The 72,089-nt window shown below is 39.4% G+C and overlaps 2 protein-coding genes across 2 annotated transcripts; both read left to right on the forward strand.

Annotated features, from left to right (window-relative positions):
- Positions 1-19,824: 19,824 nt before the first annotated feature.
- LOC121140024 (elongation factor 1-gamma-like) lies at positions 19,825-21,130 on the forward strand. Its single transcript, XM_040744491.1, is given in 2 exon segments — positions 19,825-20,549; positions 20,551-21,130. Coding segments are annotated over 2 exon segments (1,203 nt in total). The 5' UTR covers positions 19,825-19,842; the 3' UTR covers positions 21,047-21,130.
- A 3,787-nt stretch (positions 21,131-24,917) lies between these two features.
- LOC121139783 (1-phosphatidylinositol 4,5-bisphosphate phosphodiesterase beta-4-like) lies at positions 24,918-53,495 on the forward strand. The gene is made up of 3 exons (XM_040743776.1): positions 24,918-24,953; positions 25,550-25,634; positions 50,975-53,495. The coding sequence occupies exons 1-3, from the start codon at positions 24,918-24,920 to the stop codon at positions 52,027-52,029; spliced, it is 1,176 nt and encodes a 391-aa protein (XP_040599710.1). The 3' UTR covers positions 52,030-53,495.
- The last annotated feature ends 18,594 nt before the right edge of the window (positions 53,496-72,089 follow it).

A 72,089-nucleotide genomic window follows, 5' to 3' on the forward strand; every position in this document is an offset into this window, starting at 1 on the left:
CAGGAGCCAGATGCTGGGGCGAAAGCATGCTATCTAAAAGAGACAAAGAAAATACCCAGCTGTCCTTCCTCCTCAGTCAATGTCCCCTAAGCCCCTTTTCTCCTAAGCTGTGTCAAACCAAAACCTGAAATTGAATGTCCCTTCTACTTCCGGTTTGTCTCTCTATCCATTCTTCTGACTCCATCTTACTATCTATGGTTTTTTTCTTAATAATCCAATGTTCACTTCCTGTCAGCTGGTTGCTTGCTTCACCGCTTGACCTATGGTTGCAATATTCAAGCAGAAGGCTCTTGGATTAAAGTGTGTGCTAGGGTTGAGCCACATCACAAATACAAACAGATTTTTTTCAGGAAACGAAACAATACTGGGGTTCACAGTGTGATCAAATATCCTGCAAAATGACAGGGTCTTGTTCTTTGACTGTCAAGCCTCCAGAATTGTGAGGAATGAGTATGTAACATCATTCTTATCTGGGGCAATTTGTTATGACAGTCTCAACAGGAGGAGATGGGAATAATTGAAGCGCCAGGATATGGAGAGGTGTTTCGCAAAAAGACATCTCATTACCTCACTGCAGCTAGGGTCTGTGCTGATGTCTGATGTTTTTGTTGCCAATGAAGGTCATGTAGACACCCAAGATCAAGGGTCAAGTTAATGCCTCAGGGCCATAGTGCCTCTGGGGGTAGAGGTGACATCCAGACCCAAATGCTGCTGAAGACCATGTTAGGGGTTCATGCTTCTACTGCAACTGGGGTCTGAGCTGAAGTTTGGGTCCTTCATTGCTACCAGTGGTCACATAGAGGCCCAGGCTTTGGGCCACAACCTGAGACCTTGGTGTTTAACGTTGACCACACAACTGCCAGAACAATTCCCACCTGCATGGACATTCCTTCCACCCAGAACCAGGATATCTTCCGGGTCTAAGCTGCTGCCAAGGGCCATGTCCTTGTCCATGGTCAAGACACAGTTGGGTTCTGTGTTGATTGATATCTGTGGTTATTGTCATTGCAGGAGCCCTTAGGAATCATGTGAGATGAAATCGGAGAGTTATACTGAGCCACTCCCACCCTTCACTGCCCTGGAAAAGCTGGCCTTGCCTCTCACCAGCCACTACAGCAGGAGAACTAGCCCCTGCACTCAGGAGAGGGGGGCCCCCATCCTTCACCACTGGGGACGATGAACCTACCCTGAGGGCATGCTTATAGAGGAGTTGACTCTGCCTTTGCACCTGAGATGGGTGGTACTAGTAGCTCGGTCTGACCTGCTTGGCTAACACCCAGTCCCATAACTGGCCCTTGGGTTGACCCAGCCTAGCATCTGTCTCATCCAGGTCCTGTTGGAACTCATGAAGGCACTGGTCCTGTGGAATAATATCCGCAAGGTCTCCAAGAATCTGGGCAGCTACAGGGTACTCCAGAAGAGCTCTGGTGAGGATCCAGTAAGGGTGGTGTACCAAAACCCACAGGCCTTGAACCAGCCCAGTGACTCATTGCAATGAACATTTACCAGTGAAGCTGATGGGACAAATGGGTATTATATGACACACTGTAGCCTCCAATGCCATCAGGATGGATGAAGAGGCAATGGAGAGGCAGGATTGAAGGAGAAGCAGAGATTTTTCTGTTCCTGGTGTGGTTTTTGTTGTGTTTTGGTTTATTGGGTGGGGCATTTGTTCTGAATTTTGTTTTCTTGCTTTCTTACCTTGTATTGTCTTCTTTTGTGGGGGGGGATGACTGGGTTGGTGGGGAAATGGGGGGACCAGGAAGTGAACAGAATTTGGATGAATGATATGAAACCTCGAAAGATTCAATAAAGAAGCTTAAAAAAGACATCTCGGAGTATCACAGGCCATTGTAATCACGAACTCATTTGTAGCTGTGGCTACCTGTATACAGCTGCACAAGACTGAGTCAGTTTTTATCATGTAAGGGATCATGAGGTTCCAACCCCCCCCCCCACGTGCAGTGACTATCAATAACTGATGGTGGAGGGAGAAGAGGTGTCTCTTTCTGCAGCATTAACTACAGATATGTTGTTCAGGCTCCAGTAAATAACATCCTACCCATGCTCATGCTAACAACCCTAATTAAAGTCAGTGGGACACACACACACACGCACACACACACACACACACACACACGCACGCACGCATGCACGCACGCATGCACATGACATGAAACTAGGGGAGTTTTACAGAAGAAGGAGAGTTATAGCAGAAAAGGCTCAAGTATTAAGAGAGGATAATAGGAGAAGAAAATATCAAAATTCATTAAATACATTTATGAAACTATTAAACAACAAAAAACATTATTTTTCATTTGGGGTTTTTTTCACTATTTCCTCATTGGTAGACACAAGTAATGACAAGATCCCATATAAATTATGCCAAGTTTCCCTTAAATACCATATATGGAGGCACACGATACTCATTTATACTTCCTAGGTGATACTAATTGTGGCTGCTTGATTAAGGGAGTATCTGTTCTCCACTATTAAGTTGCTACTTTCTCTTTAATACACAATATGAAATTTGAAGACTGACATTTTGCGATCATGTAAGTATCTTGAAGCTTATCATATTAGGTTCTTTATATCCTCAAATCTCAACTAACTGCCACTCCTTGAAGTTGCCTTCTTCATTCATGCCTGAGTAGGAGGCCCCCTTCCTTTTTGCACTCAATTGAACCCCTGTCTATTTTCTTTACAGCCTTCATGCTAATTTGTGATGATCTATTAATTTGCATGTTTGTTGATGTCCATAAAAGATGTCCATGTCTTGAAAATGTAGTTACGTGGGCCAGGGCCCTGGCCCACAAATCTCTCAGAGCTTCAATTAAACAGTAATTCAATACAGACAACCTGTTCTCTGCCTCTAGGTCTTTTCTTCTACAGGTCAGTTTTTTCTACACTGAGTAATAATTCTCTTCCTGCCACAGTCAGAAGAAACAATTAAACAAGTAGAAGGTTATGTCATTGGCAAAAACCAGTAAGCAAAGTTCTGAGTGTGTCTAGAGTTAGGAAGCAGGAGCAGCTTCAGACCACAGTCATAGAGTTTGTGTCAGTTCACAACCTTTGAATTAGTTTTACATTGGAATTAGCTTATTACAAAGATCTAACCTCACTGAATGAAATTTGATTAATAGGTGCCAAGGTGCAGGAGTCAACAAGTAGACAGCAGAGATTCCCATGCTGGTTACCTAAACATTTATATTCAGAGTACTTGCTATATAACGTAGTTGACACTTAACACCTTTGCAATGGCTTTTCTTGTAGACTGCTAAACTGTACAGTCATATTTGATGTTTGTCCCTGCAGTTCCATCTACAAATGAAATATACACATTTCAAACGAGACTCAGGCAGGTGAATTACTTGGGCCAATGAAATATGAACAGGAGTGGAATCGGTGACATCTATAGAAACGCTTAATAAACAGGACTTGCTTTACCAGTGTACTTTTTCCATATGCTGTGTTGACTTACAGCAGTGTTTTATCAGCTATGATCCCAGAATAAGGGCAATTAAGAACTACTCTGATCAGATACCTACCCAATGTTTTCCCACCACCCTATGTTGGAAGTGTAGTTCAAGCGAGAAGCAAACATTTATTATAGGTCACTAAAGTTTTGATACCACTTCTCACTGTTGTACAGCCTGCTCATCCTAGCCTGTAAAGCTTCCAAAGTCACCTGAAGAATGATTTTTAAAGCAATGATTTGTAGCTGGCACATGGTAACTCTTCCATGAGTTTGCTTTGATTCTGTTACAAATACTGAAAAGTTCCACGTTACAGAACTAGGTGTATGAGGTGGTCCCTCCTCTTAAAGACAAAGCCTGTTCTGTGACTAAGCACCTTCTCTCCCATTGCTTTGCTTCCTGGGTAATGAGGGAGAACCTCCGAGGCACCTCCTGAGGTCCTAGTTGAGTGGCTGTCAGTGCTTTATGGAAAGCGTATTGTAAATCTTCACTTTCTCTCATCATAAACCAGTGTGAGAGTTGGCATCTGTGCTGCAAGTGGAATTTTCTGCTTTTAGTGAGTTGACACTTTGGCCTTTTTTTTTACAAATCCAGTTTTAATTTTCTTAACATAGTCCAGGCACAGCACATAAACCCCTATACCCTGGGGAGGTTAGTATGGTCAGTTCCATTAGAGGCTGTTTTTTTTTCTTTTCTTTCTTTTTTGACTTTGGTGAAATTGATTACAAGTGTTGCAACAAGCATGCAGGCGATTTCCTTGTCTGGCAGCTCAGAAACAAGGGAAACTGAGCTGTTGGAGCACACATTAATTGGTGAACTTGGAACGTATTGTATGGGAAGGGTCACACCACATGGATAGAAAACAAGGAGCTGCTGGCCAGTGCATTTCCTAGGTGAAAATTTGAAATTTTCAGAGACCTTTGTATTAAAAAAAAATTGCAAGTGATAATTAAATGTCCAAAAAGTATTAAATGGCTATACGTCAGTCCCTATTTTACTTAAATTTTTAGCCTTCAGCATTTTGCATTTGACTTCTTTGAAATATCCCTTTCTTTTGGCTTTGGTGACACTCCTTTCTTCTCCATCTTAGAATCTTTCTAGTTTCTACTTGATATTTTCTTGATGGATACTTTCCCTCTGCCTAGTTGTTAAATGTTGACATTAACTACAACTCTACTTTTATTGTCACCCTATTTTGAGTAATTTCAACAATTTCTATTATTTTAGTTACAATGTCTATGCTATCTTTGTGACTCCAGACAAATCTCCATGTAGAGCTATCATATGCATATATCCAAATATCTACTGAACACCTTAATTTAGATATCTCAGGGGCATTCCTTCCCCTATGTGCTCTTTACCACCACAAGCACACCATCGTCCACAAGATTGCCACAACAGGAAACTATTATTCAAGACCACTATCCCTCCCTAACTATATCTAGCTAGTACCTATATAGTGATAACTGTCAAATCTCCTCATGAGTTTCCAGAATGGAAATTCCTATCCACAGGCACATCTTCTTTTGAGATAAGTCTTCACTATGTAACTAGCTGGCCTTGAACTCAGGAACCTTCTGCCTAAACCCCCTGAGTTCTGAGATTATTGGTATACATCACCATGTCTTGGTTCTTCACTGATGTAATTAATTATTCCCAGTCACCTTGTTTACTTTATTTGCTTCCTCTCTCGCCTAAACATAACCATCTCTATACAGATCCTGCATTACTCCTCTGTGACCTTATTTATGTTTTTCCTTCAGCCTGAAATGTTATCTTCTCCATCTGGAAATTTGCTTTTTCATTCTTTGGAGCCCAGAACTGATGTCACCTTCTTTGTGAAGCCTTCCATGGTATTCCACATAATAATTACCTTATTCATCTGTGTTCCCATAGCATATATACATATGTAGCCCAAAGCATTTATCACATTTTAAAAGTGGATTTTCATGTTTGTTTTTCTATTACACTTTTATAACAAATTGATTTTGTCATGTTTGTCTTTCCATTAAACTTTATACTTCTCTGTAGCAGGTATCTATTAATCTTTCTTCCTCCAAGACCCAACAGCATGCTTGACACAAAATTGGCAAACAACGCAGACTCGTGGAATGAACAAATATGGAAAGGGTTAGAGATTAAGTGGGTTTAAATGGAGACGGCTAAGAAATAATACATTTTAAAAGTTACTATTAATCCTTTACATTTTATGGCCCTTTAAACTTTTGAACCATAACCAGAAACATTATTTTATACTGTCTTTTACAACAACCTTGCAAATTGGATAGAGTAGGAATTATTTTTTATCCCTTACAAGAGGCCAGAAAGCAAAATACTCAATAGCACCTAGTGATGTAGCCATAGAATTGTGATCAGAACTTAGTCTTTTAGATTTCTCTCTGGTGTTCTTGAAGTTTTCCTATGAGAATGATAACCTTGTTATTGAGTTTGAGATTCATAGAAAATAGATAGTATCAGTTTAATTACTATAAATAGAAGTATCTAATTAAACAAAATATAGATAATTTAGCTACTTACTGAGGTTGTATTTCTAGGTCCCCATATAAGCAACATTATATGGATTCAACAGTTTATGTTTGGGAATGTGTGTGTGTGTGTGTATTTGCAACTACATGTATGCATGCAATTACAATTGATGAAAAAAAGAGGCCATGAATTTGAAGGAGAGTGAGGAGGGGTGTATGGGAGGGTTTGGAGGGAGTAACGGGAAGAGAGAAATGTTGTAATTAAAATACAATCTCAAAAATAAACAAAAACCATTTTAAAAGGTCACAGGAAAATCCATACACCCATGGATGCTTGATTTTTTGACAAGGAAGCCAAAACTATACAGCGGAGAACATAAAACATCTTCGATCAGCTTATATCAATTCTTCTCGAAGTATTCCACACAATAGAAGCAGAAGGGTCTTTGCCAAACTCTTTCTATGAGGCTTCAATAACCTTGATACCCAAGCCACACAAAGACACAATTAAGAAAGAGAACTTCAAACCAATATCCCTCATGAACATTGATGCAAAAATACTCAATAAAATACTGGCAAATCAGATCAAAGAACACATCAAAACAGGCATTCACCACGATCAAGTAGGTTTCATCCCAGGGATGCAGAGATGGTTCAACATACGAAAATCCATCAACGTAATCCACCATATAAACAAGCTGAAAAACAAAAATCACATGATCATCTCACTAGATGCTAAAAAAGCCTTTGACAAATCCAACACACCTTCATGATAAAGGTCTTGGAGAGATCTGGGATAACAGGGACATATTTAAACATAATAAAAGCTATATACAGTAAACCAACAGTCAACATCAAACTAAATGGACAGAAACTCAATACAATTCCTCTAAAATCAGGAACAAAACAAGGCTGTACACTCTCTCCATACCTTTTCAACATGGTACTTGAAGTTCTAGCCATTGCCATACGACAACAAAGGGGGATCAAGGGGATACAAATTGGGAAGGAAGAGGCCAAACTTCCACTGTTTGCAGATGATATGATAGTTTACATCAATGACCCAAAGAACTCTACCAGGGAACTCTTACAGCTGATTAACACCTTCAGCAAAGTGGCAGGCTACAAGATCAACTCACGAAAATCAATAGCCCTACTACATACAGATGATAAAAGGGCAGAAAAAGAAATCAGAGAAACATCACCCTTTACAATTGCCACAAACAACATAAAATACCTTGGGGTAACGCTAACCAAACAAGTGAAAGACCTGTATCGTAAGAACTTTGAATCTTTAAAGAAAGAAATTAAAGAAGCCCTCAGAAAATGGAAAGATCTCCCATGCTCTTGGATAGGTAGGATCAATGTAGTAAAAATGGCAATTCTGCCAAAAGCAATCTACAGATACAATGCAATCCCCATTAAAATAGCAGTACAGTTCTTCACAGACCTTGAAAGAACAATAATCAATTTTGTATGGAAAAACAAAAGACCCAGGATAGCCAAACAACCCTGTTCAACAAGGCAACGTCCGGAGGCATCACCATCCCTGACCTCAAGGTCTATTATAGAGCTATAGTTCTGAAAACTGCTTGGTATTGGCACAAAATTAGACAGATAGACCAATGGAATCGCATTGAAACCCCGGATATTAACCCACACACGTATGAACATCTGATCTTTGACAAAGAAACTGAAAATATACAATGGAATAAAGAAAGCATCTTCAACAAATGCTGCTGGCATAACTGGAGGCTGGCATGTAGCAGAATGCGGATCGATCCATGTTTATCGCCATGCACAAAACTTAAGTCCAAATGGATCAAAGACCTCAACATAAATCCAGCCACACTGAACCTCTTAGAAGAGAAAGTGGGTGGTACCCTTGAACTAATTGGTACAGGAGACAGCTTCCTGAACATAACACCAGTAGCACAGACAATGAGATCAACAATTAATAAATGGGACCTCCTGAAACTGAGAAGCTTCTGTAAGGCAAAGGACACAGTCAGCAAGACAAAAAGGCAGCCCACAGAATGGGAAAAAATATTCACTAATCCCATACCTGACAGAGGGTTGATCTCCAAAATTTACAAAGAACTCAAGAAGCAAGTCTCCAAAACACCAAAGGATCCAATTAAAAAGTGGGCTGCAGAACTAAATAGAGAATTTTCAATAGAGGAGTCTAAAATGGCTGAGAGGCACTTGAGAAAGTGCTCAACATCCTTAGTCATCCGGGAAATGCAAATCAAAACAACTCTGAGATACCATTTCACTCCTGTCAGAATGGCTAAAACACCAATGACAATTTATGCTGCAGAGGATATGGTGAAAGGGGAACACTCCTCCATTGCTGGTGGGAGTGCCAACTGGTTCAGCCACTTTGGAAATCAGTATGGAGATTCCTCAGAAAAATGGGAGTAAACCTACCACAAGACCCAGCAACTCCACTCTTAGGCATATATCTAAAAGATGCCCATTCATACAACAAAGATGTCTGTTCCACTATGTTCATAGCAGCTTTATTTGTAATAGCCAGAACTTGGAAGCAACCTAGATGTCCCTCACCCGAAGAGTGGATAGAGAAAATGTGGTACATTTACACAATGGAGTACTATTCAGCAGAAAAAAACAATGGAATCCTGAGATTTGCAGACAAATGGATGCCACTAGAAGAAACCATCCTGAGTGAGGTAACGCAGTCACAAAAAGAGAAAGATGGCATGTACTCTCTCATATATGGATTTTAGACATAGGTCTGGGGAGTGCCAGCCTACAATCCCATGGCCAGAGAGTCTGGGAAACAGAAACTTCATTTAGTGGCTGATCGAAGAAGAGGCAGACCCCCACGGTTAAGTACTGAGCTGAACTCAAGAAATCTAGTAACAGAGAGGGAGGACTGATGACTAAAGTGATTAAGACTGGGCTGGTTTAACCCCCAGAAACAGCTGACCTGACAAAGTTTAACTCTTGAATCCAAGGCATCAGCCTGGGAATCCAGCATGGGACTGATCAAGACCCCCTGAATGTGGGTGTCAGTGAGGAGGCCTAGGCAATCTATTGAGCCTTGGGCAGTAGATCAGTACTCATCCCGAGTATGCACATGGACTTTGGACTCTCATCCAACAATGTGAGATGCACTCTCACCCTGAACTCTTGGGGGAGGGTCTAGGCCCTGCCCTGTATGAAGTGACAGACTATGGACCTCACCCTCCCTGGGGAAATGAGGGAATAATGGGCGGGTTGCAGGGAGGGCACGGGAGGAGGGGAGGGAAAGGGAAAAAAGAAAAAAAAGAAAGAGAAAAAAAAGAAAAACATTTGCTGTGATGGAAAAGTTCGTTTAAATGTATAATATTTAATTGTAGTTTTATATCTTAGTTAACTCAATATTTGAGCGCCAGATTACTTCATTGTGCATAAGAAAATAGGCTAATTTGTTTTAAAATTGTATTCTTATGCAATTGAAGACGCAAAATAAAATAACTTAAGGCTGAAAAAAATGGTACTGGCATAACTGGATGTCAGCATGCAGAAGAATGAAAATAGGTCAATATTTCTCACCCTGCACAAAATTCAAGTCCAAGTGAATCAAAGACCTCAACATAAATGCAGTTACACCAGATATGATAGAAGAGAAAGTGGGGAATAGCCTCGAATGCATTGGCACAGGAGACAGCTTCCTGAATAGAGTACCAGACATCAAAAACTCAAATAGTCCAATTAAAAAATGCGGTTTTTCAACAGCAGAATTTCAAATGGCAGAGAAACCCTTAAAATTTCAACATCTTTCATTATCAGGAAAGTACAAATCAAAACAACTCTGAGAGGCCATCTTATACCTGTCAGAATGGCTAAGCTAAAAAACACAAAGCACAAATGACAGTTTATGATGCTGAGAATGTGGAGCAAGGAGAACACTCCTCTGTTTCTGGTAGGAGTATAAACTTGTACAGTCACTTTGGAAATCAATATGGCTGTTTCTCAGAGTATTGGGAATCAATGTACCTCATGATCCAATGATACCACTCTTGGGAATAATACCCAAAGGACTCTCAATCATACTACAAGGAAACTAGCTCAATTATATTCATAGCAGCATCTTTTGTAGTAGATAGGCCCTGAAAACAGCCTAGATGCCCCTCAACTGAAGAATGGATAAAGAAAAACTGGTGAATTTGCACAATGGAGTACTACTCAGCTGTTAAAAACAATGACATTAGGAGATAACCATTCAAAGAAAGACAAACATGGTATGTACTCATTCATAAATGGATATTAACTATAAGTAAAGGATAATCATGTGACAACCCACAGACCCCGAAAGGCTGGGTAACAATTTGGACTCCCATCCAACAATGTGAGGTGCACTCTCACCCTGAACTCTTGGGGAAGGGTCTAGGCCCTGCCCTATATGAAATGACAGACTATGGACACCCCCATGGAGGGCCTCACCCTCCCTGGGGAAATGAGGGGATAATGGGGGGGTTGGGGGGAGGGCACGGGAGGAGGGGAGGGATTGGGAGAGGGACCTGGATCTGACTTGTGAAGCAACCTTGTTTCTTATCTAAATTTAAACTGAAAAAAAAAAACAATGAGGGCCCAATGGGGAGCAGGCACATGGATCTCCCTGGGAAAGGGAAATAGAAGTGATTCCCTAAGTGGCAGATGGAGATGGCAACTTGAGGCATCTAGTTGGGGGATGGGTAGAGGGGAAAAGTACTGAAAGTGGTGACTGGAAGAAGAGAGTTGGGGACAGGTAGAAACCTGATGCAAGGGAAATTCCATGAATTTACAAGGATGACCCCAGCCAAGACTCCAGCAATAGTGGATACATAGCCTTAACTTGCTATTTCCTATGATCAGATTAGTGTCTACTCTGATTGTGATCAGAGAGCCTTTATCCAGTAACTGATGGAAGCAGATACAGAGACCCATAGCCAAACATTGGGCTGAGCTCGGGTTATACTGCTAAAGAGAGGGAGGAAGGATTGTAGGAGCCAGAGAGGTAAAGGACATCCATAGAAACAACTAACCTGGCTCACATGAACTCACAGAGTCTAAACCACCGACCAGGGAGACTGCATGGGACTGGCCTACATCCTATATATATATATGTGACAGTTATATAGCTTGGTCTATTTGTGGGACTCCTAACAATTGGGAGCAGGGGCTGTCTCTAATGCTTTGGCTGGCTTCTGGGAACCTATTCTTCATACTGGATTGCTTTATCCAGCCTAAACACAAAGGAGGTGCTTAGTTTTACTGCAACTTGATACACCATGCTTCGTTGATACCCATGCAAGGCCTGTTCCTTTCTGAACAGAATCAGAGGAGAGGATTGAGGGATTGAAGTGCATGATGGGGGGATGGTTGATTATGTTGGTGATGGGTGGAGGGGAGGTGAGGGAAGGGTATGGGAGAAGAGGATGTCAAAATAAATAAATAAATAAAAATAGAACAAACAAAAAGACACAGACAACCTTTTTATGCTTACTTAAAATTCATATAATGCATACAATTATATAAATTAATATAAAATATAAATATTATATATAATTATATACAATTTTAATGAAGTTTTGCCACTTGGGGAGATAATGCTCTTCCCAAGAGCCACAACTGTCTAATGAAAACCCCAGTGCCAGGCATGGGAAACACCCTCTAGTTGTTGGTCAAGGGAGATGAAGTGACTCCCAAAATAATATAGGTTGTTATTATTTCTCTTGGTTGCCTCACAGAATTTGAAAGTAAGTCCCTATTTTTGAAGATACCATATGTTTCATACACAGACCTTGTAGGAATCAAATTGGGTCGGACCTGGAAGCCTCTTCCCTGAGGACTAACTCTCATAGTATCTCAAGTTTCTATACAAAATACCAACTGAGAAAAGCAATGAAAAATACTAATTAGCTTTAAAACCTGTGAATGATAACAGTGGACCAATATGTGAAGATATCTCCCAGGGTGCAAGGAGATTATCAGCAGTTGTCTAATTGGGTTTAAGGCCTATTTGATAGGAAAGAATTCATGCCTTGTATGTAAACCTAGACAACTACCTCTGACTGGTGAGACCATGAACCCTAGAGGAGAACCTACTATTGCCACTTTTCCTAACTGTGGAATCCCTAACTGCATTGTAGATACTTGTTCTTATACCAGAGATAGAAGTATCTTTTACCACTCATTACATAAAATTTTCTTTGCTTCAGAGAGAGGTCATTACAGAAAGTCACAAATGGTCCAGATGCAGAGAACAGCTGACCATAGAGTGCTCAATCCTAGTCAATACATAAACAACACAACCCTTTCAGCTAAGGTTCAGAGAACATCTTGGAAGAGGGGGCAGAGAGACTGTCAGAGCCAGAGGATCACGATGTCTGCTGTGAGACAATGTCTTCTATATATGATGGCAAGCTGAATCCATGAAATCTTAATAATATGGTTACCTAATCAAGACTTACATGATAACACTGGTTGACATACCAGTGTGGGTGAGGAAAATCTCACAAGTCCACATCACTACATGAAGGGTTGAAAGGGAAAATCATTTTTTCCCTGACAGGTGATATAATTCCCAGTGGTCATCCCTAAACACATATGTATATGAGCAATAGCAAACATACTCAGCATAATAAAGTAATAACTAAAGAACAGGCCACTAATTTGATAGATGGGGAATGAAAGGAAATTGTTGGATAAGAGGGAAGTGTGCAAATGATATACACATAGTGCTTATGAATGGAATTAAAAAATTAAGTTAAGAAATTATTTTGGGTTATCTTTTTGAGACCAGATTTCACTGTGTAGTCCAGGTGTTTGGTAGCTTCCTATCTCCATCCACCTAACTTGATACTGTATCATTTTATTTTCACAAAAGCCCTACGAAGTGTGTTCATTTAAAAATGTAAAATCTGAGAATAAAAGACTTAAGCCAAGCACCCAGTGTTACAAAAATTGGTATTCTGCACAACTGAGACCTTCTGTTATTTCAAAGTATATAGTATTTTGGTTTATTTATTTATTTATTTATTGGCCTTGGATTTTTTTCAGTAGTTAAAGCAGACTTTAGTGTTTGAAGCAGTGTTAAGTTCATGACAAATATGATTGGGAAGACAGTGTCAATGAAGCTTCCTGCCCCTTTTCATGTACATATCACCTTGCTACATTTCCAGATGTACCATACTATGCATTTGTTATAATTGATAGCACTGCATTTAGACATCATTATCACACAGAATATATAATTTATGTTTAGATTCACTTTTAGTGCTGTGAATTTTAAAAATTCATGATACATATATCCACCATTTATAGTGTTACATAATATCACTGCCCCAACCTCTTCGATATTCTATTCACTCATCCCTTCATTCCTCCAAGCCCTGACAACCACTACCTCCATAATTCTGCCTTTTTCAGAATGACACGCAGCCTGTAGCATTCTCAGATTACTAATACATATTTAAATGTGCTTCGTGTCTTAAAAATACACATACACACAACCAGCAATGCATTAGACTAGAAAGTAAGGAAGCACACATTTCTGGTCAATTGATTTTTGACAAAAGTGACAAGAACACACAATGGGTAAAGGACCTTCTCTTCAATGAATGCCATTGCGTAAATTTGAGATCCACATGAATAACAATTATGGCTTTATTCAACAGCTATACTAAACTTAAGTTGGGATGGCTAAAAGGCTTAAGTGCAATACACTAAACTACAAAATTACTGCAAGAAAACATAGGAGAAAACTCTATGGCATTAGTTTAGGGGATTATTTTTGAAACTATGATCCTCCCCCACCAATGCACAGGCAATGAAAACAATCAAGCCCATCAGCGGAGACAACTAACAATGAAAATTCAATCCAGAGAACAGGAAAAATATTTGCATAGAAAATTCACAAAAGAAGACACAAAAATATCCCAACAAAATAGGAAAAATTCTCACTAAACACTAGGGAAGTGAAAATTAGAATCATAACAAGCTATCACTTCACTCCAGCAATGACTGCGGTTACCAAGAAGACTTAAGATTTTAGGTGTTGGAGAGGATGTAGAGAAATGTACACTGATGCACATTGCTCATGAAAGTGGAAGTCAATGCAATGATTGTGCAAACAGCATGGATTCTCTCCAAAAATCAATATAATTGCCATATAATTAAGCAATCCTGCTACTTGTAAAATATGTAAAATCTTGGGATTTAAGAGATATTTGCATTCTCATGTACATAGCAATAATGCAGTGTCATTCATTACTGCCGGGATGAAATCAGTCTAAATGCCCATCAGTGTAAACACATTATACAGCCTTAAAAAGAATGATTATCATTTGGGACAATAAAGATGAATGTGAAAGACATTACACTATTTGAAATAAACCAGGTACAGAAAGGCAAAAACTGTAGGTGATACAATTTATATCTACAAACTTTAAAAAAGTTGAATCTTTAGAGGTAGAGAGTAGAATGTTGATCATCAGAATTCAGAAAGCAAAGTCAGCCAATAGCCATAGAAGCCAAGCGCACACCTTTAATCTCAGCAGTCAGAAACTAGGAGGTTGTGGTACAGACCCTGGGCTGCCAGAGAGTGAATCAGATCACATAACTTTAATCCCAGCACTAGAAGGTTATAAAGGATAGGAGCAGTGTCTTCAGTAGTCAGTATCATGCATTCACATTGACTGATTAACCAGCTACCCTGAAGACAGGAACATTCAGTCTCCAGCCGTGCTGAAGAGAGCTCCTGAGCCAGTCCTTTCAGCCTGAGGTAGAGGTAAGAATTAGTGACTGGCTGCTTTGTTTACCTGATCTTCAGCCTGACCACCAACATCTGTGTCTGGGTCTTTTTGTTTATCATGTTACACAGGGGAGTGATCAAATTTTCCCGAGGTACAGTTAGTTAGTCCAATAATAACTGATAGGAATAACTTTTATTCTGTCAGTCTCTTCTTTTTCAAATCGTCTAGAAATCCATCTGTGTGTTATGAATATAATTGCAATACATTCATGAATTTATAACTAGGTTGTATTTTGTGTTTTATTGATTTAAATGACTTATAATGTGCCAACCAATGGTACTTTTGTTTGTTTGCTGTTTTGAGATACAGTTTTACCATGTAACAGTGGCTGACCTGGCATTTCACAGAGATTCACCTGCCCCAGCCTCCAGAGGGCTAGAAGGAAAGGTTTCCACTACCATGCCTGACCCAGTACAATGTGTTAGTTATTATGGTTTGATTAAAGTCCATGTTACTTGGTAGAAAATTTGTTCTGGGGTATTATAGAATTTTCTTGGCTATTTTGGGATCTCTGTCCTTCTACACAAATTTAAGAATCAATTTGTCAATTTGTATCAAGAAATACCATTGGAACTTTGTTGGACATTGATTTGTACTTATGTATGTATCTGGAGAGAGCTGTCATGGTTTCTCTCTCAAATTTTATATCTTTTTTATGCTATTCAGTAATACAGATGTGTTTACATATTATGTTCTGCTCATATAAGACATGACAACTAGTCTACACCTTAACCCTAGATGAAAGCTGAAAGAAAAAATTTAAAGCAACCCTATTGGGTGACCTGGAGGAGTGGATCTCTGGTCAATCTGCATATGCAGCTTACTATTATTCATTGGTCTATTTTATCCCAACCCCATAGAATGATTTCCAACTCAGGATGGGCTTACGCTGGGCCTGAGTATTAATGTGACATGGTGTAAATGACAGAACTCAGCTCATAATAAGCAGTTGTAAGTATGCTCTCAGATAATGTCCCTTTGTTGAGTGTTCTGTCTCTGTTATCTTCCAACTAATGATGGCAACACATCATGAGATATTTCTCAAAATGTAGTTTTCCACTTCAGATAGCAACGTAATATTTTACAACCTCAAACAACTGTACTGTGGTTGTTCTCCTACTAGAATTTGTCATTTACTTAATATTCGCTTTGTTTCCGATCACCAATCACACAAAGAAGAGTAGCTTGTATCACAGCTTTGATCTACAGAGGCCTATTTCACTTCTAGTTTCACACAGATTTGAATGCATTCCTTGTCAGGTGTATGAGCCATTATACAATGTGTGTATCTAGTACCAGAAGAAGTTCACTGACTATTATGCCTCTTTCTTTATGAGAAGGAATTCAAGGTGCTCTAAGTATTCTTATATGGAAGATATACTTTAAAACCACGACTCACTGGCAGGTCTCTAGTCTTTGTGAGATTGTCTTATCCTCTCATGCAATTCATGTGTGTCTTGCCAAGTCCTAAAGCATATTATGCCACCTCTTTGTCCATCCTGTCTAATCAGCTTGTCAACAATGCAATGCATCTCTGTAATGTCCTGAAATATACAGGTGACTTTTTTTTCATGGTGTATTATGACAGACAGCATAAGCAAGAGAATTAAAATAGACTTAGAGTAAATATTATATATAGATGGAAGAAAGTCATAGAGTTTCTAAGTTTGAGGGACTATTGCATCCTGGATACAGTAAATAATGATTTTTGTGTGTTTACATTGATGGGCTTGCTAAAATCATTAAGATTGTGTTTCTCATTTCTGTAACCGAGATCAAACTGTATTTTTCTTATTCGGTTTCTATCAGTTTTAACCATTGACATGAAATCAGATGATAAAACTGGATACATTTCTCATCTTTTTTTCTCCTTCACAAAATGAAAAAGATGTCACTGTCTGATTCTTGCGCGTTTGGTATAAGTTACCTGCAAAAACATACCTGGGTATGTCCTGTTTGTGCAGTAATATCTCTTTAAGGGAGAAAAGATTTACTCTAGGAGAGAGATGTACTATTTGAGGATACAGACATAACAGTAAGAAAGTGGCAGGGACTTCAGGTGGTTGGAAATATTTCATCCACAGCTAAGAGGCAAATTTTTGACTACAAATTCAATTTATCTAATTATTATTAATATATTTGTATTTATCTCTCTAACCACGAGACTATATTATTGTCATATATCATATTTTAGTTCTTTGAAACAAAGTGTCACACTGTAGACTGAACTATCTTTAAACACTTTGGCATTATACAATTTTCTTGGCTATATTTGTATCTTATATACAAATTTAAATTTCTGAAACTTACTGTGTAGTTTAGCCTGTTTTTAGACTCATGACAGCTCTACTGCCTCTGTCTCCCAGGTAGTGCAATTACTTGCAAGATCTGTCATGCTTGGTATACATTGATACAATGACTTAAAAGTCCTGCTTTATATGTGTGCATTTGTGCCATTCTATATTTGTTATACTGTTTGTGCATTTTCCTTATTTCCCATTGGTCTTGCAACATACTTATATATTGTACTAACTTTTTCAGATAGCTGGCTTTTAGTTTTATTTATAATCTTTAATATATGTCTGTTTTATGTCGTATCATTTTCTTCAAATGAGATTTTACTATGCTGTCCAGCCTGACCTACAACTTGCAATTCTCCTGTCTTGGTTTCCCAAGCTGCTGGAAATACAGGCAGGCATTGCCATGCCCAGATGTTTTTATTAGCTTTTCCATTTGTCTTTATTATTTTGAGCCAGATGCTGTCAGTGTCTGTTGTTATAAATTCAAGTTTTCCCATATGGTTGGTAAAATATCAATTATTAAAAACTAAATAATGCAAAACTGTAAGTACATAAAGTATATTTAAAAACAAACACAATAAGCACTCCAAACCCATCATTCAATATCACTTTCTTATGTTTTCTTACTGTTTAAGTTTTTGAGATTATTCATATCTATTGTATTGGAATGAAGGGACTGTTTTATAACAAGGATCTACTGTGCATCTTTTCCCAGTAAAAATAATTTTGGCAACTCAAAATTGGCTGTAGTGAGAATAGTCAAATCCCAGAAATATGTAAATGTTATCTATAAACTAGAGATTGATTTATTGCTTGTTTGGTAATTCTCAATCTATGGAAATATAATAAATTTTTGATTATACTGTATCTTCAGATATTGCATTTTAAATACTACATCAATTATTTTCCCATGTTCAGAATTAATATCTGGGTAAGCAAATGAGTCAGTCATATCATTGGCAAGTAGGTCAATATTTTTCACATGTGCTTAGGAGTATTGATTCTTTAGTTGGTGTGTTCAATGTGTGTGCTTTAAAAAATCGTTTGAATGTTTTTAGTTTTAGGTTCACAGAGAGGTTGTCTGTAAGTTTGGAGAGTTTCCACACATCACTTCCTTGACATCACCATAATGGTGCTACAGTTGTCAAATGGAACAATACTGACACATAACTACACGAAGCCTACATTAAGGTTCAAACTTGCTCTTTATAGGTGTTGGAAAATGTATAATGACAAGTATATACAGCCATATTATCATACAGAATAGCTTTAGTGGTCTAAAATCCCCTCTGCATTGTGTGCTCCTCCCTCCCTCCCTCTCCTAAATCTGTGGACATCTGCTATTTTTTTTACTGTCTTCAAAGTTTTGCTTTTCCCAGAATGACATAAAAATATTAATCTTCTTTCAGATTGGCCATTTTAATGTATTTATTAACTTGTTATTTTATTGTTTTGGCTACAGCTTTTCTATCCCTAGTAATTTTATCTACTTTATCAGTTCCTGAAAGAGGTGTGCTCAAATCTCTCACTGAGATTACAGATTTGATTATTTCTCACTTTACTTCTACTAGCTTTAACTTGGCAAGTTTTGGAGTCATGCTTTGAAAACTTTTCAGTTTGGATATGGGTCTCTGCATCTGTTGCCATTAGTTACTGAATGAAGTTTCTGTGATGACAGTTAAGTTATTCACCAACCTGATTACAGGGAAAGGCCAGTTCAGGCACCCTCTCCACTATTGCTAGGGGTCTTAGCTAGGGTCATCCTTCTGGATTCCTAGGAAATTCCTTAGCATCAGGTTTCTTCCTAACCTCTTAATGGCTCCCTCTATATAGATATATCTTTTCTCTCCCATCCCATCCTTCCCCCAATTTGACCATCCCATTCCTTCATGTTCTCCTCCCTCATTCTCTCCCCTTTACTGCTCCCCACGCCCACAGTTTACCCAGGAGGTCTCATCTATTTCCCCTTTCCAGGGTGATCCTTGGGTCTCTCTTAGGGTCCTCCTTGTGGAATGCCTTGCCCAACCTTGATGGGGGGGGGCTTGGTCCTGTCACAACTGAATGTGGCAAGCTTTGTTGACTCCCCGTGACAGACCTTATACTTTCTGAGGAGTGGATGGGAGTGGGTTGGGGAGAGGTAGGGGGTGGAGGGAGGGAGAGCTGTGGTTAGTATGTAAAACGAATAAAATAAATAAAATTAAAAAAAACTTTCAGTTTGGCCAGGTGGTGGTGGCACACACCTTTAATCCGAGCACCCAGGAGGCAGAGACAGGTGGATTTCTGTGAGTTTGAGGCCAATGAGGTCTACAGAGTGAATTTCAGGATAACCAGGGCTATACAGGGAAACTCTGTCTCAAAACAAACAACCTGACATACCCAACCCCTCCCCCCACAAAAAAACCTTTCGGTTTTGGCTGATAAGGTGGCTCAGTTAGTAAAATATCTAAAGACCTGAGTTGAGACACTGACATCCACGAAAAAAGCCAGGTGTCATAGCATCTGCATGTAACTCCAGTGTTGGAGGTGAGAAGAGTGGACAGAGCTAGATTGGAACTTTCTGGCTAGTCAGTCTAGCCAACTCAATAACCTGAAGGTTCAATGTCTCCAACAATAAAGTGGAGTATAATTGAGGAAGATATCCAACACTGGTCATTGACCTTCATGGATACGTGTGCACACACAAATTTATACACACACACACACACACACACACACACACACTCAAATTTCAGAGTAAAAATGTGTAATTTAGACCCCCTTTCTCTGCGGAATCACCATGGCGGCTGGGACCCTGTACACATACCCTGAAAACTGGAGAGCCTTCAAGGCCCTCATCGCTGCTCAGTACAGTGGGGCTCAGGTCCGCGTACTCTCCGCGCTACCCCACTTCCACTTCGGCCAAACCAACTGCACCCCTGAGTTTCTCAGAAAATTTCCTGCTGGCAAGGTTCCAGCATTTGAGGGTGATGACGGATTCTGTGTGCTTGAGAGCAATGCCATTGCCTATTACGTAAGCAATGAGGACCTGCGGGGAAGTACTCCAGAGGCAGCAGCTCAGGTGGTGCAGTGGGTGAGCTTTGCCGACAGTGACATCGTCCCCCCAGCCAGCACCTGGGTGTTCCCCACCCTGGGCATCATGCACCACAACAAACAGGCCACTGAAAATGCAAAAGAGGAGGTGAGGCGAATCCTGGGGCTGCTGGACACTCACTTGAAGACAAGGACTTTTTTGGTGGGTGAGCGAGTGACGCTGGCTGACATCACAGTTGTCTGCACCCTTCTGTGGCTCTACAAACAGGTTTTAGAGCCTTCTTTTCGCCAGACCTTCCCCAATACCAACCGATGGTTCCTTACCTGCATTAACCAGCCCCAGTTCAGGGCAGTCTTGGGGGAGGTGAAGCTGTGTGAGAAGATGGCCCAATTTGATGCTAAGAAGTTTGCAGAAAGCCAGCCTAAAAAAGATACTCCAAGGAAAGAAAAGGGTGCCCGAGGCCAAGGACCCCTTTGCTCACCTGCCCAAGAGTACCTTTGTGTTGGATGAGTTTAAGCGAAAGTACTCCAATGAGGACACGCTGTCTGTGGCACTGCCATATTTTTGGGAGCACTTTGATAAGGATGGCTGGTCCCTGTGGTATGCTGAGTACCGCTTCCCTGAAGAGCTCACCCAGACCTTCATGAGTTGCAACCTCATCACTGGAATGTTCCAGCGATTGGACAAACTGAGGAAGAATGCCTTTGCTAGTGTCATCCTCTTTGGAACCAACAACAGTAGCTCCATTTCTGGCGTTTGGGTCTTCCGAGGCCAAGAGCTTGCTTTTCCGCTGAGTCCAGATTGGCAGGTGGACTACGAGTCGTATACATGGCGGAAACTGGATCCTGGTAGCGAGGAGACCCAGACCCTGGTTCAAGAGTACTTTTCCTGGGAGGGGGCCTTCCAGCATGTGGGCAAAGCCGTCAATCAAGGCAAGATCTTCAAGTGAACATGTCTTGCCATCGCCTAGCTGCCTGCACCTACCCTGCAAGGGAGATGGGGGTCATTAAAGGAAACTGAACATTGAAAAAAATGTGTAATTTAATTTTCTTAGTGAATATCTCTGTTTCTCTGTCTTTCTGTCTCTGTCTCTCTTTGTCCTTGACTCTCTTTCGTCTCCCTCTGTGACACTGAATAGCTTGGAACTTAGTATATTTGAGGTTGGTGTCAAACTTACAGAGATGGGCCTGCCTCTGCTCAATACTGGGATTAGAAGTGTGTACCACTGCAAATGGCAGGGGTGATAGTTTTTTAAAAAGATTTACTTGTTATGCATACAGTGTTCTGCATGCATGCATCCCTGCAGGCCAGAAGACGTCACCAGATCTCATTACAGATGGTTGTGAGTCACCATGTGTTTTCTGGGAATTAAAATCTAGGACCTCTGGAAGAGTAGCCAGTGCTCTTAACTGCTGAGCCATCTCTCTAGCCCTCTCCTGCCCCCATGTTTCTTTTTATTAATCCTTTTTAATATTAAATTCCATTTCTCCAGTTATGTACTTTTTTTATCTCCACCTGTGTTTCATGGTGATGGGAACTAAAGTGAGGGCCTTGTAGATACTTCACAAATAGTCTGCTACTGAGGCACTCCATAGCCCCTACCCTCTGTTTCCTTTATTGTTGTCATGATGTATTTATTATATATGCTTCTTTTAGACAACAGACAGTGGAATTTTTCATTTGTAATCTTAGTACATCTATGTTCAAACATATTTATATATTTATTAAGTTGTCATGCTGGGGATTGAACCTTTGGTCCTGTACATGCCGGATAAGTGCTTTATTATTGACCTACACGCTTAGCAAAAGTTTCCTTAAGTTTTATCATTTTATATTATTTAAATAGCATTTTAATTTATTTTACATATCAACCATAGTTTCCCCTGCCTCCCCTCCTCCCAGTCTCCACTTCTCATCTATCCTGATTCTACTTTCCCTCCGTATCCATTCAGAAATTAGCAAAAGTTTAAATCCATTTAAATTAATTCAGACTATTCATGCATTATTTTTTTGTTTTCTGACGACCATGATTTGTATTTTCTTTTAGTTTCACATCCCATTGTCTAAGTGCATCAGTTTTCCAGGTTGATTTCATTGTGTGTATGAGTCCTTTGCTTGCATGTATGCATGTGCTCACATGTGTGTCTCATGTCCACAAATGTCAAGAGAGAACATCAGATACCCTGAAACTTGAGTTACAGATGGTTGTAGGCTACGATGTTTGTGCTGGGAATCAAGCCCTGGTCCTCTGAAAGATCACATGTGCGTAGCTGTGGAAACATCTCTCTAGCCCTCATTTCCATTTTTGAGTTGGAGCAAAGATCATATAATTGCTGTTCTTTGGCAAGTATGACATCTCTAACTCTATCACATTGAAAACTTGAAACTTTGATGTCTATCTTTTTTTTAACCTTAAAAACTTTATCTGGCCAGGCAGTGGTGGCACACACTTTAATTCCAGCACTTGGGAAGGAGAGGAAGATGAATCTCAGTGAGTTCCAGGACAACCTGGTCTACAAAGTGAGTTCCAGGGCATCCAGAACTGTTACACAGAGAAACCCTGTCTCGGAAAAAAAATGTATGTGACTCATTCTTTGAGCTAGGTAGCAGTTTCCAAGTGGTAAGTACAGTTTTTCGTACTTTCTTTGTTTCTAGTCCCTTAATATGTTCTTTCTTGTTTTCAAACTTTCACATATATTATATATACATATATTCTTTAAATTTGTGGTGTGTGTGTGTGTGTGTGTGTGTGTGTGTGTGTGTGTGTGTGTGTGTGTATGTGTTATGGAGTGGTGAATTACTTCTACCAGGCTTTTTACATTGACTAGGGGGAAAATGTCTGTGCTCTAACCATTAGGCTCTACTGCCTCTCAATGTTACTTCCTTTGGTAGATACCAATCTCATCCTTGATGCTTCTGTGAATTTTGAAAAAAATGACAGAATTCAATCCATAAATTTATCATCGTTGACATAATCAACTATGGAATACAAGGTATCAAATTAATTATATTTATTTACCAAGCAAGCCTATCATTTTCTTCACTATCTAATAATTTTTTCCTCAATTCAGAACCTTAATAAATGAAGACATTTGTCTGTCAGTTCTCATGGAACACTAGCAAGTCAAGTTTTGAGATAGTTTCATTATGAGGAAAGAAGGCTCAAAATTTAATGCACCGCTTAAAACTTCATCCTTAAAATCGAAGTGCACAGTTGGGCGTTGGTGGCGTACACCTTTAATCCCAGCACTTGGGAGGCAGAGGCAGGTGGATCTCTGTGAGTTGGATACCAGCCTGGTAGCGAGTTCCAGGACAGGATCCAAAATAATACAGAGAAACCCTGTCTCGGAAGAAACAAAAAAAATATCGAAGTGCACACAGAAACCTCTAGATATACAGACTAGCTTTCCATGCTGCAACCATTCCTTGTTGGCTAATATATTTAGAAGTCTGAAGATCAACAACACCTGTCGCTCTAGTGATTCTTTGACAGTAACCTTTGCCTAATTCTGTATAAATATATGAACATCAATTAAGTTGTCAAGCATTGTAAGGCACTTTTGCTGGAGTGAAGACAATGAATCACTCCTGGAATTTCTCACTGACTGTCCCCCAGATGTCTGCCATCCACCTTGCCAGCTATTTCCTTGCCTAATCATTTTTATTAAGCCAGAGTCTTCAAAATGGCCTGTGAATGTTGTAGCATTCTCTAGCAAGCATACAGCTTGGACTAGATGATCTGTTACTAGAAGCCCTCCCAATTCTGGCATTTAGCATGATCAAATTTCATTGCCAGCTTCTATAATTGAAGCCAGATATCGCATGACATTAACTTCATGCTTAGGAAAGTGACACTGTTCATGTTTATTGCCATCTTAGACTTTAGTCAATTCAGTAGTGAATTCTTCAATATCCTGGTTTCTCTAAGAAGCAGAAGAAAGGAAGGACACTAATATTTATTGCATTACCACATAGCATGTCTTTTCTAAACTAAAAAATATGCCTCTAATGGAGTTATTGTTTTTCTTATTTTAAAAGAAACAGAATTTGAGGTAATGTAAATGATTTGCGGTGTGTAACCTTCTAAGTACATTACATAAATTAACTCATTGAATTGCTATACATACTGGATGCCATAGACACCTCACACTGTACATGAAGAAATTAAATCATAGAGAAATAAATTTCCCCAGACCATACAACTAAAACAGTCAGGTTTAAGATTTGAATCTAGACGTTGTGAATCTAAAGCTTGTATTCTTGACAAATACTTAATAGTCGATCCCCAGTTACACTACCTTATATTCTAAGTGTTTTGCACTCATTTTGTCATGTCATCTTACAAAATGCTAGTGGATCCTATATAATTTTATCAACTTCTACTTATCAATTAAGTGAATAGTGTTAGGAAGGTAAGGTACATAGTAACATCATGTGGCTTTTTACTTGTGAAAGTAACAAGCAAATTCAATTCAAGCGTGTTTAGTGCTACTTTTTTTTCTTTTAGAATTGAATATCAAGCTGCTTTCCTGGTGGTCAAATAGGAATGGACAATAGTACTCATAGATAGTCATTACTCTTTCAACACAGTCCGTCGATACTTGTAAATTCCCAGCGACACTTGCTTGAAAATATTTGCAATTGAAAAACCGAGGGTGGGGCTGGCGATGCAGCTCAGCTGTTAGCAGCACTTGCACTCGTAGTTTATTCTTCCAGAGGACCTGGAATCAATTTCCAACACTCACATGGTCACTCACAACCAGCTGTAATGCCAATTGCAGGGACTCTAACACCTCTGGCCCCCACAGGCATATGCGCCCATGTACATCTGCACCCCCATGTACGTGTACTTAAAAGTAAAGTAAACTCAAGGGTTGGAGAGATGGCTAAGCAGTTTAGAGGACTGGCGTTCAATTCCCAGCACCCACATGGCAGCTCACACCTGTCTATAATTCCAGTTCCAGGACTTCTGTCACCCTCACATAGACATACATTCAGGTAAAATACCAGTGAACATAAAATAAAAATAAATTACTAAAAACAGAAAGCCTAGCTGAGATGTCCAGGTGAGACTTTGTACCATGGGAAACTTTGGAAGAAATATGCAATGCCTCTCTAAATAAGAATGGTATTTAACCAGAAAGTTCACCAGTACTTGGAACTGATGCTAAAGTTGAGGCAGTTCCTGGCCATTAGAAGACTTTTAAGATCTTTCTTCTCTCTCTCTCTCTCTCTCTCTCTCTCTCTCTCTCTCTCTCTCTCTCTCTCTCTCTCTCTCTCTCTCTCTCTCCCTCCATTTCTTTCTCTTTCTTTTTTCCTTCCTGCTAGATTGCTTTATTTTGGGGAGGTTTCACAAGATCATGCCTCACAATTATGTAATGTACTTTGAGCATATTCTCCCCCAAATTACCTGAAAAGTAAAAGTTTTCTGCTTGGTATTTTGTCTTTTCAGGCCAGGAAATTGATGGCTAAGTTACTGGCTTTGAAGTATGAAAAAGAAGGGATGTATGAGAGAAAACACATCAGGAAAATATTCGGTAATAACTATAATTCAGGCTATGGACTAGAGCATAAAGCTGAAGGGTATTTACTTTGTCAAATTTGCAAAAAAAGAGATTGACATTGAAGACTACTGCCTTTCTCAGTTCTATTTTGAACTCTGACATTAGCTACTTACATAACTTGAACTGGATACTTAGTATATCTCTACCTCAATTTTCCCATCATTGAAATGGATGTCATAGTACCTATCACATTATGAATAAAATATTTTGGTTTTCATGTTATTTTAACATTTACTAGAAACTGTATATAATAATTTGATTATATTTTACATAAAAGAGCCACCACAGACATTTATATAAGTTAAAAGCAAGAAGGATAATTAAGGAAAGCCCAGGCCTTTGAGCTACTTTTCTCACAGTCACAGTTCACTAGGGAAAGGGGTTTATATTGTACAATTTTGTGAAGTGAAGGAAAGACTTAAACACAAGCCTTTAGACACAAATAACTGGATAGGGAACAGTCAACAGCTAAAGAACTCCATTCCTGACCACAGCTCCAACCTAGACATCTGTGTGGATTTCTTTCCATGGCTTAGGAAATCACATCGCAAAGATGTATCTTTCCAAGACATAGTCTCAAATATTCACTCAATCCCAAAGGCAGAGGTTATATTACTCTGTCTTCTTCATGAATAACCCCATAACTTCTGTCCCATACAATGTTTTTATGCTTGTCTATAGCACTCGATAGCCCAGAAGTAAAATAGTACAGTCTAGGTTCTCTCTGTTTAATGAGAAATGAACAGAGGTATACTTGTCTGAAGAATAGAAAGTTCAAATCTATCACTAACAAACAATTCCCAGAATGAATTGTCAACGGATGAAAGTGGGTTCTAGTTTCCCATGTATGGTAACCCATCCTTGTTGAGGGAATAGTGTAAAGCTTTCTCTAAATTCCCAGGGCCCTGGGATCTGAACCCATCTCCAGATACCTAACTCATGAAGAGTGTTCAGTTAAAGAAATTGCCAAAGGTCCAGTGGATATTTTCAGTGAGATATAGATGAATGAATTATTTGAAACAGGTGTGGCATATAATAAGATCTCAGCAGTGTTCATTGCTTATAAAATTGCGATTATTATTATCACATGTGATGACAGTAACTGCTGTGACAGAAAAGATAATGTAAATATTTTGTTCTATCTATCTATCTATCTGTCTGTCTGTCTGTCTGTCTATCTATCATCTGTCTATCTATCTATTTATTTTTGAGACAGGGTCTCCCTATGTAGTCCTGGCTGTCTTGGGACTTTTTATGTAGATGAAGCTTATCTTGAACTCACAGAGAACCACATGCCTCTGCCTCCCAAAAACTAGACTGAAAGAACTAGAGGATGTGTGCCACCACACCTGCTAGTAATGTGAATCTTAAAATGTACATTACATAGCTTTTGGGCCATCAGCCACACTTTTCCATAATTATCCCAAATAAATAGGTACATATTTGGCTACAAGTGTTCATTCTAGTTTGCTGATTAGCTTTTGTTAACTTGATACAGACCTGGAGGACAGATCCTCAATTGAGGCAATGCCTCTGTCAATTTGGCCTGTAGGCAAGTCTGTGTGGCATTTTGTTGATTGTTGATGTGGGAAGACCTAGTACACTGCTGTTAGTGTCACCCCTGGGCAGGTATAAAAACAGTAGCTGAATGTGAGCCTGAAAGCAAGCCAGTAAGTAACTTTGTTCCATGGTCTCAGCTTCAGTTCCTACCTCCAGATTCCTGTAGGCACTTGACCTGCTCCGACTGCCCTAGATGATGAACCCTTCCCTGTACAATGTAATAAATTCTTCCCTTCCCAAATTCTTTTGGTCAGTGTTTTACTTCAGCAACAAAGAGCCAGTATCTATGTATATATAATGACAAAATTGAAACCATGTATTAATAATGTAGATTTCTATGTCTTCACAAGGAAGTATCTTTACACTAAGTGAAGAAAGTACATTAGTTTCAAAAAGTATGTGTATATGCATATGCTTGGAGAATAGTCTGGCATAGGAACAGCTCTGTAGTAACTTGAGTTTTGGTAATTTGAATGACTTGACCTGCTGATAGCTTATTCCTCCCTTTTCCTCTCAGTGAGTGGAAATTATTTGTGTATTTTGAAGCAGTGACTAAAATATCTTTGTATTTATTCATTTTTATTTATGCTTACGTTTTTTGCCTGCATATATGATTGTGCATCATGGTCATTCACTGGCTTCAGAGGCCAGGAGAGGATGTTAGACAGATCCCCAGGAACTGGACTTAGGGACTGTTGTGAGCTGTCATGTGGGTGCTGGGAACTGAACCATTGGTGGTCTGGAAGAGGAGCCAGTGCTTTTCCTGCTTTTACCAATTTCTACAGCTCCTAAGATAGTGTTCTTTAAAGGTGAAAGCCTGCCAGCTCTGGTCCTCCTCACCTGGTCACTGGTGAGGCCACTCATGGATACAGATTACATAGGAGGTACTTTACATATCCACAGCCATGGAAACAGAATTTTAAAGAGAACATCAGTGGTTGCCTTCTGTGGCCCCTTGCTGTGTCAGTTACACCTTAAGAGTTACTGTGGATTTGCATAAATTAAACACCCACTGGATGAGTGCCATTGTCTTGAAAAATAGAATGTGATGAGCATGGAAGAAGGAGGGAGAGGGAACATTTGCCTTTGTTTCCTGGTACTCTTTTCTCATCAATGCTTATTCAAGACTGCTTTGACTGTAGCTAGGTTGTGGTTTGGTAATTTCCATGGTTTTTTTATGATGGGGAAAACAAGTTGAACAGCATTTTCTTTCGTGAGAGACACTCCTTTGGAAAGAGATGTTGGACATTGGACAGCAAGATCACATGTCATGGGATGTGTGTGCGGGCTTAGAATTTTCTAGTGAAAAGTGCCCTTAGGAACTGCCCGATCCAGAGTTGCCTGCAACCATTATTTGTAATCCATGCTGACCTTTCCATAAACACAAAAATCACATCCTTTCTCTATTGTGGATCATGAACACAATCTTTCTTTTTCACACAGTTTCTCTATAATTAAAGAAATTTAAATATAATTTAAAAACTTCAATTGTTCATTTGGAATAGAAAAAATGCTTTAGTGCTTTTTAAATGGTCCTTATTTTGATATTCTATCCTCCTGGAATTGGTGTTCATGATGGCCTCACACTGAGAAAAATCATCAAGCCAAGACTCTCTCCTCATAACCACTTCCTTTTTACTCTGTTAATTATTGAGCTCATATCATGTTCGAAGGAACACACAGCTCACATTATGTGCCTCCCTGTGAAAACAGAATCGCTACAGTTCTAATAAATAAGCCTGTGGCTAGTGGAAATTGGATTTGTTCATCCTCTATTCATTGAACAAATATTTATTGAGCATTCACTATGACTAGAGCAGGACTGTAGGCCTGCAGGAAACAGTGGTGAGCCAGAAATTATAGTTTGTCCCAGAAAGATAATAAATACAGAAAGGCTGACAGTGACAAGTGCTATGAAGAAAACAAAGGGTAGCATGGGAATGTTTCTCTATTTATTGGCATTTGGGAAGAACGTGCTGAAGAGATAACATTTGAGTAAAAAGCCGAGTAGAAGAGAGAGGAACATTATCCCAGATAGTCCTAGAATTGAAGTGCACAATGAAATTAGATACATGGAAATACATAAGGATTATCTAGTGCCATTTACCAGAATTTGTTGAATCTAAGAACAGGAAGGTCTTCTGACTGTGATGGAAGACATGGGCAAGGGCAGGTAAGCAGTGCAAAGCATTCTACACCCCATGTTAGAAGGTAAGAGATAAGCCATTAATCTGTGTTCACTTGGCAAAAGAGAAACAAGAACGTTAGTATCAGGTTGGATTATATTAAGAACAAACATCATCAGTTGGAACTCCCTATTCCTTTAGGCACCTGGGTTCTCAGTGAATTCAGCTGAGTCATTAGGCTTAAAAAATCTCTGTATGCTTACCTTGCCCTCCTTCAACCTAGTCCTGTCACTGAAGTTTCTGGTGAGATTCAGGTTCCAAAGGGCAAGCAAATAAAGTCATGGGACTAGATGCTTATGCTTTTAAAGAGTGCAAAACAGTGGTTGGGGGAAAGGGACAAAAGCCAGGAAGCAATGTGAGCAAACAGTTATGTGGCTGTTTCTGGCTTCCCAGATCCATCCTGCTGTTTCTGTTTCCAGTAATTCTACTGATCCTCCATACAGATGCTGAGTTTCCCATTAATGTACTCTCTATTAATCCCCGCACGCTCACCCCCAGAAAGGAAACTTACATATTACTGATAGGGAATGTTCTTCTGTATATATATTTCTCTTATTTGTTGATGAATAAAACACTGTTTGGCCAGTAGAGGCAGGAAGATATGCAGGACTAGGAGACAAGGAGAATTCTGGGAAAAGGTAGGCAGAGAAAGACTGAGAAGAAATCTCAATGTAGCCACCAAAGGAGTAACATCTTCGAGCATTCTCCGGTAAGCCAAGACCATGTGGAAATACATAGATTTACAGAAATGGGTTAATTAAGACAGAGCTAGCCAATAAGAATCCCTAGCCATCATCCAACAATTTTATAATTAAGAAAGCATCTATGTGTTTATTTGGGGCTGAAAGGTGACAGGACCTGGTGGGACAAGAAACTCCGGTTACATATTACAGTGTTAGACCTTAAACTGAGTGCTGTAGAATGGCAAGACTCTGAAGTGATGCTTTGGTGACTGCTATAGTGAGATACATTGGATATTGTATAGGGAGATAAGTGGGGTATATGACCAAATGGGCGTTGGGTTTCTTAACCAGGCTCAACAGATAAATTATATTTGTGTCTCCTGGACATACTGGCTACTATAAGAAAATGTCCACCTAAGAGATAGTTTGTTCCTGGACAAGGTAGCTTGTATTCCATTATCATGTCAGTGACCTTTGGTAAATGGCTGATGTAGTGATTTGAATAAGAATGGCTCCCATTGGCCCATATGTTTGAATGTTTAGTCATCAGGGAATGACACTATTTGAGAAGGATTAGGGGGTATGGCTTTCTGGAGGAAGTATGCCACTGGGGGTAGGCTCAGAGCTTTCAATAGCCCACAGTAGGAGCAGTGTTGTTCTCTCTGCCTGTAGATCAGGATATAGCTCTCAGATACTGTTCCAGTGCCTGCCTGTGTGCTGCCATGCTCCATGATGATAATGGACTAAACCTCTGCAAATGTAAGCAAGCCCCCAATTAAATGCTTTCTTTTATAAGAGTTCCTGTGGTTATGGCTTTTCTTAACAGCTATAGAATAGTGACTAAGACATCTGAAGAATTTTTCCATCAGATTAGTGGAAATTCAGTTTGTACATAAAATTGTCATGAATATCAAATAAGGTGGCAGTGGTTGAAACCTTTGCACAATAGTTCCCACAAGTTAACTACACAGGAAATGTTATTGGTCATTAGCTATGCATATTTGTGTACTCTCATATCTTGCTATTTATAGGGTGGTCTATGGACTACTAACCTCAACATCCCCTGGGAAGTCATTACAAATATAGCCTCAGATTTCAACTCAGACCTACCTGATCAGGATATGCACATTAATAAGATTTACAAGCTATTCATATATACATTTATAGTTTGAAAACCAGTAGTCCTAAAAACCATTTAATAACAAAAAGATACCTCCGAAAAGACAGTGGCCTCGGTGATGTTTTGGAGCCAGAAGTTTATCCTGGTGGCCTTCATGTCATATGGAGTAAACTGTTGATTGCTCAACCAAGAAGTTTGGTTTTAAATGAGAGAAATGTCTGACATCTCCAAAGGGCATGCCGCTCATCTTTCAAGCATTGCTCAAGTGTTCGTCCTCAGCACAGTATTTCCTGAGACATCTATCTCACTCCTCATTCCCTCATGGAATTGAATAATTTTCCCTTTGTCTTTCTTGTTACTGAACTGGCATCTATGTTGGCATCAAAATCTGTTCAGCAGGGCTACAATGTAAACCAGCAACACAGATGTGCAAAACTGTTCCCTACAATTGATTTAAACTACCCCAGGAATTGTTGAACTTTCAGTATAAGGGAGACTTACCAATGAAGAGAATCTGCCTTTGGGGAGTAAATAGTGAGTTGAGAACGTTTTAATTTCAGTTTATTTTCTGTTTTAAAATAAGATGACTGTAGTGGAGGAAGATGGAGCCTTGGATCCATATACATTCTCCTGGGTACACATAATTTTCTGCTCCATCTCTGTGAAGAATGACTTACAAGGGTTCCCCCTGGTCTGTTAGGGACTCCATACCTTGTTCCTATTGCTAAATGGTCTTAGGTATTTGTTTCTGACTGTACAGTCATATACGTTTGAAGCTTCTTCAACATAGAGATAGGCTTCAGATGGTCTACAGGTCCTTTGTACTCCTTCAAATCCTGGATTGTGTGTATGCCAAGAATAGGTGATGAAGAAATGGAAGGTTCCATCATGCTCATTCTTCCTCCCCTACTGTACTACCTGGATACCACATTGCTACAACACTAGGATGAATGTGGATCTTCCTTAGGGGGCATCACATCTTCACAGTCTGTTCCAAGTGAGAAAAAGGGTTCACTGCATTTGTGATTTCTATCTCACCCTATGACATCTAGCTGCTCAGTCCTTATCTTCATTGTATAGTTCAAGATCTCAATCTAAGAAGTACAGTTCATTCTTTAGGGGATGTGAGGGCTATCTGGCTGCGACATCTGTCACCCATTGATCGCCAGATCACCCCACTGATCTGGCTGGCTAGTTGGGTGTCCTCTTCCTCCCTCACAGCTCCATGTGCATTCCTGAAGCTGCATGCTCTGTCGAAGATGATGACTTTCCCCGAATAAAGCAGGACTGGTCTTTGGTCAAGGCTATATCAGTAGCTGTGCTCCCCTGCTAGAACCTCCAAACAAGTTCTCAATTCATTCTTTAGGAAGGCAAATACATTCAAATATTTCCTTTATGTCCAAGACTAATACTATACATGATTTGTTCTAAAAGTCTATATTTTTTCTTTGAATATATTGTTAGTCTTTTGTTTCTAAAAGTTTTACGGGTTCAACTAAGTAGAGAGCAACATATTCTGTAATTGGAGCCAATAAGTTGGCTCAGTGGGTAAAGGCATTTGGCCTGTAAATTTTTACACCTGAGTTTGATCCCTGGAACCCATGTAAGGTAGATGGACAGAATTGATTCCACAAAATTGTCTTCTGCCATGACACAAAGGTCCCCCTCATGCATGCTCATGCACATACTACTACTAATTAATAAAAACACTATAAGATTGCCTCTGTACTAAAATATATATATATATATACACATTTTATTGACATTAATCCCTAATCTATACTGAACCACAGGTAACATTAAATGTTTTAGATACAATAATTAATATAAAGATGATTTTGAATGTAGGAGAGGTTTGTGTAGGCTGCAGATGAACACTACATTTTATATAAAAGACTGAAGTATCTGTGGATTGGCTATCCACTGGGAAAGGGATTGTTTTGGATATTGAGAAACAGTGGTAAAAAGGAAGCTTCTTAAATACGGAAATTCTTTTCTTCCCTGATAAACCCTCTCTCTTAAAATGATTGTGTAACAAAGATGCTTAGGCATCTTTTTTTTGGTATCATAGTCCTCTTTAGTGATTTGAAAGTACCCATGAACTCCTTCTCAAAATAATGTTTTTAAATAGACAAGATTGTAAATGGAGAAAGAAGCTGATTTTGCTGAAGCATAGTCATAAAAATCAAAAACATAAAAATTTGTGTTTAATCTCAGCACTCAGGAAACAGAGGCCGGTGGATATCAATGAGTTCAAAGCCAGGCTGACCTACATAGTGAGTTCCAGGATAGTCAGGGATACATAGAGAGACTATGTCTCAAAAATAATTTACGACAATGGCAATTTGTGTTGCCTTGATGTGTAATTTGAGAAAGTCTAGTAAGGATGACAAATAACATTGTGAGCTAGCTAGAGCAATATTAATTTGATGTGAAATTATTGTGATTTATTTTGGTTGTAAAGGCACAGACTCTAATGTTCTATTCCCTTTGTGTTGTTTAGCTTTGGACTTCATGTTTAAACAAAGTTTCACAGGGAGATTAAATGTGAAATATGAGATGAGTCAAAGCTAAGATGTGACTTGTTAGTATCTGCTCTTTCCTGAGAGAAAGCAGACAGATCTGATGGACCAACATCAAGACTTCAGATAACTAAGGATATGTTAGTCAAGTGGTTTCAGAATGATTATGGCTATTATTTTATATATGCCCTTGCTTTGTTTTGTTATCTATTCCCTGCCTTAGACTATAAGGCCCTGAGAACATGGTCTATATTTAAGCCTCCTTTGCCTCTTAGAACCTACTTTGACACATGGTATACACTAAATAGCTGTGAGATGGATGAACAAATTAATCAGCCTTGCCTGCAAATCTGAGGACCTTGCTGCCTGCTGAGTCATTCACACTGAGCTCTTCTTTACATTGCAGCTACTGCAGGCTCCTAACAAATTTAGCCCCAAAGTATTCCATCCATTTAAATGCATATGTAAGCGAACACACAGCAGCCATGGAGTCTTCTCATGTAAAGAATAATTGCCACAAGCTGCTGGCACCTGTGACTCAATGGATTCATGACTGTGGTAATTCTTTTATGTGCCAGGCTTGGAACATCGTGAGGGGATGCAGAGGCCTGTCATGTAGACATGTTCCACAAAATTTGATGTTGAATTTTTTTGTTGCTTTTTTGAAGACAGTTTTTCTCTGTATCCTTGGCTGTCCTGGAACTTACTCTGTAGATCAGGCTGGCCTTGAAATCACAGAGATCTGCCTGCCTCTGCCTCCTGAGTGCTGAGATTAAAGGTATCCACTATCACCTCTTGGCTTGATCTTCAATCTTATAGTCAAGAGAAGTCCCTTGGCGTTGTTTAGATGCAGAGAGTCAGCTCTGTCAAAGACCTGCTTCCATACTCTATTCAAAGTAACTATACTTTCATCTGACATATACTGTCTATCTGTCTTTATTTTTAAAAGAAAGTATGACATAGGTTGGAAATATAGCTCAGTTTGTGGAGTGCTTATCCAATGCTCACAAAATCCTGGGTTCAATCTGAAGTACCACATAAAGTTGACTTATTGGCATATACTTGTAATTCCAGAACATGAGAGATAGAAAGACGTAGATCAGAAATTCAAGGGCAACCTCTGGTTCATAATAAGTTTGTGGATATCTTGACTTATATGAGAATGCTGTCTGAAAAAACTGGATAAACAATTTCTGCACTTAATGCCTATTCGAAATGTGTAGAAGTTCACTGAGTTGTACAGACTTTGCATCTGGTTAATTGTGGTGTGTTGAGTTTTTATTTATTTATGTTCTTTAAAATAATGAAGCTTATAAAATTAAAAGCAAGCAAACAAAAAATGATGCCATAGCTAAGAAATAACAGCAAGCCACAGCTTTAGTGGAAGACCAGACAACAGTCATGGTTCTCAATTCAGCCACTTCCTTGCAATGGCAGAAGAGCATGTGTGCCAGAAACTAGTGCAAATAGAAAAATGTCCTCATCCATTGAGTGCTTAAAAATGTGATTTTAAAGGACAAAGTCTCTATTCCCTTGGATATCACTACCTTTCTGTCTTTGACAACAGTAGGGGAAGGAGCCAAAGGGGGCACAGCTGTGTGGCCTCTGTCCCTCATTGTGAGCCTCAGCCACAGGGCCTACAGGAAGGACATGTGGATTTTGCCAAGAATGGAATTTCCCTAGTGGTTATGCCACAGACGCCAAGCTGATGCCTTCTCTCTGGCACCCTGCTTCCCTTCTCTGCCTTTACAAGTGAGATGGCAGAAAGAATCAGGAATGCAACCTCTGTAAGGCCAAAATGTGGTTAATTCCATTGATGGCTGGAAATCAAGACCAAAATCTTTAATACAGAATGGTGCCCTTTTAAGACTGCCTTGTTTAGATGAAGAGCACAAATTGCATTAGAAAAAATGGGGCCTGTGGAGATTGTATTTGGAAACATATGAGGCACATGGTGGAAAAACATTTTCCTCTAGCCCTGCCTTTTCCACGATTGCATGACAGTGTTTTGTTCTTAAAGGCAACTTTGGGAAGGAAGAATCTGGATTTGATTGGATAACCAATCCTCTTCCTGCTACTACCACTCTGTCTAAGCTTTGGTAAAGTTCAGTGATGGTAGCTTAGTATAAATGATCAGGGATGAAATAGATGAGGACATAACAGGTATAGTCACTTGTGACTTGTGTGTAGTGTTGAAGGAATTCATTTCTTTCTTTTCATTCATTTAAAATACTTCCTGTATACTATGTGTCAGGAATTTTTGGGGGTACTAGAAATAGAAGAATACAGACATATCCTTTGTCTTTTTGTTGCATGGATAAATTACCACGACTTTGTAAAGTTTTTGGTTTTATAACTACAGAAATTGAGTTCATAGTAATTGCATATACAATTGATAGTTTACAAATTACCTGTTGCCATGTGAGTGGTGGGAATTGAATCTGGATCATCTGCAAAATTAGCCAGTGGTCTTAACCACTGAGCCATCTCTCTAGCCCCCTACAAATTGTCTATCGTAAGTTAACTTCCTTACTCACCTGCTATAAGTCCTTATAAACATTGTAAATACTTAAGTATTGAGGCACAGAGGGGGTATGTTAGGAGATTACTGCTATGGCTAAGAATGTACCTGGAAGAACCAGCTTCTAGACTTCTGTCTATGAATTTGTTCAGCCAGTGGTCAGGTGTTTAGTGGCCTAGTTTACTAGGGATCCTCAGTTTCACATTAGATGAGTTAAACTGCAGCCCAACTAGTGGTTGATTTCTAATTGATTTTGGTCCTTAAGGGCACTGTGTCTGTTTAAAATCTCATCTCAGTTCCTATCAGAGCTGTAATATTAGTGATGTTGTTCTAAGCACGAGGGGCCCTCCAGCCATAAGGCCCATCTACGAGCCTTCTCTTAGTCAGTCTGCCTGATGAATTTCTTTCCTTCAGTGCTCTTTTTCCAGAATACAAGTTAGGGAATGCCCTGAATGCTAGCTTAGGTAAGCCTTGCCATTGTGGCTTATTTCTGGCCTAATGGAAGAAGAAAATTAGAGTGTGTGTTGTGCACAGGTCTAAGTTTTTCAATAATTTTACAAATATAAAGAGATTTGCTAAGAATAAAGATCTTCAGTGAAGTTCTACTACAACCACCTTGAATTTACTTTTTATTCTAAAGATGACCAGAGCTGTTGTCTAAAACTATCAATTAAACATTGGCCAGCATATGGAATTATACTGAAGGCTTCTGCTGAACTGCAGTCTTTGGCATAAAATCATAGTTGACCTAAAATATTCATTGTGAAAAACACACACACAAAAATAAAAGTAGGAGGGAGATGAATTGGGAAGAAGGCATTTGGTGGGAAATGAGGGAAGGGATTAAGAAGGTAATGAGGGACTATGATCACAATACATTGTATTCATGTATGGAACTGTCAAAAATCTAAATTCTGTCTTTAAAAATATCCATGGTGTGGCCTAGGACTGAAGAACAGTATTGGTTAGGTTTTTTTTTTAGAATGTCTGACCTAAACACTATAGGAAGGTGATTAAGAATAAAAAGTTCTGGAGTCAGGCTGGCTAGGGTTTGAAATCCCAGTTTGATGCAAGTCATGCTAATCCTTGGAAACTCCATACAATGTACCTCTAGTACAAAGTAATTATAGTCAATTATCATTTCATAATGAGGTATAAATGAAACATTTCTGATAAAGAACTGTTCACCCAACAATCTGTGGCCATTCTTGGACTACTATATACTGTAGGACGAGTATATTTCTTTACCTCTTTAGATATGTCAGTATTGACCTGAGACATAGTTTGGTCAATTAAATAGGAAAAAGATGCCGTGTGTTGCTTTCAGACACCTGCAAAGTCAGTATATCATATTCCTATTTTCATCTCTATATAGTGGCAGTATTCCAACTAGATTTTGGTCTATTGTCTTGGATTCTGGAGTGACTATCATGTGGGACAGAGGATCAACTAATACATGAGACTCTTGCAGCATGAATGAAAAATATACCTTTGTACTTTACAACTGAACTTTTGTAGTTGTTACTGTATCCAGATCAATACAGAGACAGAATGTGGAGCAGAATGTTTCTCTCCATTAGTATACACAAAATTCAAATATGGTACTACATTTAACAATGGAGCAAATCAATTGTTGCTTTCTTACCTCTTGGTTTTCAGATCTTTTAATTAACAAAACTGCCTTATTTAAAGCATCTCTATATAGGACATTGATACAGTAATGCAAACAGCTTATAGTTCAATTTATTTGATAACCATATACCTTTACATGCACTCTTTAAAATTAATGGCCTTTTCGTTAATTTGCCATTATATGCGTGTGTGTGTGTGTGTGTGTGTGTGTGTGTGTGTGTTCCTAAATGTAATCTTCTCAGTCTGTTTGAGTATTGTATGCATGTTTCCATGAGTGTCCATTTGGTACTGGATAACCAGTTGGTTGCTCTTCCCTGGGGAAAACTATTTCTCCTGCTCTCAGCATTCCTTAGTTGTGTGTAATTCTTTGTGTAAGGTTGGGGCCTCATGATCTTTCCCCTATCTACTTCAATAATGGATACATAACAATATTGAGTACATGTCTTATTTTTAGTTTCGTTTTCTTTAGAAAAGACACTCAAGTTATTTAGCAATATCTTTAGATGATATGTAAACTGACTGTAGAATTCCTTGACAATTTCTTCAGAATTCTCCAAAGTAAAGAAAACATTTGCTTAAACCAGTGTTTTCCAAGCATTCTTCATTTGTGTACCATCTTCAGTTTTTGTTATATGTCACCTGTTCTATCATTCACTGAGTATTGTTTTATCAAACTGACTTACTTAAAAAAAGTTGCCTCTCAAGAGACCCATTGTAAAATATAGTGACTATGGTTAACAGCAATGCACTGAGTATTTGAAAATTGTAGAGAAAAACCAAACGGTCTTGCCATAAAACATATGTGCACATGTATTAGTTTGATTTAACCATCCATAATGTGTGAATATTTAAGAACATCATATTACAAATCTTAAATATACATAATTCTAGTTATTTAAAAGATAGAGCTTCATCCTAAGTATTACTGAGATACAGAGTTAGTATAAAAGTTTATTTTATTTATATATATTTAGCTATACTAAGATAAACACAAACATTTAAAAAGATTTTTAAAGTTGGTATATTATTTCACATTTATGTTGGTAATAAATACTATAAAAATTATTGTTCATAATCCAAAAATATATTTGTACTTTTTATATGATCATATAATCATTTAAAAATGCCAGATTAGTTGCTTTTTCATTGTTATGACCAAATGCGTGATTCAAAACCCAAGTCAAGGGAGGAAAGGCTTATTTTGGCTCATGGTTTGAGAAAGCACAGCCCATCAAGATGGGAAAGCATTGAGGAACAAGCTTGAGGTGCTTGGTCATAGTTGGTTGGGAGTCAGGAAGTAGAGTGAGAGAGGAGGGGGATGCAGTTGTTTATTCTTTTGTCTTTGATTTTTCTTTTCCCCATTATTCAGTCTGGTATCCCTCACTCATGGTTAGAGTAGGTTTTCCTTTCTCAGTTAAATGTCTTTGGAAGAGTCCTCATCGAAATGCTCAGAAGTGGGTATTCTGTGTGATTCAAAATCCAGTAAGTTGACAATGAAGATTAACTATAAACAGAATTACTTTAATTAAACTCTTTGAGTTAGTGGAATTTGGAAACACATTCCAAACTTGTTACATTTTATTCAAAAATTTCCAGAAAAAGCATCAAGAATGGAAGGGAAAAGGCAGTTTTATGTTATTAAGAGTTTCTGATGTAGATTAGAACCCCAGGCTTCAGGATACACACACTTTCTCTCTCTCTCTTTCGCTCTCTCTCTCTCTCTCTCTCTCTCTCTCTCACACACACACACAAACACACACACACACATACACACACGCACACCATAAAGTGTATTCTCAGAAACATTATATGGCAGTAGTAAACTACTTATTCTAAGAAAGAAAAATTTAGACTATACTGTTTTTAGAGTAGCTACAAAGCAGAACGACTGTTTGTGGCTAACAGAGACATACACTGTTTCCCAGGGATGTAATTAGTCATAGAGAGGCAGTACATACTATTGTAACTTAGCTTGTATTTTTAATTTTATAAAATTTATCATAAATATTTGAAAATAAATAAAAACATCACACTCACACACTAAATTAACTGGACTCAAAGTTTATACCATATATTTAGAACAGGCTTTTTTTAATTTTTATTTTTAAATTTAAACTACAAACAAGATTGCTTCACATGTCAATCGCAGATCTTCTCCTTTTCCTTCCCCTCCTCCCATGCTGTCCCCCCAAGCCACCAATACCCCCTCATTTCCCCAGGGAGGGTGAGGCCCTCCATGGGGGTGTCCATAGTCTGTCATTTCATCCAGAGAAGGGCCTAGACCCTCCCCCAAGAGTCCAGGCTGAGAGTGCAACTCCCATTGTTGGATGGGCACCCAAAGTCCATTTGTATGCCAGGGATAAATACTGATCTACTACCCAAGGCCCAATAGATTGCCTAGGTCTCCTCACTGACACCCACATTCAGGGGGTCTTGATCAGTCTCATGCTGGATTCCCAGCCATCAGTCTGGGATTCAAGAGCTAACCCTTGTCAGGTCAGCTGTTTCTGGTGGATAAACCAGCCCAGTCTTAACCGCTTTGCTCACCAGTCCTCCCTCTCTGTCACTGGATTCCTTGAGTTCAGCTCGGTGTTTAGCTGTGGGAGTCTGCCTTTGCTTCCATCATCCATAGGATGAAGGTTCTGTTGCCCAGACTCACTGACCATGGGATTGTAGGCTGGCACTCCCCAAATCTATGTCTAAAATCCATATATGAGAGAGTGCACACCATGTTTCTCTTTTTGTGACTGGGTTACCTCACTCAGGATGGTTTCTTCTAGTGTCATCCATTTTCCTGCAAATTTCAGGATTCCATTGTTTTTTCTGCTGAATAGTACTTCATTGTGTAAATGTACCATATTTTCTCTATCCACTCTTCAGTTGAGGTGCATCTAGGTTGCTTCCAAGTTCTGGCTATTACAAATAATGCTGCTATGAACATAGTGGAACAGACATCCTACTTGTATGAATGTGCATCTTTTGGATATATGCCTAAGAGTGGAATTGCTGGATCTTGTGGTAGGCATATTCCCATTTTCTGAGGAATCTCCATACTGATTTCCAAAGTGGCTGTACGAGTTGGCACTCCCACCAGCAATGGAGGAGTGTTCCCCTTTCTCCACAACCTCTCCAGCATAAACTGTCATTGGTGTTTTTGATGTTAGTCATTCTGACAGGAGTAAGAGGGTATCTCAGAGTTGTTTTGATTTGCATTTTCCGGATGGGTAGGGATGTTGAGCACTTTCTCAAGTGCCTCTGAGCCATTTTAAACTCCTCTATTGAGAATTCTCTATGTAGTTCTGTAGCCCACTTTTTTTATTTTATTTTCCAGTTTAAATTTAGATAAGAATCAAGGTTGCTTCACAAGTCAGTCCCAGGTCCCTCTCCCATTCCCTCCCCTCTTCCCGTGCCCTCCCCCCAACCCCCCCCCATTATCCCCTCATTCCCCCAGGGAGGGTGAGGCCCTCCATGGGGGTGTCCATAGTCTGTCATTTCATATAGGGCAGGGCCTAGACCCTTCCCCAAGAGTTCAGGGTGAGAGTGCACCTCACATTGTTCTATGGGAGTCCAAAGTCCGTGTGTTTACTTGGGATGGGTACTGATCTGCTGCCCAAGGCTCAATAGATTCCCTAGGCCTCCTCACTGACACCCAAATTCAGGGGGTATTGATCAGTCCCATGCTGGATTCCCAGGCTGATGCCTGGGATTCAAGAGTTAACCTTTGTCTGGTCAGCTGTTTCTGGGGGTTAAACCAGCCCAGTCTTAATCCCTTTGATCACCAGTCCTCCCTCTCTGTTACTGGCTTTCTTGAGTTCAGCTCAGTACTTAACCAAGGGAGTCTGCCTCTTCTTCGATCAGCCACTAAATGAAGTTTCTGTTTCCCAGACTCTCTGGCCATAGGATTGTAGGCTGGCACTCCCCAGATCTATGTCTAAAATCCATATATGAGAGAGTACATGCCATGTTTCTCTTTTTGTGACTGGGTTACCTCACTCAGGATGGTTTCTTCTAGTGTCATCCATTTGCCTGCGAATCTCATGATTCCATTATTTTTTCTGCTGAATAGTACTCCATTGTGTAGATGTACCACATTTTCTCTATCCACTCTTCGGGTGAGGGACATCTAGGTTGCTTCCAAGTTCTGCCTATTACAAATAAAGCTGCTATGAACATAGTGGAGCAGACATCTTTGTTGTATGAATGGGCATCTTTTGGATATATGCCTAAGAGTGGAGTTGCTGGGTCTTGTGGTAGGTTTATTCCCAGTTTTTGAGGAATCTCCATACTGATTTCCAAAGTGGCTGAACCAGTTGGCACTCCCACCAGCAATGGAGGAGTGTTCCCCTTTCACCACATCCTCTCCAGCATAAATTGTCATTGGTGTTTTTGATTTAACCATTCTGACAGGAGTGAGATGGTATCTCAGAGTTGTTTTGATTTGCATTTCCCTGATGGCTAAGGATGTTGAGCACTTTCTCAAGTGCCTCTCAGCCATTTTAGACTCCTCTATTGAAAACTCTCTATTTAGTTCTGCAGCCCACTTTTTAATTGAGTCCTTTGCTGTTTTGGAGACTTGCTTCTTGAGTTCTTTGTAAATTTTGGAGATCAACCCTCTGTCAGATGTGGGATTAGTGAATATTTTTTCCCATTCTGTGGGCTGCCTTTTTGTCTTGCTGACTGTGTCCTTTGCCTTACAGAAGCTTCTCAGTTTCAGTAGGTCCCATTTATTAATTGTTGATATCACTGTCTGTGCTACTGGTGTTATGTTCAGGAAGCTGTCTCCTGTACCAATTAGTTCAAGGGTACCACCCACTTTCTCTTCTAAGAGGTTCAGTGTGGCTGGATTTATGTTGAGGTCTTTGATCCATTTGGACTTAAGTTTTGTGCATGGCGATAAACATTGATCGATCTGCATTCTTCTACATGCCAGTCTCCAATTATGCCAGCACCATTTGTTGAAGATGCTTTCTTTATTCCATTGTATATTTTTAGCTTCTTTGTCAAAGATCAGATGTTCGTACGTGTGTGGGTTAATACCCGGGTTTTCAATTCGATTCCATTGGTCTACCTGTCTATTTTTGTGCCAATACCAAGCTGTTTTCAGGACTATAGCTCTATAATAGAGCTTGAGGTCAGGGATGGTAATGCCTCCGGACGTTGCCTTGTTGAACAGGGTTGTTTTGGCTATCCTGGGTCTTTTGTTTTTCCATACAAAATTGATTATTGTTCTTTCAAGGTCTGTGAAGAATTGGGCTGGGATTTTAATGGGGATTGCATTGAATCTGTAGATTGCTTTTGGCAGGATTGCCATTTTTACTACATTGATCCTACCTATCCAAGAGCATGGGAGATCTCTCCATTTTCTGAGGGCTTCTTTAATTTCTTTCTTTAAAGATTCAAAGTTCTTACGATACAGGTCTTTCACTTGTTTGGTTAGCGTTACCCCAAGGTATTTTATGTTGTTTGTGGCAATTGTAAACGGTGATGTTTCTCTGATTTCTCTTTCAGCCCTTTTATCATCTGTATATAGTAGGGCTACTGATTTTCTTGAGTTGATCTTGTAGCCTGCCACTTTGCTGAAGGTGTTAATCAGCTGTAAGAGTTCCCTGGTAGAGTTCTTTGGGTCATTGATGTAAACTATCATATCGTCTGCAAACAGTGAAAGTTTGACCTCTTCCTTCCCAATTTGTATCCCCTTGATCCCCCTTTGTTGTCGTATGGCTATAGCTAGAACTTCAAGTACCATGTTGAAAAGGTATGGAGAGAGTGTACAGCCTTGTTTTGTTCCTGATTTTAGAGGAATTGCATTGAGTTTCTGTCCATTTAGTTTGATGTTGGCTGTTGGTTTACTGTATATAGCTTTTATTATGTTTAAGTATGTCCCTGTTATCCCAGATCTCTCCAAGACCTTTATCATGAAGGGGTGTTGGATTTTGTCAAAGGCCTTTTCAGCATCTAGTGAGATGATCATGTGATTTTTGTTTTTCAGCTTGTTTATATGGTGGATTACGTTGATGGATTTTCGTATGTTGAACCATCCCTGCATCCCTGGGATGAAACCTACATGATCGTGGTGAATGATTGTTTTGATGTGTTCTTGGATCCGATTTGCCAGTATTTTATTGAGTATTTTTGCATCAATGTTCATGAGGGATATGGGTCTGAAGTTCTCTTTCTTAGTTGTATCTTTGTGTGGCTTGGGGATCAAGGTTATTGAAGCCTCATAGAAAGAGTTTGGCAAAGACCCTTCTGCTTCTATTGTGTGGAACACTTTGAGAAGAATTGGTATAAGCTGTTCTTTGAATTTCTGGTAGAATTCTGCACTGAGGCCATCTGGACCTGGACTTTTTTTGGTTGGGAGACTTTTGATGACAGCTTCTATTTCCATAGGGGTTATAGGTCTATTTAAATTGCTTATCTGTTCTTGATTTAGTTTTGGCAAATGATAGCTGTCCAGGAAGTCATCCATTTCCTTTAAATTTTCGAATTTTGTGGAGTACAGGTTTTCAAAGTATGACCTAATGATTCTCTGGATTTCCTCAGAGTCTGTTGTTATGTCCCCCTTTTCATTTCTGATTTTGTTAATTTGCGTGTTCACTCTCTTCTGTTTGGTAAGTTTGGACAAAAGTTTGTCTATCTTGTTGATTTTCTCAAAGAACCAACTCTTCGTTGCATTGATTCTTTGTATTGTTTTCCTGGTTTCTACTTTATTGATTTCGGCCCTCAATTTGATTATTTCCTGGTGTCTACTCCTCCTGGGGGAGTTTGCTTCTTTGTGTTCTAGAGCTTTCAGCTGTGATGTTAATTCTCTGGTATAACTGTTCTCCTGTTTCTTCATGTGAGCACTTAGTGCTATGAACTTCCCCCCGTAGCACTGCTTTCAAAGTGTCCCATAGGTTTGGGTATGTTGTGTCTTCATTCTCATTGAATTCGAGGAAGTCTTTAATTTCTTTTTTTTATTTCTTCTTTGACCCAGGGATGGTGCAGTTGAGCATTATTCAATTTCCATGAGTTTGTAGGTTTTCTGCAATTTGTGTTGTTGTTGATAAGATGCATGGAGTTATTCCAATTTTTTTTTGTAGCTGCTGAGGTTTGATATGTTGCCAAGTATGTGGTCGATTTTTGAGAAGGTTCCATGTGGTGGTGAGAAGAAGGTATATTCTTTTTTATGTGGATGAAATGTTCTATAGATATCTGTTAATCCCAGTTGGGTCATTACTTCTATTAGACCCTTTGCTTCTTTGTTGAGTTTCTGTCTCGTATTCCTGTCTAGTGGTGAGAGTGGTGTGTTGAAATCTCCCACTATAACTGTGTGGGGCTTTAGATGAGATTTAAGTTCTAATGATGTTTCTTTAACGAATGTGGATGCCTTTGTATTGGGGGCATAGATGTTCAGGATAGACACTTCATCTTGGTGGGTTTCACCTGTGATGAGTATGTAATGACCTCCTTCATCTCTTTTGATTGATTTTATTTTAAAGTCTAGTTTGTTAGATATTAGGTTTGCTACCCCTGCTTGTTTCTTAGGTCCATTTGATTGAAAAATTTTTTCCCAACCTTTAACTCTCAGGTAATGTCTGTCTTTGAGGGTGAGGTGTGTTTCTTGTATGCAGCAGACGGAAGGGTTCTGTCTTCGAATCCATTCTGCTAGTCTGTGTCTTTTTTTGGGTGAGTTAAGGCCGTTAATATTGAGGGATATTAATGACCATTGATTGCTCATCCTTCTTCGATTTGCGATGGTTGTTGGTGGCATTATGTGTGGAATTTCACCCCTTTGTTCTTTTGGCTGTTGGTAGAGAGGGATTCTCTAATGCTTATGTTTTTCTGGTTGTAGTTAGCTTCCTTGGGTTGTAGTTTTCCTTCCACAATTTTCTGTAGGGCTGGGCTAGTGGACACATATTGCTTGAATCTAGTTTTGTCATGGAATATCTTGTTTTCTCCGTCTATAGTGATTGAGAGCTTTGCCGGGTATAGTAGTCTGGGCTGGCATCTATGGTCTCTTAGTGTAGGTAGAATATCTATCCAGGACCTTCTGGCTTTCAGAGTTTCCATGGAGAAATCAGGTGTAATTCTGATAGGTCTGCCTTTATATGTTACTTGACCTTTTTCTTTAGCTTCTCTTAATAGTCTTTCTTTATTCCGTATGTTTTGGGTCTTGATTATTATGTGGCGAGGGGAATTTTTTTTTGTGGTCCACTCTATTTGGTGTTCTGTAGGCTTCTTGTACCTTCATTGGCGTGTCTTTCTTAAGGTTGGGAAAGTTTTCTTCTATGATTTTGTTGAATATGCCTTCTGCCCCTTTGAGGTGGATTTCTTCTCCTTCTTCTATACCTATTATTCTTAGGTCTTTTCATGGTGTCCCATATTTCCTGGATGTTTTGTGTTCAGGATTTGTTGGATTTAAGGTTTTCTTTGGTTGATAAATCCATTTCTCCTAGTGTATCTTCAACACTTGAGATTCTCTCTTCCATCTCTTCTATTCTGTTGGTAATGCTTGTATTGGTAGTGCCTGACTGTTTGTCCAGCTTTTTTATTTTCTGCCTTTCTTCAGATTGTGTTTTTTTTAATGTCTCTATTTCAGTTTTCAACCCTTGCAGTGTTTGCATTGCTTCTTGCAATTTTCTGCTTATTTGTTCGTCTGTTTGTTGCCTTTTATGAATTTTTTGGTTTGTTCTTTCTTCCATTTCTTGCATTTTTTGGTTTGCTTTTTGTTCCATTTCTCGCATTTTGTTCTTTGTTTCTTCTTCCTTTTCCTGCCTTTTTTGGTTTGTTTCTTCTTCCATTTTTTCATTTTTTGCTTTGTTTTTTTACCATTTCTTGCATTTTTTGCTTTGTTTCTTCTTCCATTTCCTGCCTTCTTTGGTATGTTTCTTCTTCCAATTCTTGCATTTTTTGCTTTGTTTTTTCTTCCATTTCTTGCATTTTTTGCTTCATTTCTTCTTCCATTTCCTGCCTTTTTTGGTTTGTTTTTTCTTCCAATTCTTGCATTTTTTGCTTTGTTTTTTCTTCCATTTCTTGCATTTTTGGTTCGTTTTTTTCTTCCATTTCTTTGAGGGATTTTCCAATATCCTCTTTTAGGGCCTCTATCATTTTCATGAAAGTGCTTTTAAGGTCGTTCTCTTCTGCTTCGTTCGCATTGGAATGTTGGGGTCTTGCTGGTGTGGAGTCTCTAGCATCTGGCGGTGTCATATTTGTTTTTCTGTTGCTGACTGTGTTTTTGTATTGTCTCTTTCCCATCTCTTCTTCTAGTGGGTGCAGAAAAAGCCCCTTACTGGTCTGGGGACCAGAGTTCCCTTTTGGTGGGTGCTAGCAAGTCCAATATGTAGCCCACTTTTTAATTGGATCCTTTGGTGTTTTGGAGACTTGCTTCTTAAGTCCTTTGTAAATTTTAGAGATCAGCCCTCTATCAGATGTGGGGTTACTGAAGATCCTTCCCCATTTTGTGGGTTGCCTTTTTCTCTTATTGACTGTGTCCTTTGCCTTACAGAATCTTCTCAGTTTCAGGAGGTCCCATGTATTAATTGTTGACCTCACTGTCTGTGCTACTGGTGTTGTGTCCAGGAAGAAGTCTCCTGTACCAATTCGTTCAAGGGTACCATCCACTTTCTCTTCTAAGTGTTTCAATGTGGCTGGATTTATATTGCGGTCATTGATCCATTTGGACTTAAGTTTTGTGCATGGTGATAGACATGGATCTATCTGCATTCTTCTACATGCCAGCATCCAGTTATGTCAGCACCAATTGTTGAAGAAGCTTTCTTTTTTCCATTGTATATTTTTAGTTTCTTTGTCAAAGATCAGATGTTCATACATGTATAGGTTAATATCAGGGTGTTCAATTTGATTCCATCGGTCTACCTGTCTATTTTTGTGCCAATACCAAGAGAACAGGCTTTTAAAAAATTTTATTTACTTATTATGTATACAATGCTCTGCATGTACACCTACAGACCCAAAGAGGGCACCAGATCTCATTATGGATGATTGTGAGCCACCATGTGGTTGCTGGGAATTGAACTCAGGACCTCTGGAAGAGCAGCCATCTCTCCAGACCCCTTAGAGCAGGCTTTTAACTTGACTTAAATGGGGGTATTCAGTGCTGCTTCAATTTTATTTTCTGTTTCTGGAAGATGCAAAAAATTGACAGTCTGTTGAAGTGGCCTTATAAAGGAGATGCACAGGCACAGGAAAAACAGAATATCTTGGAAAATATTCTAAGGAAAAAAGTACGCATTGATAGTCAAACCGTCCATTTTTTACTGACGTAATATGAGATCTCCTTTACATTTTAAGCTCCTTCCCCAACTTTCTAACAATAAACTCCTGGATAAAATCTTAGAAACCCAGGGACTGACTGGCTGATCATCATTTTACCTGCAAGATAGCTTAGCCTTGACTATATTAGGTGGAGGTCTGTTGATACATATGACACTTGGTATGATGGTAACTGCAACCTGATTCTTAGTGACTGCTTAAGTTCTACTCCATCACTCATGGATACAGATCCACTAAGACAAGCAGAGAAAAGTCAGTGGCCAAAATGATCTTTATTCGACATTTAGAGACTAAGAGGATCAAAAAAAGATAAACTCCATCTAGAGTCTTCTTTGCTTTGGGTAAAATTTAAAAAGAGTTTGTTCAACCAGAGTAAGATGTGAATTTTGAAATCCTTTGGTATTTTAGATATAAATAGAAGAGTTTGTCTTTTCACATGTGTTATTCTTCTATGGAGTATGATTTCCATGAGCATAGGTCAAGGACCTCAGCAAAAATAGTAATATTCAACTTCTCTGATTTGACACTCCGATGTTCCTTAAAGTATTTTCAATGGTGTAAAGCCTAAGTGAACCTAAAAAGTCATCAATGGGAAAATGAATTTAAAAATTTGGGTACCTTCTTATATTGCAAGACTAAAATCATATTGCAAGTGAATGAACTTGAAGTACAGGAATTGATCCAACTTACAAACATTTAATATTTTATTATTTATACAAAGGGTAAGAACATGTGAAACAACATTGTATAATGTTTAGGGGTACATACATGTGTATACGTTTACATTCAGTAGAACTAAAAAAAGAGCTTACTTATGGAAGAAAATTAAATAAGGGAAAAGAATTCAAAAGGATTTGATTGTACTTACAATATTTTACTTATTAAGCCTGGGAGTATGAAATGTGCAATATATTTTTCTCTATATTTTTTCAATGTATCTAACATTTCTCATAAACTAAAATCACATCATATCAAATTTATAGAGTAGAACAGTCTGTGATGACTAATCTTTGTTGCCAAGCTGATGGAATTTAGAATCACCATAGAAACAAACTTCTGGGTCTGTCTGTAAGGAAGTTTCCAGGTTACATTGATTTAGGTGGGATGACCTACCTTATCTGTGAATGTCATTGCATGGGCTGGGGTCCCAGATTGAATATAAAAGAGAGAGTGAGCTGAGTAGCACTGTTTGCCTGTCTCTCCTTCCTTATCATGGATGCAACATGCTCAACTCCCTTAAGCTCCTGCTGTGATTTCCCTGATATGATGGGATGTACCCCTGAACTGCAAGCCAAAAAAATTCTTCCTAAAAATTTCTTGTATCAGGTACTTAATCACAGCACTGAGATAAGTAACTAATGAACCACAGAAATTCACCAAGTTTCAGTGGTCACTCATGAGGACTAAACTACATATTTGGAGCTTAAAGTTATACAAGCCCACAGCTTGTGCTGAGTCTATATACACAGGCTACTTAGTGCCATACCTTCAAAACTTGGCTTTGGATCATAAACTTTCTGGTGTATGGAATTTATTATATCTCATAGCTGGCAATCATGGGAATAGGAGATAGGACCAAGAACAATATTCAAAAGTTGCACATCCAAACAAGGACGTCTGTTCTACTATGTTCATAGCAGCATTATTTGTAATAGCCAGAACCTGGAAGCAACCTAGATGCCCCTCAACTAAAGAGTGGATAGAGAAAATAATATTGTACATTTACATATTGGAGTACTATTCAGCGAAAAAATGGAATCTTGAAATTTGAAGTCAAATGGATGGCACTAGAAGAAACCATCCTGAGTGAGGTAACCCAGTCACAAAAAGACAGACATGGTATGAAATCAATCAAATATGGATTTTAGATATAGATCAGGGGAGTGCCAACCTACAATCCCACCACCAGAGAGTGTGGGAAATAGGAAAGAACCTAAGAGAGATATGCATGGCACCCCAGAAAAGGGGAATGAGGTAAGATCTCCTGAGCAGATTGCGAGCAGGCGTGGGAGGGGGCTGGGAAAAAGAGAGGGGGAGAAGAAGAGGAGAGAGGAGGACAGGGGGGAGCAAGAAGGTTAAGTTGGGAGGGGAGAACGAATGAGAAATACCATATTAGAGGAAGTCATTATAGGTTTGAGGAGAGATCTGGCACCAGTGAGGTCTCTAGAGATGTACACGGATGACACCAACTGGCAAACTAAGCAATAGTGGAGAGGCTACCTTAAATGCCCATCCCTGATAATGAGTTTGGTGACTACCTTATATGCCATCATAGAACCTTCATACAGTAACTGATGGAAGCAGAGGCAAGTACCCATAGCTAAACACTGAACTGAATCCCTGGAAACCAGTGACAGAGAGAGAGGAGAGATGAGCAAAGGGGTAAAGAATGGGGTGGTGAAACCAACAAAAACAGTTGACCTGAACAAGGCGGAGCTCTTGGACCCCAGACTGACAGCTAGGGGCCAGATGGGTCTGATACAGAACCTCTGAGTGTGGGTGTCAGTGAAGAGTCCAGGACAATTTATGGGGCCCCGGGCAGTGGATCAGTATTTATCCCTGGCATAGAAATGGTCTTTGTGTGTCTATACCACAAAGAGGGATACTCTCTCAGCCTGGACTCTTGGGGGGAGGGGCTAGGCTCTGCCCTGAACGAAATGACAGACTGTGGATATTCCTTATGCAGAAAGAGTGGGGATAGGGTGGGAGGCTGGGGGGAGGGTGTTGGGGGGTGCGGAAGGAGGGGAGGAGGAAGGAGCTGGGATTGACATGTAAAGCAAGCTTGTTTCTAATTAAAAATGTAATTTAAAAAAGAACAGAGAAAGAGAGCAGACCAAATGAGAGCTATGGGCATTGAAACTTTTGACATAGCAGATGTGCCCAGTGACACTTCCAAAAATGACAAGAAAGGCAAGTCCAACCCAGCCAAAGCGAATGTGACCCCGCAGAGCAGCTCTGAGCTCAGACCCACCACTACAGCCGCTCTGGGCTCTGGCCAGGAAGCCAAGAAAGGTATTGAGCTTATCCCGCAAGTGAGAATAGAAGATTTAAAGCAAATGAAGGCTTACTTGAAGCATTTAAAGAAACAACAGAAAGAGTTAAGCTCTTTAAAGAAGAAACATGCAAAGGAACACAGTACCATGCAGAAGCTACACTGCACACAGGTTGACAAAATCGTGGCCCAGTACGACAAAGAGAAGTCAACTCATGAGAAAATCCTAGAGAAGGCGATGAAGAAGAAGGGGGGAAGTAATTGTCTTGAAATGAAAAAAGAAACAGAAATTAAAATTCAGACCCTGACATCCGATCACAAATCTAAGGTCAAAGAGATTGTGGCACAGCACACAAAAGAGTGGTCGGAAATGATCAATACTCATAGTGCCGAGGAGCAAGAGATCCGGGATCTGCACTTGAACCAGCAATGTGAGCTGCTGAGAAAGCTTCTCATCAACGCTCATGAGCAGCAGACCCAGCAGCTGAAGCTTTCCCATGACAGGGAAAGCAAGGAGATGCGAGCCCATCAAGCTAAAATTTCTATGGAAAATAGTAAAGCCATCAGTCAAGATAAATCTATCAAGAATAAGGCAGAACGGGAAAGGCGAGTCAGGGAGTTGAACAGCAGCAACACTAAAAAGTTTCTAGAAGAAAGAAAGAGACTGGCGATGAAACAGTCGAAAGAAATGGATCAATTGAAAAAAGTCCAGCTCGAGCACCTAGAATTCCTAGAGAAACAGAATGAACAGCTTTTGAAATCCTGTCATGCAGTGTCCCAAACACAAGGCGAAGGAGATGCAGCAGATGGTGAAATTGGAAGCCGAGATGGACCGCAGACCAGCAACAGTAGTATGAAGCTTCAGAGTGCAAACTGAAGCTGGAAAACCATGGACCATCGGGAGATCATGCACAGCTTCTAAACACAGACTCCACGGACAAAAGCTGTTCTCTTTTGTGTTTATTTTATGTATAGACACTGTGTTACCTGAAACCACATGGACTAGGGGCTGGGGATGACCAAATGTTCTATTTAACAACTGAGTATTAAATTTCTTTGGCCAACCAAAAATTGCTATGTATGTACAACAACAGCAACAACAAAGAATCTCCTATTCCTGACAGGCAGAGTTGAACCATGATAGACAACTTAAACATGTTTACTCTAAGACAGCATCACAAGTCAGTGGGCTTAGTGTTTACAGCTCTGCTTTGTGGTGCATTAAGACATGTTTGAGCTGCTGCAAACAATAGTGCATTAGTAACAGTAGTAAGCGCATGCACTAGAAGAAGCAACTCTGTCTACAGTTCTTTAGCAGAAGTGATGGTCTGCTATACAAATCATTTTGCAGAATTTTCTACACCTAAGTTACCTCATCAGTAAGTGCCATGTCTTTACCATGCCATAAGATGCTAACTTCCTGTAAATGTTGCAGAAACTGTTAGAACAATAGACACAGAAGAGTGTTCCTGTGCCAAGCTCATCAGTGCTCTAAGGGGGGACTCAGCAGGCTCGTTTCAGAAAGTTTACAGCTGACACTGCTTTGTAGGGATTGCTTCTGCAGATTCCAGATATTACAATTCACTATACACTATAAGGATTGTGAAGTGGTTATTGGCAAATGTTTGTAAATGTGACCATGTACAAAGTATTTATACTCCTTAATTCTCACGGTTATAGTACGAAATCATCTAAACATTACCACGTGACAAGACTAGTAAACAGGAATCATAGACCTAACGTTTTGCATGATGCACAAGCGCCAGTTATGACTAGCACATTCAGACACAGTTAATCTAACACCAAATAAATACTGGTTAAGTAAATGTATGGCACAGAATATTATTTGACTATCAAGACTTTTAGCATAATGAAAAAGTCTATATATATGTGTATATTAATTATGTGGGCATTCTTGATACTTCAAGTTCTAGTTTGAAAAAAATACATAACTAATTTAATTTTACACAAAAATATTTATGCAGATTTTCAGACTTTCATATCAGGAAATAACCTTTTTATGTCTGTTAAATATTCAAACGATTTGCTACCGTGTTAATCTGCATGGTCTTTTCGCCTGTTGTAGTTGCATTGCAGGCGGCGCATAAAGTGGTGTGCTGGGATCAAGTCGTGCTACCCAAACCCAGAGGAGTGCAGAGACCTGGTAGCCTTGAATGAATCAGATTCCTGATTTTCGGATGCAAAATGCCAACTTAATTGTTGTATATGATTGTACAAATTGATTCTGTGTGTTCCTCTGAAGAGGACAGAGAAAATTATGATACCATAAAGGCTGAAATTCAACTTACAACTTCTCTAATAAAAAATGAAAACACAAAAAAAAAAAAAAAAAAAAAAGAACAGAGAAGAACAAATAAAGTTTTACAGTAGAGGCCAATTTTAAAAATTAAAACAAATGAAAAAGAACACGTTTATTTCATCTTTGTTTTTCATCTTTAAAAGTGTTTTTGAGTTATAAAGTTGGAATATTCATTTTATAGAGTAAAATATTGCCAATGAAACCATTGGTTTTGGTACTAAAGAACTAATGTTCATATTTGAATGATAGTTACCCAGTGGTACTTTTCTAATGTCATCTTGAAATTAGGTTCTAAGTTTATCGTATGATTTATTTGCCATGCAAAGTCTATGCTTTGATGGGAAGCGCATCACAGAGCTAAGCTCCTTCCTCCATCCTTCCCACAAACAGTTGTCTCAGTAGTTATTCTAGAGTCCTAACAATTCATTTTTCTCCATGAACCATGCAATATTCCCTGTATTGCTTTCTCACGCCTCCAGATCAAGGCAAATACAAACACATGCACTATCTAGTCCTGATGCTTTTCTCCTTGTCTCAAATTTGCTTCTTTACCTACCATTCCAATCTAAGATCCCAATAATTTGATTCTTCCAATTTTTTAGGTCAGAAGTCTGAAAATTATTCGTATCTTCTAGTTTCCTAAGTTTTTTAATATTTATTTTTATTCTTAATTGTGTGTGGTCAAGTATACATATGTTAGTATGTCAGATATATCTAACCTGGAGTTACAGGTGGTTCTGAACCACCATGTAGGTGCTGGGAATTAAGTTCCAGTTCTCTGTAAGAGCAGTACATGCTCTTAATTGGTGAACAATCTCTCCAGCCCCTAACTTAAAACTCAATTATAAATTGACAAATTGTAGTTGTATATATATATGACTGAATAACATTATGAATAAGCAATACAATGTGAAGTAAACCTAATTAATTGAAATGTACAACACTTCAAATACTTATTTTTTCTAATGAGGACATTTTCTTTCTTCATAATTTTTGGAAAGTAAAACCTATTATTTACTCTATCCACCAAGTTGTACTATCCAATGTCTCAAAAGAAAAATTAATCCTGTCTCAGTGAGTTTTTTTAGCCCTTTGAATATCATTTAAAAGCAAATAGCCAATCAACAGACAGCTAAAGACTGGATAAAGAAACTATGGTATATATAAGAATATTCTCTATCCATAAAAAGATGAAATTCTGTCATCTGTGAAATCATGGATAGAACTGGAGATTTCAATTCTAAGTAAATTAAACAGATACATAAAGATAAATGCTGCGTGTTCATATATGGTGAAACCTAAATTCAATCTCACAGAAGCAAGAGACTGAGAGGAAGGAGGAAGGGTAAGGAACAAAAATGAGCAAAAGGACAAGGCTAGATTTCCATAGTAGGTTTTAGTGGCCTGTTGACTTTGAACTTTTTTACATTATACACAGCCAACAAGGGCAGTTTGTGTATAACAATTTTATCAGTGAGCGTCTCTCTATTATGAGATCCCTGGCACAAATAATCACACTGTCTTGCCTGTAATACCACAACCCCCTCCTATGCGTCTTCTGTTTCCATATAGTTTGTTCTTCAAGTAGCAGCAATAGATACATAACAGTAATAACCGTAGAAGAGGTCACAAGATTGAGAGGGATTTTGGACATGAGAGGATTCAGGAAGGAGAAAGTGTGGAATGGAAATGATGTAAATACAGTACTCACGTATAAAATTTTCAAAAAGTAAATATTAAAAAATGCCATTATATAAGTCTGCAGATAAACCTTTCAATAGCTTTCTATCTCCCCAATAATAAATGTCAAATCCTCAGGTTCTTAGGCATTATATTCTCTCATCCCCTTCAATCTGAACTCCTTCCACCTCACCCCATACATTATATCATTTCTACCACTCTAGCCTCTTTGATAGTTGTCTACTACGAGTTTCTTTGTCATAGTAGTTTCTTTGTCATCTCCTTTATGACTGAAACACACTTCCTGTGACTGATCATGTGACTGTTTCCCTCAATATTGTCAGCTCTGTGCTAAAATATCACAATTCCTGTGACCCCTTCCCTGACTTACATAAACATCTTAAGCTCTTCAACTTAGATTTGAAATTCTCCAGAATAGCCATGGATATAGTTACTATGCTTTTTCAAATATAACTGCTTGCCCTACACACTTAAAATTGAAACAGCTGAAGAAAATTCCAAGGTTCTAGCATTCTGGGCCTAAGCGATAGTGTTTTCTGGCATTGAATATCTCAACTCATACTTAGTACTAGATTTTCCTTTGCTTTTGTAGTGAACAACAATCTCCTCGAGGAGTTCTGTCTTTCTCCTTTTTCTACTCTCCTTCACTCAGTCAGCAAGATTTGGGTTCAGTGTACTTACTTGGTACATTTTACCTTGGTCAGAGCATCAAGCAGAGTGCCTTTATTTATTTTTTCTTGATTCCATATAAGAATGTGGTATCCAGTGAGCTTCTTGAAACATTTAGCTAGCTGTGGTAGCAATGGCAGTGATGGCAGCATGGGCAACTCATTAGATTCAGCAAACCCTCTCCCTCTGAAACTCTATTTTTCAGGTCCAGACTTCCCTTCCTTGAATGGAGCAGTCTATCTTTTGTTCACCACAAGCCAGTTTTGGGGGTAAAATAATCTGTGTCAGCTTGAAGTTGAGGCCAGTGCTGAGGGATGGAATAGGCTTAAAATAATTTCATGAGGCTATAAACTCTTAATGATCCAATCCTTCAGCAGCCTTGGGCTGCTGGAGTATATCCAGCTCAAAGCCCCTTCTCTCTGGTTGCCAACTCAATGGAGACAGTGGTCTCTTTGTTCTTCTTATCAGTCTGAATAATTATGGTACAGTAAGTGGGCTTTTCACCAGTTCTTTTCTTTAGAAGGCTCCTACAAGAACAAGTAGGCCAGAGTCTGCCTGCTCATTTCTATCTTAGAACTGGCCTTATCTTTGTACATGGCCTATTTCAAATACAGACTATATTCATAAGATGCCCCATGGGCACCGAGTCCCCTTGACTCTCTCAGAGGGTGTCTTAGATTTTTTCCTGGTTCTGTGATAAAATACCTTGAAAAAAGCAGCTTATGGGAGAAAGAGCTTATTCTCCCCAGCTCAATGGTCTAGTTCATCATAGTCAGGAAGTCACAACAGTAGAAGCATGAGGAAGCTTGTCACATTGCATCCACAATTTTGAAGCACAGAGTGCATGAATTTATGTTCTGCTCAGTTCCCTTTCTCCACCTGTACTGTCTAGGATCCCAGCCAGAGAATGATGCCATCCATAGTCTTTGGGTCTTCCTGTCTCAATTAGTGTAATTGAGATAGTCTCTCATAGACATGCCCAGAGGCCCATCACCTTGGTGTTTCTGGAGTCCATTAAACTAACAATTAACATTAACAGAGATCTTCTAATGACAAGCTCATCATCACCATTTGCTGGTGGAGACTGGTTAGGAAAACCTATTCATGTCTTAGAAACTTGGGGACTTGAAAGTATATCAAGATGACATTTTGGCCATTCTTCTGATTTCAGGTTAGAAAAAGTCTAGATGAGTAATATTTTCTGTTATTCAGCATTACTAAGAAGTATGGGCCTGGCATTGGTGGCGCACACCTTTAATCCCAGCACTCAGGAGGCAGAGGCAGATGTATCTCTGTGAGAGGCTAGCCTGTTCTACAGAGCGAGTTCCAGGACAGCCTCCAAAACAATACTGAGAAATCCTGTCTCAAAAAACCAAAAAATAAAATATAAAAAAGTATGATCAAAATATGTTATATAGATTTATAAAGGGTCATAACAAATCCATTTATTTATACAATTAACTATACACTAATAAAATGGCAACAAAATATTATGATAGTGATTGTATAACCTGTTCTAGGTCTGTTTTGAGAACAGAATTTTAAACCCATTAGAAATGTTTGAAGGTTCATTGCCCAAAGTCTATATAAGGTAAATCTAAGCACATGTACATTTCAACAAAATGCTTGAACAATGAACTCTACTGTGTAACAATCATTTTAATGAGTTAAAGAAAGAGCTACGGGTACTTCTTTATGTGTATTTCTACTTTGGTAGAGTTTTGCAGCATATTTTTCATGACAACATTTTCTTAGAATTTTTCACTCATAGCTTCAAATCAATGAATATTTACTGAACTCTGACTTCATGTCAGGAATTTTGCTAAGTACTAAGAATTCAGTGATGTATGTATACAAAAGACTCGATTCCTCATCTATGCTACTTGCTGAGGAATATAGATACTCTTCAATCATACTCAAATTATAAATTTACTATTGAAGGGTCTAGACCCTCAACTGGACCCCTGCTTTAGCAGCCATGGCAGGCTTCAGAAAAGACCCAGCAAGATATAGGCCGCTGACTCAGAGTCCCCCTGGCCCTGACCTTGCCCTTATTACTGGGAATAAACTGCCAGATATCCCATGTGGTAAGGAACAAATCAGAAGTTAGCTGGCAGGCTTTGGATGTACTTTACTGATAATAGTGGAATATAATAGGTAGCAATGGCCCTTGGATGGCTTCCAGGCATATCACCTTTCTGCAATTGCACTGACCAATCAACTCAGGACAGGTTCCCCCATCTTAGAGTTGCACCAATCCTGAGACTATGCAACTAGCAGATCCTCAGACATCGCTCTATCCCTAATATATGCCCTGCTCCACTGCTGCTTGGGGTCCCTCCCTCTCCACCCGTTGTGCTAGATGGACAGAAGACCTGAGTTAACTCATAAATTAAAAAGATTCTTTGCTTTTGTATGGGATGTGGTCTCTTGGTGGTTTGGGGGGTTCAGAGTCTGGGCACAACACTATAGTGATAAGTGAAAGACTGGTGGTGAGAATGTAATTCTTTAGGACAGACAGAGTCCACAGGCAGGGACCACTACAATGAACAAGTATGTGGTAGAGAGATGGGAGAAAAAGAGAAGTGCAGCAGTTTGTGTGCTATGAGGAGAGGTGGAGCTATAGATGTCATGATGTCGAGGAACAGCCTGACATGAGAGGCCTGGCTGCCATCTGAGGCCATGATGATGTCTGACCTGTGCTTCCACCAAAGGCCATGTCTGGGTCCATGGCCCTGCCACCCGGGTCTGTGTTGATGTTTCTGGCCGTGTTACCACCAAAAGCCACACAGATGCCCATGGTCTGGGCTCCTGCCTGAAGTCATGTTGATGTCTGACAGCTGAGCTGAATTGGTATTGTTCCTTCCCTTGCTGGCTGTTGCATGCTGGAGAGCTGCCCCCTACCTTCAGAACTGTCCCTGACCTTCGCTTGGGCAGCATGAAAGAGCTAGTCCTGGTGGCATGGGTGCTGGGGAGCTGACTGACTGACCAACTCAGCCAGGCCCAGATCTAGGACTTTGAGTGGGTTCACCCCAACATCTACTCCATCTATGAGCTGCTGGAGCAGGTGAAGGGGCCTGCACTGTAGATTCATAGCTACAGGATTTCTACAACTCTTGGCAACAACAGGATATCTGAAAGGAGTCTTGGTGAGAGTCTAATACTGATGATGTAGTAGAAGAAAGAGGCCTTGAACCAGACAAATGACTCATTGCAATAAACATCAAAGGTAAAATAGTTTGGGCAAAAGGATATACTGCATGGTATACTACAGCTCCCAATGCCAGTATGACTAATGAATATGTGACGGAGATGTAGGAAAGAGAGGAGCAGAACTGGAGACATGACAGCTGATGGATGGGAGAGAAGGCTTCAGTTGATAGAGGAGCAGGTCATCCAGAGGGGTTGGTGAGATTTTTTTAAATTTATTTTTAAATTTTAAATTTTCTTTTGTGTGGGAAGTTGCAAGGGCACAGGGCAAATATGGAATGACTGAAAAATGAGTGGGACTGGGGTACATGCTGTGAAATTTCCAAAGAACCAATAAATTATGTTAAAAACTTGAGTATGCAGAACTAGCCTTTCATTAGGTAATATACATTTTTATAATGACATTTTTGTGTTTTTTCCTTTTTATCTAAATTAGAAACAAGCTTGTTTTACATGTCAATCCAGGTTCTCTCTCCCTCCCCTCCTTCCCTGCCCCCCACCAGCACCCTATCCCATCTCCATTCTGCTCCCCAGGGAGGGTGAGGCCTTCCATGGGGGATCTTCAAAATCTATCACATCATTTGGAGCAGGGCCTAGGCCCTCCTCTGTGTATCTAGGCTGAGAGAGTACCCCAATATTTGGAATGGGCTCCCAAAGTCCATTCGTATGCTAGGGATGAATATTGATCCACTGACAGAGGCCCCATAGATTGCCCAGGACTCCTAACTGACACCCATATCCAGAGAGTCTGGGTTGGTCCTATGCTGGTTTCCCAGCTATCAGTCTGAGGTCCATGAGCTTCCCCTTGTTCAGGTCAGCTGTTTTTGTGGGTTTCTCCAGCCTGGTCTTGACTCCTTTGCTCATCACTCCTCCATCTCTGCTACTGGATTCCAAGAGTTCAGTTCAGTGTTTAGCTGTGGGTGTCTGCTTCTGCTTCCATCAGCTACTGGATGAAGGCTCTAGGATGGCATATAAGGTAGTCATCAATCTCATTATCGGAGAAGGGCATTTAAGGTAGCTTCTCAACTATTGCCTAGATTGTTAGTTGGTGTCATCCTTGCAGATCTCTAGACATTTCCCTAGGTCCAGATTTCTCTTTAAACCTATAATGACTCCCTCTATTATGGTATCTCCTTTCTTGCTCTCCTCTATTCTTCCCCTGACTCAATCTTCCTGCTCCCTCATTTCCTCTTCTCCCCTCCTCTTCTCCCCTTATCTTTCTCCTAACTACCTCTCCCCACCCCATGCTCACAATTTGCTCAGGAGATCTTGCCCCTTTCTTCTTCTCCAGGGTACCCTAAGAGAGACATACATGGTTCCCTGGAGGTGTGAATTGTGGGCTGGTAATCCTTTGCTCTATGTCTAATATTCATATATGAGTGAGTACATACCATGTTAGTCTTTTGTGAGTGGGTTACCTCACTCAGGATGATTTCTTCTAGGTCTATTCATTTGTCTGTGAATTTCAAGATTCTATTTTTTTCTGTTGAGTAGTACTCCATTGTGTAAATGTACCACAATTTCTTTATCCGTTCATTGAGGGGCATCTGTAACCATATTTATCTTTTAAAGGAATTAATCCTCTATATTTGTTTAAATTCTCTCCAAATACATCTATACCACTGGAATATAGTGTCTTAAAATGTGATTCAAGGCTTAGTGATATAATTATTAACTATGAAAATAAAGCAGAAATTAATTAAAATTAAGCTTAGTAAGGCAAGAGTGGTGCTAGATAATGCAATGACATATTTTTTTCCAGTTTAAATTTAGATAAGAAACAAGGTTGCTTCACAAGTCAGTTCCAGGTCCCTCTCCCTTTCCCTCCCCTCCTCTCGTGCCCTCCCCCCAACCCCCCCCCCGTTATCCCCTCATTCCCCCAGGGAGGGTGAGGCCCTCCATGGGGGTGTCCATAGTCTGGCAATGACATATTTTCAAAGGATGAATAGCATCAGTTTTATATTACTTCACTGTATTTTGGAATATCTTGAATTTCATTAGAGCTTTGACTTTATATCTCACTGGCATTTTCTTTTTTTAAATAAATTTCATTTAAATTAGAAACAATATTATTTTACATATCAATCCCAGTTCCCACTCCCATGCCCCCCACCAAACCCCCATCCCATCCCCCATCCACTCCCCAAGGAGGGTGAGGCTTTCCATGCGGGATCATCAAATTTTGTCAAGTCATTTGGGGCAGGGCCTAGGCACTCCCCTGTGAATCTAGGCTAAGAAAGTATCCCTCCATGGGAAACGGGCTCCCAAAGTCCGTTTGTGCACTAAGGATCCATCCTGGTTCCACTGCCTGATGCCCCATAGATGGTCCAGTGCTCCTAGCTGACACCCAGCTATCAGTCTGGGGTCCATGAGCTCCCCCTGTTCAGATCAGCGGTTTCTGTGGATTTTCCCAGTGTGGTCTTGACCTCTTTGTTCATCACTCCTTCCTCTTTTGGCTCAATGCTTAGCTGTGGGAGTCTGCTTCTGCTTCTATCAGCTACTGGATGAAGGCTCTACGATGGCATTTAAGGTACTTATCATTCTCATTATAGGGGAAGGACATTCAAGGTAGCCTCTCCACTATTGTTTAGGTTCCTAGGTGGTGTCCTCCTTGTGGATCTCTGTACAATTCCCTAGTGCCAGATTTCTCTTTAAACCTATAGTGCCTCCATCTATTGATTTGTTTCTTTTCTTGCTCTCCTCTATTCCTCTCCCCACTCAATCTTCCTGATACCTCATGTTATACTCCCTCCTCTTTCTCCTCCCTCCCTTCCCCTCCCCCATGGTCCCAATTTGTTCAGGGGCTCTTATCCCTTTCTGCTTCACTGGGGGACCGAGTATGTCTCTCTTACAGTCCTCCTTGTTTCCTAGCTTCTCTGGAGGTGTGGATTGTAGTCTGGTAATCCTTTGCTCTATTTCTAATATCCATATATGAGTGAGTACACACCATGTTTCTCTTTCTGATATCTCACTGGAATTTTCTATACTCTACGTTGAAATGTATTAAACTAATGTCATGTCATTTTCAAACATAACATATCAAATAAATAAAATAACTACCTATGGAAACCCCTTACCTACATAAAGTATAAATAAAATAATCTGGAAAAGGTTAAAAAAGAAAGTAATTGCATGACTTAAATCCCAGCAGAGGCAGGCAGATCTCTGAGAGCCAGTCTCTTCTACAGAGCAAGTACCAAGACAACTAAGGCTACACAAAGAAACTGTCTCAAAAAAACAAAACAAAAGACAAAAAAACAAAAAAAGATAAGAAGGAATTTCTAGTGATAAATTTTTAAAGTTACCATGATGGAATAGTAAAAGGGGACTTGTAATGGGAGGGAGAATGGAATGTGTAAGACACTAGGTAAAGACCATGTGTCTGAGGGCCATGGTATTAATGGGGCCTAAGTTGACTGAATGAGAGAAAATATTTTCTAATCATATATCTAATAAATGAGTAGTGATACTATGTAAAGAACAATAATCCAATTAAAACAATCACAGATATATCTGTTGTAAATGGTATAGTTGTCTTGGAAATAGTATAATGAATGACAAAAACTTTTCAAATCATATATCTAAAAAATAGCTAGTGATGAGACTATATAAAGACCTATAATCCAACTAAAACACTCACAGATAGACTGGTTGTAAATGGTATAGTTGTCTTGGAAGTAGTATACTGAATACTCAAAAACGTTACACATAAAATTTTCATTTTTTCTCTTTGTATTAGCATTTTTAATAGGTTTCATTGTATAGTGATATATTAATAGGTTCCACTATGACATTTCATACATGTATATAATAGACTTTGATCTTCTTTTTCTCTCTTTTTATTTAAATTACAAACAAGCTTGTTTCACATGCCAATCCCAGTTCCATGTCTCTTCCCTCCTCCCCCAACCTCCCTAGTCGCCCCCAATCCCTACTTCAGTCCTCATGGAGGGTGGGACCCTCCACATGGGGATCTCCAAAGTCTGTCATATTATCCAGGGCAGGGCCTAGGCCCTCTCTCATGTGTCCAGGCTGAGAGAGCATCCCTCCATGTGGAATGGGCTCCCAAAGTCCATTCCTATGTCAGGGATAAATGCTGATCTGCTATCAGAGGCCCCATAGATTGCCGAGGCCTCCTCACTGACACGCAAATTTAGGGAGTCTGGATCAGTCCCATGCTGGCCTCTCAGCCATCAGTCTGGGTCCAAGAGCTACCCCTTGTGCAGATCAGATCTTTCTGTGGATTTCACTTGCCCGTTCTTGAACCCCTATGCTCATCATTCCTCCATCTTTGCAACTGGGTTCCAGGAGTTCAATGTTTAGATGTGGGTGTCTGCCTCTGCTTCCATCAGCCACTGAATGAAGGCTCTAGAATGGCATATAAGGGAGTTGTCAATCTCATTATCGGGGAAGGGCATTTAAGGTAGCCTCTCCTCTATTGCTTACGTTGCCAGTTGATGTCATTCTTGTAACTCTCTGGAAATCTCACAAGTGCCAGATCTCTCCTCAAACCTATAATGCCTCCCTCTATTGTGGTATCTCTCATCCTTCTCTCTATTCTTCCTCTGACTCAACCTTCCTGCTTCCCCATGTCCTCCTCTCCCCTTCTTTTCTCCCTCTCTCTTCCTCCCTGCTGCCTCTTCCCTCTACCCATGCTCCCAATCTGCTCCGGAGTTCCTGTCTCCTTCTCCAGGGTTCCATGTATTTCATTCTTAGGGTCCTCCCTGTTTCCAAGATTCTCTGGTGATGTGATTGTAGGCTGGCAATCCTCTGTTCCATGTCCAAAATCCATATATGACTAAATATGTACCTTGTTGTCTTTTTGTGACTGGGTTACTTCACTCAGGATGGTTTCTTCTAGTGCCATCCATTTGCCTGCAATTTTCAAATTTCCACGTTTTTTTTCTGCTGAGTAGTAATCCATTGTATAAACGTACCACATTTTCTCTACCCACTCTTCAGTTGAGGGGCATTTAGGTTGCTTCCAGGTTCTGGCCATTACAAATAATGCTGCTATGAACATAGTGGAACAGATGTCCTTGTTGTTTGAATGCGCAGCTTTAGGTATTTACCTAAGAGTGGAATTGCTGGATCTTGTGGTAGACTGATTCTCCTTTTCCTGAGGAATCTCCATACTGATTTCCAAAGAGGCTGTACGAGTTGGCTCTCCCACCAACAGTGGAAGAGTGTTCCCCTCTCTCCACATACTCTCCAGCATAAACTGTCATTGGTGTTTTTGATTTTAGCCATTCTGACAGGATTAAGATGATATCTCAGAGTTGTTTTGATTTGCATTTCCTTGATGGGTAAGGATGCTGAGCACTTTCTTAATTGTCTATTAGCCATTTTAAACTTCTCTATTGAGAATTCTCTATTTGGCTCTGCATCCCTAGAATTTTCAAATGAATAAAAATCATACTTTCTAGATAGTCAAAGAATTGGAAGTTGACACTTGAACAGATATTAGTGTCCTGCTTTCCCTAGGGATTGCCAGAACTTCCAATGGGGAATTTGTGTGTTTTTATTATTTGGTGGGTAGAGTTTTTCAGTTTGCGGTGATGAAAATTATCTGGAGATGGGTGGAAGTGATGCTCGCACAGAAATATACTTGTACTTAATACGACTGTACTTAAATGGTTAAAGTCGTAGATTTTATACTACACACAATTTATTACAATAAAAACCTTTAAGATATTTTCTGTCTGCAAAAATGTTTTTCAGCCTGCCACATTTGCATTGGCCTCATTCCAATTTCCCACTGCCTTGGATTAAGCAGCTTCCACCTAATTCTCGTAGCCCCTGCCCAAGTCAGCTAAATCACCATGACACTGAGCCAGTCAAAGGAATTTTTTGTAGGAATAAATTTCCCAGAGCTTGGAATGTTGCAGTGATGTCACCAAGAATCTGAGTGGAGTGATCTCTCTACCAGCCAAGTAATTCCTGAATGTTCCCTGGAAAATCTCTTCTCCTCTTCACAAGTATATCATCGCCCATGAAAATAGCCACTGCTAGCATTTTACTCATGCATAGCCTCTTACATTTTACAAAACATTTCCTCATGTAAACTTTTAGATTTCAAATGACCAACAATATTTTGTCATTCCATTTTACTGATGGGAAAAGTAAGGATCCACTTTACAAAGTAACTTGGCCAAGATTTTACAAGCACTAAGTGATGGACCATTTTTTTAAACCTAGATCTCTGAGATATATTCTTGGCTATTTTGAGTATAGAGGGAAATCTATATATTCAAATCTTAGTTCATCAATCCTTTATTTAATTCACCTCTCAACTTGTGCCTCTCATCTTGTTTTTTCTAAATGACATCAGCCTTCTCTCCAGAGCAGAAAACTTACTAATGACACCTTATTCTCCCTCAGTCTTCATACCTAAAATCTTCCCATGTGTATGAAATAGAGCTTCTAATGTTTCAGACAGTGTACACTCACCATCCGCATTGCCACTCTCAGGACAGTCTAGCATCTTTCGTTTTTCCTTCAGTAGTTTCCCAAGTGATCCCCTTGCCTCTATAAGATCCGTTTTCATAGGATATCCTGAAAAAATTTTCTGTAACATCGGATTATGTTTCATCCGAGGTTTTCAAAAACTTGTGTAGCTAAAAGAAAAGTTTTATAAATAAAAGTTATTTTACATAAGTGTGGGTGTATGTGCGCATGTGTGTGTGTGTGTGTGTGTGTGTGTGTGTGTGTGTGTGTTAGCTAAAAACAGCAGTGTTCCTGATGGTGGGAGTACCAACTCTTTACAGCCACTTTGGAAATCAGTATGGAGATTCCTCAGGAAAATAGGAATCAGTCCACCACAAGATCCAGCAATTCTACTCTTAGGCATATACCCAAAAGATGTACATTCATACAACAAGGACATCTGTGCAACTATGTTCATAGCAGCATTATTTGTAATAGCCAGAACCTGGAAGCAACCCAGATGCCCCTCATCTGAAGAGTGGATAGAGAAAACATACATTTACACAATGGAGTACTACTCAGTGGAAAAAAAACTATGGAATCTTGAAATTTGCAGGCAAATGGATGGCACTAGAAGAAACAATCCGGAGTGAGGTAACCCAGTCACAGAAAGGCAAACATGGCATGTACTCATTCATATATGGATTTTAAACATGGATCAGGAGAGTGCCAGCCTACAATCCCACCTCCAGAGAGTCTGGAAAATAGGGATAACCCTAAGAGAGATATGCATGGTACCCCAGAGAAGGGGAATGGAATAGGATCTCCTGAGTGGAATAGGAGCATCGGGAGAGGGGAGAGGGAGCTAGGAAAAAGAAAGGGGTAGAAGAGAAGGGGAGAGGAAGACATGGGAAGGTTGAGTTGGGGAAAGAAGAGAGGAGAGCAGGATGAGAGATACCATAATAGAGGGAGTCATTATAGGTTTGATGAGAGATCTGGCACTTGTGAGATTTCCAGAGATCTACAAGATGACACAAACTGGCAAGCTAAGCAATAGTAGAGAGGCTACTTTAAATTCCCTTCTCTGACAATGAGATTGATTACTACCTTATATGCAATTGAGAGCCTTCATCCAGTGGCTAATGGAAGCAGAGGTAGACACCCACAGCTAAACACTCAACTGAACTCCTGGAACCCAGTTGCAGAGAGGGAGGTGTGATGAGCAAAGGGGTCAAGACTCGGCAGGTGAAACCCACAGAAACAGCTGATCTGAACAAGGATAAAGCTCTTGGACCCCAGACGGATGGCCTAGAGGCCAGCATGGGACTTATCCAGATTCCCTAAATTTGGGTGTGAGTGAGGAGGCCTCGGCAATCTTTGGGGCCTCAGGTACTAGATCAGTATTTATCCCTGACATACAAATGGACTTTGGAAGTTCATTACACATCAAGGGTGCTCGCTCAGCCTGGACACATGGGGGAGGACCTAGGCCTTGCCCTGGATGATATGACAGACTTTGGAGATCCCCCATGAAGGGCCTCACTCTTCCTGTAGAGTGGAGTGTGGATTGGGTGAGGGGTTGGGGGGATGCTGGGAGTCAGGGGAGGAGGGGAGGCACAGGGAGCTGGGATTGACATGTGAAGCAAGCTTGTTTCTAATTTAAGTTAAAAAAGATAAAATCAGCAGTGTTCTAATTTGAAGTGATGGTCAGAGGCATTCATCATTGAGTGTCTGTGTCTCACATTCCATGAGGTACCATGGGGTCTGCAGAGCAGAGGTTAAAGAAACAAAAACAACAACAACAGCATGAACAAATCACTAGTCCCACTTTATGCATGACCCAGGAATGTAGTGATAACTATACCCTGACCTACCTGCCCAAACCCATCCCTCAGTTGTTCATCAATTCCTTTTTTCATTACTTAGCATTGGCTAGGTTATGCTGTAGCATCAAATGAATAAATACCAATCATAGAAGTATAAAATAATAATTTGTTTTTGGCTTATGATCTTGTCCATTCCTAGCCAGAAAGCTCTACTGTAACCTTCATTCTGAGAAAAAATCAAACTAATTGGGACTTCACTATTTGATCAAACACATATACTTGTGAGGAAACTACTTTCACTCTCATGGATTCTCACCTTCCAAGATACACTCCAGCACCCTAGGGCTCCATTCAGCATGAATCTTCTCACAGTGTCTTCATATAATTGCTTATATCATGGGTCTTTTTACCCCCAAGTTTGTGCATTTTACTCCAAGGACTGCATCTTCACTGTCTAGAATATTTTCTGACTCATAACACCTTCCTTAAAAAAAGGTTTCTCATTAAAGTGAGAAAAGTTTGGAAGCTTATATACTTTGAGTGTTTTGGCACACCCACATGCCAAGACAAGTAGAGATGATGAAGATAAGGCCTGCTCCTCTGTGTGGGCTAATAGAGTTCTGTAATAGACATCGAAATGGAGAAGAAACGCTTAAAGCTTCAGTCTTATTTTTGAACCAATTCTGTCCTATGTATTTCCTTGAGTATACTACCTGGGGACAGGGAAGATTAGATGGTGACTTAGGCAGTTTTATGCCAGGTGACTTAGATTTCTTTAACAAGCTCAGTTAATGAAATTTTAGTAGTCAAAAAATACATGATTTGGGCAGTAGAATTGAACCTCATATTCTTTTTTTTTTTTTTGGTTTTTACGAGACAGGGTTCTCTGTATTGTTTTGGAGGCTGTCGGTCCAGCCGGGCCTCGAACTCACAGAGATCCGCCTGCCTCTGCCTCCCGAGTGCTGGGATTAAAGGCGTGCGCCACTACCGTCCGGTGAAACTCATATTCTAAATCAGTGGTTCTCAACATTCCTAATGCTGTGACTGACTTTTAATGCAGTTCTTCACGTTGTGATGATCTCCCAACCATAAACTTATTTCATTACTACTTTTTTAACTGTAAATTTCATACTGTTATGAATTGTAGTGTAAATATGCAATATACAGGGTATCTGACATGCAGCCCCTCTGGGTGTCACAGCCCACATGTTGAGAACCACTCTTCTAAACTTGGTATCAAAATTTGCTTTCATTTTGGACTCTGGAAAACTCTGATGGTGATCAATTTTAGCTATAGATGTAAGTGTACAGCTCAGGGCATTTGCTTGAACATCTTACTAGTACTTTATTGTAATTTTAGTAATGAAGATCTCACTTCAAGAGCACAATTTGAAAAAGACAAACAAATTATAAAGATATGCTTAAAATAATTTACTAACTATAAAAATATATGCTTTAGAAGCCCATACACAGGCAAAATTTAATAGATGATAATGTTAAGTGCTGGTGAGGATTTGGGACATTAATACATTCATGTTCTATATAGAGTTGGCTGCTTCAGTGATTCCAAAGGAAAATTTATTTCTCCATTCTCACAACAAATATTTACTGACCATGCCATTTTCAGCGCTTGGTATATAAGGAGTGAACTAAACAGATAAAACTCCCTGCTGATGCATCTTACATGGAACTAAAGAAGACAGGATAAACACAAGGCAATAGCTATAATAAATTCCATGTACAATTTATCAGTTATAAGAACTAAGCATAGAAATCAAAGCAGAAAAATGAGGGCTTGAAATTTTAGGAGGGTGTTAAAGAATGAATATACAAGAAAGGTCTCACTGGGTTTAGGGTAACTTACTTTAATCACACTAAATATAACTCAAGAATCTTATTTTCAAGTATGTATGTGTGTATGAATGCATGTATGTTCATTTGTCCCATAATACCAAAGTAAGACACATATGAAAATACTTTTGGAATGCTATTTATGGTGGTAGAAAAAAGAATTCTAATAGGAATCCTTGAATGAAGTATTAGATAGATGAAATGTGGTAGATGAATGCATTATATAGACACAACAACTTAAATATAACAGTATTATATACTAATGTAAAATATAAGTTTGAATGAAGAAACTAAGGAACAGAGACATATGTTATTCATGTATATTAAGAATCCATCTACACAAAACAGCAAAATACAATGTAAAGGAAGCACATTAAAATTCACAGTAAACAGAGTAGGAAGACTATATTGACTGGAAGAGGAAGACTAATGGGAATGGATTATAGACTGAAAAATAAATTGAACAAAATTATGCACACACTTATTCATACATGAGATGTTAGAAAATGTAGACTTCTACAAATTTGCAGTTAAGTGTTTCTAACAATGTAGACTTATCTAATCTAGGCTTTAGTTTCCTTAGCTACAATATGTGAATAGTATACCTAGTCCAGTGGCACCCCAAGTCCATCTTTGGGGTCCTGACAGGAATTTAACATGTAGGTGAATAGCAAGTGGTATGTTTAATTAAACAGTCCTGGTCATGGTGAGGTCACACCTATCACTAACATATAATTGACACATCTCTGTCTCTGAATTTTCCCTAAAAGCTTTTGGCAGTTTGTCAAATCTTTTTCCAGGGAGACAAGTGATTATTCTGGCTGGCAGAAAAGCCCCATAGTTTTATTTCTTCATCAGGAGACTCCTGTGGAAATCCCAATCCCTTGTATCCATTGTGTCAATAGCTCAATAACCAAAGAAGATGCAGAAGCAGGAACAAGTCTCTCTCTTTGGAATATCTTTGCTCCTGACAGTACAGATTAGACAAACTTGCAGAGTAAACATCTATTGTTTGTCTTTCCATCAGGCATTTCCACTTTATCTCTTCCCAAGAATCCTGACTCTTGTGGGAAGATATGTAATTCTGTGACCCATGGACTTATGGACCACATATATGAAAATAAGCCAGGCACTTTGTCTCAAAACTGGTTTGGAAAACTGAAGAAAAAAACTTTTTCCTTGTCTAACATAAATGAGGATAATATTGTATCCTTGAAAGTAAGCTAAATGTGCATATGCAGGAAGAGAGAGAGTCTACCTAAGACAGTCTTCCTTGTCAAGGAAGTGAATCTGAGAGGTGCACAAGAGAGCAAGAGATTAGGCAAGAACTAACTCAAATCAAATTTCTCCAGAAAGATATATATGATACTATTGCTCCTTAAATTCTTGGATGTGTGACAAGGATTGCAACCAATGAATCTTATTCTAACTTTGTTTCATACAAATCATTAGACACAAGCTCATATATAGGAAGACACCAAGCAAGATGGGTGAGACTTGAGGGTGGGTTGATACACATCTCTAAGTGGAATGGAAATATCCCTCAGAAAGTGCCTGGAAATGGATTGTTCAAGGTTTTCAGCAGTTCCATTCTGCAAATGCTGCCAGCTGCTGCTACTTTGAAAGAGGAAAAAAGATATCAGCTTTCATACATTTCTCCCCTGATCTGTAGTTGACAAGAGAAAGAACCCTGGAAATAAAATCGTTGCAGGTGGCTGATGATTACGATCCGTTAGCCACATGTGATGAAATAGAGACCTTGGTTTGTAAAGAATGCCCCTCCAGAGGATCGCAGGTTTCAAAACTGGACACCATGAGGAAGCACAGGGAGCCTGAGCCCATGGTGTCCTCTTCTCAGCACAGTTCTCTCAATTCCCAAGGCTGAGTCTGTGGAGCAAATGCTTTTGACATGATACAGCAGCCAGAATCTTAACAGAGTTACAGTCATCATCCAAACTGCTGCTTCCCTTCAGTGGCCTTGCCTTCTAGACAGAATATTTTAGCACCCTCAAATATTCTTTATACAGTGTGTGAAGGTCTCCCCAGATTTGAGGCAGTCTGGCAGGAGGAGAAAAGGCCTCCAGAAGAGTTGGTTTTGCTTGCTACAAATATCACCAGACTTGTCCTTCACACTTATGTGGGTTATCCCCATACTTAGCAGGTATAATGAGGAATACAGAAGGTTGAGACTTGGGCCACACTCTTATTAAATGGAGTACTAGGTTAGTAAGACAGGAAGCAAAATATCATTTATCATGGTCCTTGTCAAAACACACATTTGCCTAATACATTCCAAACTATCATTAGCTTGAGTATCACTTCCTCAGGGATGTCTTCCCTGGTCAAATTCTTATAAAAGAAATATTCCAAACACCATATAGATCTCTTTTAGCACTGACCATTGCTGCATTTTACATTTGCTTGTGTTTGTTATACTACATATTATATCGTAATTGTTATTAAAGTAACTTTCCCCATTCTGAGTTTCCTGAAGGAATAGATGGTCTAAGTATTTATTGTTTAACAAGTATTTGTTTTTACTGTGTGTCAAGCAATCTCTCATTTACAAATATTAATTCAACTATTTCTAATAGTCACAAGATTGTTATACACATGGAAAAATTTGAGACATAGAAGGTAGACAAACTTAGCCAAGCCCACTGAACCAGAATTCAAACTCAGTGATTTAGTTTCAGAGTCCACTCTCTCAACCATTGTGCTGTGTGGTTTAACTGATCACTGTCTCATACCAAGTACCTACCAAAATTCGTGAATGTATAAACTCCAACAAACATTTATTCAGTGAATTAGTAGACCAAGTCCTTTGTAACTCCAAATCATACAGCCTAAAATTAACCTCATAATCTCACATGGACAGATAACTTCTTTTCATCAAGCTTATTTCAGATATGTTATGGAAGTTACAATCCCATA

This window comes from Mesocricetus auratus, unplaced genomic scaffold (genome assembly GCF_017639785.1).
Source record: "Mesocricetus auratus isolate SY011 unplaced genomic scaffold, BCM_Maur_2.0 Super-Scaffold_100003, whole genome shotgun sequence".
Taxonomy (NCBI): Eukaryota; Metazoa; Chordata; class Mammalia; order Rodentia; family Cricetidae; genus Mesocricetus; species Mesocricetus auratus.

Coding starts and splice junctions, on each gene's coding strand:
- LOC121139783 (XM_040743776.1), top strand. CDS start 24,918: ATGTACATCTGCACCCCCATGTACGTGTACTTAAAA. Junction 24,954..25,549: donor CCATGTACGTGTACTTAAAA/GTAAAGTAAACT, acceptor TTGTCTTTTCAG/GCCAGGAAATTGATGGCTAA. Junction 25,635..50,974: donor ACACATCAGGAAAATATTCG/GTAATAACTATA, acceptor AATTTAAAAAAG/AACAGAGAAAGAGAGCAGAC.